Raw genomic sequence first — 70352 nt, 5'->3', positions numbered from 1 at the left:
GTTTGATGCTGTTCTACACCAGCATCTAAGAAGAGTCACTGAATGACGCTCAAGAAACGGACACATCCCATGACCTTGGAAAAACGATTCAAAATGAGATCATACAGTAAGTGGCAACAAAAGTCAAACAGAAGATTGTGGCAGATCTGAATTCTGCAAGATATTATTCTGGACTGCACACCTGACATCAGCCATACGGAACAAATGGCTTTAATGGTGCGTGTTGTAACAAAAACAGAACCTAGAGAAAAATGTCCCTGCAATGGTGATTGTCAGAAAGCATTTTCTAGAATTTATTGACAATGATGATACTAGTATGACAAATATGCTTCTTAAAAAGCTGGAAGATACAGGGATTGTGATAGCTGACATGAGAGGTCAGGGCCACGATACTGGTGCCAATATGAAAGGAAAGAACAGAGGAGCGCAGACACGGATCTGAGAGTTAAACCCTCGAGCTTTTTTTGTCCCATGCAGTTCTCATTCATTGAACTTGGTGGTCAGTGATACAGCATCAGCTTCTAGTGAGGCTACTGAATTTTTTAATAAAAGAACAGGAATACTTGTGGCACCTTAGAGACTAGCAAATTTATTTGCGCATAAGCTTCCGTTGGCTACAGCCCTCTTCATCGGAGGCATAGAATGGAACATATAGCAAGGATACACACACACACACACACACACACACACACACACACACACACACACACACATAGAGATCATGAAAAGGTGGGGGTTGACCTGACCACTCTAAGAGGGTAATTAATTCACATGCGCTTTACTTAGCAGGAGAAAAAAATTTGTTGACGTGATAATCAAGAGAGCTCATTTCAGACACTTTGACAATAAGGTATGAAATTTAAGCCATTCATTACCTCGTTCCATCATAAGGGCACCGATGAGGCTAAAGGAATGATGAAAACTGACCCCTCTGTGTGAAAACATGGCCCCAGTGAAGTCGATGTCAAAATTCGGCCATTGGCTTATTTTCCTGCCCCCAAATTTTCTGGCTTCTCTCTCCTTTTTGGGGACCCGCTCCTTACCAAGTCACCAGCAGGGAGCATACCATGAGAAATTTGTCTCTAGTAATGAATTTCGAAGTCTGACGGCGGGATTATTCACCCACGAAAGCTTATGGGCCAATACGTCTGCCCCAGGACTCATTTACGCTTTTCTCGATTTGGTAATGGTCACAAACCGAAAGCTAACAAACCACCAGGAGAGATTGCTTTCACACGAAGACTCCATGAGTAATTTGTCACTAGCACTGATAAGGACTGAACTTCTCATTTGGTAATTTTTTCAGACCCAGTCTCTACCAAACCAGCAGCAGTTTAGTCTAAAGACTTTTAGAGTAACATTCTGTAACTAGTACTGGTCAGGAATGACGGTCACACTTTTAGTTATTTTCATGAGCCAGTCTTTACCAAAGAAGCAGGGAGACTACTAATGGCTTCGAAGGAAGAGTCCACGAACAATTTTGTCCCTAGCACTGCTCAGGAATGAAATGCTCATTTATAGTATGGTTTCACCTAGCAATCTCTACTAAACCACAAAGAGACTAAGTGAAAGGCTTTCGGAGCACGATTCAATGAGAAATTTGTCCCTACCAGGCTCCGGGAAGACTTTCTCTTTTTTAGTATTTTTCAAGGACCGGTCGCTACCAACCACCAGGAGGGAAACTGAAAGGCGTTTAGAGGATGATTCCGTGAGAAGTTTATCACTAGCGTTATACAGCAATTGAACGGCTTGGAACAGACACGGTCCCAACAACACTGCAGACAGCAAACTTTAAGACCTATTTTTTCTGAAACAGCATTAACCTTTTGAAAAATAATTTTGTGCTGGGGGCAGGGGGGAGTTATCATCCTTTTTAAAATAATCCTGTACGTTTCCTGGTATTTTCCTTATCATGGAATTATCAGGAATTTGAGCAGCTTGCCTTTTTTCATGCTTTCACTACCTAGTCTAAATGTTCCATAATACAGCTGAGGACACCGATGAGGCTAAAGGGATGATGAAAACTAACCCCTCTGTGTGAATTCATGGCCCCAGTGAAGTCGATGACAAAATTCGCCCTTTTGCTTAGTTCCTACCCCAAAATTTTCTGGCTTAACGCTTCCTTTTGGGGAACCACTCTCTACCGAGTTACCAAGAGACATTCATTCGTGAGCGCTGTTAGTGAGAAATGTCTCAAGAAAACATCATTTAAAAGCCATTACGATGTAGGTCTCTGGTTATGGAAGCGATCCGTTCGTGGGAATGTGGAAAAGAGAATTTTGTTACCGAGCTCTGCTAGGGACAAATTCCTCAAGGAATCATGCTTCGAAAGCCACTACGATGCACTGCTAATGGTTTAGAAGAGATCGGTTCGAGAGAACTAGGAAAAATGACAAATTTATTCCTGATCTGTGCAAGGGAGAAATTTCTCAAGGAATCCTCGTCTAAAAAACATACGATGCACTGCTAGTGTCTCCGAAGAGAGGAGTCGGTGAGAAAGAGCAAAAAAATAGTGAATAGTTACGGATCTGTGCTAATGATCACCTTCTCTAGGAATTTTGGATGCACTGCTAATGTTTTGTAAAGGATGGGTTCGAGAGAAGGACAAAAAAGAGGCTTTTGTTCCTGATCTGTGCTAGGGATAAATGTCACAAGGAATCATGCTTCAAAAGCTATTAGGATGCACTGCTTATTTTTTTGGAAGAGACCGTTTCGTGAGAAAGAGGAAAAATGAGAATGTCATGTCCGATCACTGCTAGGGACAAATCATTAGCATGCAATGCTAACGATTTGGGAGTGATCGGTTCATGAAAAAGACGAAAACTGATAAATTCATTCCCGCTCTGTACTAGGGATAAAGTTCTCAAGGAATCATGCTTGAAAAGCCACTAGCAAGCACTGCGCTTGATTTGGAAATGATCTGTTCATGACAAAGCGGGAAAAAAGCAATTCATTCGTGAGCTCTGCTAGTGATAAATGTCTCAAGGAAACATAATCTAAAAGCCGTTGCGATTTAGTTCTCTAAGTTTGGAAGAGAACTGTTCGTGAGAGACGAAAATAATTTTGTTCCTGATCTGAGGTAGGGAAAAATGTCTCAAGGAATCACAGTTCAAAAGCCGTGTGGATGCACTGCTAATGGTTTGGAAGAGATCTGTTCATGAGCTCAAAGAGACATTCATTGGTGAGCTGTGCTAGGGATAACCTTCTCTAGGAATGTTGCTTTTATAACTATTTGGATGCACTGCTATTGGCTTTTAAGAGATTTGTTTGTGAGACAAATGAAAAAACTTTTTCTCTGACAGAGCATTAGCCGTCTGAAAAGCAATTTTCTCTTCTTCTCGGTCAGTCCTTTTAAAAATACTGCTGTACGTTGGAATTACAGGGGTTTGAGCAGCTTGTCTTGTTTTCATGCTTTCAGTACTAAGGCTAAATATTCCGCAATACAGATAGCGTGATCTAAGGACACCGCTGAGGCTAATGGGTGATGAAAACTAACCCCTCAGTGTGAAAGCATGGCTCCAGTGAAGTTGATTTCAAAATTCGCCCTTTGGCTTATTTCCCGCCCGCAAGTTTTCTGGCTTCGCGCTCTCTCGCTCTCTCTCTCTCTCTCTCTCTCACACACACACACCCATCCTTTTGGGGATCTGCTCTCTACCGAGAGTCACCATGAGGGAAACCGAAATTCTTTCGGAGGATCAGACTATGAGAAATTTGTCTCTAGCCTTGATCAGGAATGAATTTCGAAGTCTGACTGAGTGGGTCTTCACCCACGAACGCTGTCTCCAATAAGTCATCGTCGCGTTTCTCGAGTTGGTCATTTTCGTGAAGCGATCTCTACCAACGCACCAGGAGAGCTTTAGCATGGCTTTTACACGAAGAATCCATGAGTGTAAAGTGTGAGGAATTAGTTTCTAGCACTGGTGAGGAATTAGTTTCTCATTTGGCAACTTTTCAGACCCGCTCTCTACCAAACCAGAGGCAGATTACCCTAAAGACTTTTAGAGTAACATTCCGTGAGACGTCTCTCACTAGCACTGGTCAGGATTGACGATGCCATGAAAAATTTTGTCACTAGCACTACAGAGGCAGGAATTGCATTTTTTTTTCAAAAATCCGATCGCTACCAAACTACCAGGAGAGATTTCTCATGGCTTTTAGATGAAGACTCCATGAGAAATTTGTCACTAGGCGAGATCAAGAATGACTTGCTCAAGTTTTTAGTCTTCCAAACGGCTATGGCATTCGAAGGACGAGTGCATGAACAATTTTGTCCTTAGCACTGCTCAGGAAAGAATGTCTCTATTTTAGCATTTGCCACGAACCGATCGCTACCAACCACCAGGAGGGAAACGGAAAGGCTTTTAGAGGATGATTCCGTGAGAGGTCTATCACTAGCGTTATACAGAACTTGAACGGTCATATTTAACAAGTTTCACGACCCGATCTCTAGCAAACCAGCAGGGGAAGAAGCCTAATGTCTTTGAAAAGAAGATTGCTTGGATATGGTGAGTCTAGTTCCAGCCCTCCTTCGTGGAACCCCTGACACAGGCTGAGATGAAAGACATGACTTCACCCAATTTGTCGCGCGTAATAGCCGGGAACGGAACGGTTCTAACAACACAGCAGACAACAAACTTTAAGATCTTTAATTTTGTGCTTTTCTAGGTCAGTTCTCCTTCTTTTAAAAATAATCCTGTACGTTTCCTGGCCTTTTCCTTATTATTGAATTACAGGGTTTGATCAGCTTGTCTGGTTTCATGAGTGCATTACATAGTCCAAATGTTCCGTAATACTGTGCTAGCGAGACCTAAGGACACCGACGAGGATAAAGGGATGATGAAAACTAACCCCTCTGGGTGAACTCATGGCTCCGGTTCTGTCGATGTCAAAATTCGGCCTTTGGCTCATTTTCTGCCCCCAAATTTTCTGGCTTCTCTCTTCCTTTTTGGGAACTGCTCTCTACTGAGAGTCACCCGGAGGGAAATTGAAATACTTTCGCAGGAGCTTACCATGAGAAATTTGTCTCTAGCCCTGCTCAGGAATGAATTTCGAAGGCTGACTGAGTGGATAGTCAGCCACGAAAGCTTACTCGCCAATACGTCTGGCGGGGACTCAAACTCGCTTTTCTCAGTTTGGTAATTTTCGTGAAGCGATCGCTACCAAACCACCAGGAGAGAGTTCTCGTGGCTTTTACATGAAGACTGTATGAGTAATTAGTCACAAGCACTGATGAGGCATGAATTTGCAATTGTATCACACCCGATCTCTACCAAACCAGCAGCAGATAATCCTAACGACTGTTAGAGTAACGTACCGTGAGATGTCTGTCACTAGCCGGGTGGTGGAGCTGTAGTGGGCTAGATGGAAAATTGGGGGGACTACGTCAGAGGTGGGAGAGCGGAGTCGGGCAGTGTGGGACAGCTGCTCTGCTAGCTGGTGCCACGGGGCGGGTGGCTGCAGCGCCGCGGTCTCCTCAGCGTGCGGCCGCCCTTCGACTGTGGGATCAGCAGAGCCGTTGGGGAGCAGGGGCCAGAGTGGGTCGGTCGGGGTTGCGGTGGGGAGACTTGGACCTTGCACCTGCCCTGGGCAGTGAACCCCAACGTGTGGTGACATGGCCTGTGGTCTTCTTTTGGCCACCCTCGGCCCCTTGCTCAGGCTCGCTTCTGCACTGCTGCTGGCGTAGGGCTGCCAGATCTCCGCTGGGAAACGGTACCTGCAGTGTCCGATCAGTAGTACTGAGTAAACCTCCACAACCGGGCAGGAAGAGCGGCACTCAGGAACTGCCCAGCTCAGTCAGAGCGCGGTACCCGTGGGCTGCACCCGGGGGAGGGAGCCTGAAGTGCAAAACATTTGAGGAGCAAGGCGTGTGGCCAGGTTACTTCCGAGACACCCTTCCCAGCGTCCATTGTTCTCCGGTCCTGGAGCACGGCTCTCCTTCCCACATCCTGCCCCAGTCACACACATCCCGACCCTGGGAGAACAGCTGCACCTCCATCGCCCTGCCCCAGTCACACACATCCCGACCCTGGGAGAACAGCTGTACCTCCATCGCCCTGCCCCAGTCACACACATCCCGACCCTGGGAGAACAGCTGTACCTCCAGGGCCGGCTCTAACATTTCTGCCGCCCCAAGCAGAAAAGAAGAGCGCCGCCCCCCTCCCCAACGGCGTGGCCCGCGGCCCTAGCCCCCGCCCCCCGAGCTGCGCGGCCTGGCCCGAGCCCCGCCCCCTCGAGCGGCACGGCCTAGCCCCGCCCCAGCGGCACGGCCCTAGCCCTAGTCCCCGCCTCCCAGGAGCGGCGCGGACCGCGGACTGAGCCCCGCCACCCACGAGCGGCGCGGCCCGCGGCCCTAGCCCCTGCCTCCCACGAGCGGCGCGCACGCGGCCCGAGCCCCCGCCCTCCCCACCCAGAGCGGCGCGGAGCAAAGCCCTCCCCCTCCCCAGAGCGGCGCAGAGCGCGGCCTGAGTACCCCAGCGGCCCGGCCCGCGCCCTAGCCCCCGCCCCCCACGAGCGGCGCAGACTGCGGACTGAGCCCCGCCCCCGAGCGGCGCGGCCGCGGCCCCGCTTCCCCAGTGGCGCATCATGCCGCTCAAACCAAAAACAAGAACACCAAAGCCCGCTCGCCGCCCCCCTCCAAGTTGCCGCCCCAAGCACGTGCTTGGTAGGCTGGTGCCTGGAGCCGGCCCTGTGTACCTCCAACGTCCTGCCTTAGTCACGGCGCGCCCGACCCTGGGAGAACAGCTGTACCTGTAACGTCTGCCTCAATCAAACACACCCCGACCCTGGTAGAACAACTGTACCCGTAACCTCCTGCTCCAGTCCCCACCCCTGACCCGGGGAGAACAGCTGTACTTCCCGCTTCCTACCCCAGTCTCACATACCCAGAGCACAGCTCTCCCTCCCCATCCTACCCCAGTTACCGCTTGTGACATTACACTAAGGGATTTTTTGAAACTATGCTGAGTTTAAATATAATGTAACTGGACTATGCTTTATGCAAAAGGTCTCTTGTAAAGTATCATAACAAAGCTTATACTCTACTGAGTGTGTTCGTTCTAGTTGTACCACCCGTGTAGCTGAAACTAGAAATATGAAATATAACTCTGAGGGCCTAGTGTAATTAAGCAAAATGTGGGCCATTAATGGTGGTTTGGAATCTTGCTGGCTCCCATTAACCAGACTGTAGATGGCTCTGTTTTATTTGTAAATCTCCCTGTATACGTGTGCTGGCAAGTGGGCAATGAAGTCTTACAGTGACATGTGATCATGTCACCTGAACTGGACTCCATCTTTAACCTGGTGGTTTTCCATTGAGAAGGAGGGGTGGGAGCCCAGAGAGCGACAAAGGATTCGCACCTTATGCAAAAGATATATAAATGCGTCGAACAGCAGAAACGGGACAGCCATTATGAGGCATCCCCTAGCTACCACCTGAGCTGGAACAAGGGCTGTACCAGGGGGTAAGGATTGTGCCCAGAGGAGAAAGGCATCCAGTCTGTGAAAGAAACGTATGGAAACATCTCTGAAGGTGAGAGTTCAGTTGTATTACTGTATTAGACTTAGAGTTGCATGTTTTATTTTATTTTACTTGGTAATTCACTTTGTTCTGTTGGCTAATACTTGGAACCACTTAACTCCTACTTTCTGTATTTAATAAAATCACTTTTTCATTACTAATTAACCCAGAGTATGTATTAATACCTCGGGGGGGGGGAAGCAGCTCTCTCTATCAGTGTTATAGAGGGTGAAAAAATGTTGAGTTTATCCCGTATAAGCTTTATACAGAGTAAAATGGATTTATTTGGGGTTTGGACTCCATTGGAGCAGGGGCGGCTCTAGGATTCCGCTGACCCAAGCACGGCGGCATGCCGTGGGGGGCGCTCTGGCAGTCGCGGTCCCTGCGGGATGGCCACCGGAGCCGCCTGCCGCCCTCCCGCGGGACACCGCCCCACGCGCGCGCGTTTGGTGCGCTGGTGTCTGGAGCTGGCCCTGATTGGGGGGTCTTCTGCGCGTTAAAGACAGAAACACTTCTGTAAGTTGCTTTCAGGTGAAATCTGCTGCTTTGGGGCACGTGGTTCAGACCCTGGGTCAGTGTTGCAGCAGACGGGCCTGTCTGGCTCAACAAGACTACCTGTCTGGAGTAGTCTTGGCACAGCAGGTGGCAGTTCCCAGGAGTGTTTCTGTGCTCCAACCCATCACGCCCCTCAAGGCCTGCTCAGCTGGTGGGGGTATTGGGCTCCGGTGATTGCTAATCCAGAAGGACTGGTCCTACGTCTCCCCAAGGCAGTCATGGCTATATGCAAGAGGCACCAGGCTGCTCCCACATCCAAACTTATCACACCGCATAGCATTCTATTGTCCTTTCCCCTTGCCTTTATCCCACAGAGGTCTCCCCTAACCACATCCGCTGAAGCAAGGTAGAGAGCAGGGCTAGCATGCCATGACCAGGAACTCTTGCCCAGTGATGTGTAAGGAAGAGAGGTGAGGACTGAGACTCTCTGGTTACATGCCTCTGGAAAGTTGGATGGCTAGATTGCTCAGGTCCATTTCTTCCCGATCCTCTTCCTGGGGCTGAGAGTCCTGCCCTGCTCCGCTCCACTGGCCTGGAGGAGTCTTCTGCAAGCACAGGAAATAACCCAAGAAAGAGTCTACACTACCCAAAGCTCTACTGGTGCGTGAGCTCCTGCTTTCCCTGCCTCCCTCGCCCATCCGCTCTGCATCACCTCCAGTGGATGAACAGAAATGGATTCAACACCTATGGCTCAATAGGCTGGTTACACCCATTTCCGCATCACTCTAGCACCCAGTACCTCAGTCTGAGTCTCTTGCACTCCTCCCCAAGCTCCTCTTGCAGACCTTTGAGACCAAGCCTCTTGGGATGCACACATGACCAGATTCAGTCATGTTCCTACATAAAAATGGTTAACCTTGTCTAAAGAAAAATACTTTCTACATTTCAAACAGTAATTATCCCATATTTAACTGCTGTCTAAGTCGGGCTTAAAACAGGTCTTTGCATTTAAAAAGGTTGTCCAAAAATTGTGTAATTGTATAAACATTCGAGAGCTTGGTTATTGCTTAAAAACAAGTTCAACTTTAAATGAACCTTATAAACAATTTATTAATAATTTGGAGCTTCCTTGGAAGTTTTGTTACTGGGGCATGCATAATTAACAATCAAACCTAGGGTCTTCACTTTAAAGTGTTAGTTTCCACATTATTCTGAGTAATGAGGCTTTTCAGCCCATATTTATATATTTACTATGAAACAAGCAATTTTTGTCCTTATGGAGCATTTGTGAGCTTTGCCATAGCGATAAAGCTATTGAAAAAGAAAAGCAAACAGGGTGAGGCAGTGAAGTGGCTGCCTACTCTGTAAAGCCTCCATCACATACACTTGCTGGTAAATGGCCACTGGAAAAACCATCTCTTTCCTAATTTGGACGTTAAGATTCTATTAGAGTCCAACCGGAACAGTGAATGGAAGTTAAGATGCTCTGGTACTCGCTCTATTAGAGTCCAACCAGGAACAGTGAGCAGAAGTAACGTTTCCTCCCATTCTATAACTGATGGGGTGGGGTGGGGTGGCGGCAGGGGCAAGGGGAATTGAGAAAGGGGGGTGCCTGATGTGTTGGGGTATGGCGTTCCCCTACTTCAGCTCCACAGGCTGGCGCCTGCACTCCCGTGACAGGCAGGGTCTGGTGCAGAGCATGGCATGGCAGGCAGATGACATCTCCCATAATGCCAGGGCCCTTTCACAGCAAGGGTGGCATCTCCCCATGCTAGCACGGACCCCACCTACTCCTCCCGCTTTCTCCTGACAACAGCACCACCCTTCACGGCACCACCTCATGGCAACTTCTGCTTCTGGGCTCTCACCGGAAATGGGAAGTCCAGTCGGGCCTGGCAGTGGCTGACAGGCAACGGAGACAGGAGACACTGCCACTCCCATGGTGCCACAGGGGCCACCGTGGCTGGTGGGAGATAGATAAATAGATAAATGTCTGTGTACCTCCCAGCACTATGTCTCCTTTAGTGCTTGTGTCCCCCTGTCCTGCTTAGTCTGTGTGTTCCTTACCTGAGCACACTGTGTGTCCCAGGCATGGTCTGTCTCACCTTTGGGTCCAGCCTAACAGGGGCGTCTGTCCCCATCCTCTCACCAGTAACTTCTCCCCCAACACACACAGGAAAGGGACTGCTCTGTGCAACAGAAACCAGCCTATTCCCCGCCCCGCAGGCTGGGAGCTTGCTGCTTCCTTCACTCGCATCACAAGTTACAACAAACCCCCACTGACTAACTAGGATGGGGTGGAGCATGTCACCAGGCCATAATATTCTGGGTAAGCCCTTGATGACCAGTTTAGGAGCATCCTCTCATGTGGCCTTCCTTGCCTCTGGCTAGCGGTGATGACAAGAGGGGGATGTTGTCCCCCCTTCCTCTGGCTCCTGGCTGGCAGAGCCTAGTGCTACTACCTTGGCATATCGACTCTTACCTCTGCTAATCAGGGTTAGCCCCCCCACAGTCAGTGAGGGGATCAGGTAGGGCTCAGTTGCTAATTTTGGGCCTGGGATTGCCCACTTCTACAGGCTCAAAGTTGGTGGGGGGAGCTGTGGTATAATTGCACCCTAAATAACCTCTGGCATACTTTATTTTTGTTCTCAGAAGGTGCCCATCACCATATCTGAGCTGACTGTCACAGAGTCCCCAAATCACGGAGTCCCCAGGTTATGCTCTGGAACGTCTCCATACGAGGCCAGTCAGGAGTCTGGGGGACCCTCCGCTCTTTGTGCGCACTGTCTCCAGGGCAAGATGCTTACACAGCTTCGACCTTCCTGGATCTGACCTCGGAGCATTCAGCATCCCCTTCTACGCCGTGCGCTTGCTGCAGCAAGTCCACCCAGACGGGGCTCCTGGGGAAGCCAGAGTGCCTTGCACCCCAACTCCGCAGTCAGCAGTGACTCTCAGCCAGCTAGTAAAACAGAAGGTTTATTAGTTGACAGGAATGCAGTGGGTAGAACACAACTTGTTAGCACAGAAATCAGTGACTTTCAGCCAAGTCCATCTTGGGAAGTCCTGAGCCAGAAGCTCTTCCAGTCCTCCCAAGCAGACAGCCTACCTTCCAGCAACCCGACCTCCCACACCCCCATTGCTCCTCCTCCCTGTCTTTGTCTTGCTTCCCAGGTAAAGAGTCACCTGGGCGTCACCTGGTTGTATCCCCCTCCTGGGTATCAGGTTACAAAAGGCACCAGTCATAGCATATGGGCAGGCAGCTGGAGCAGCCTCACCTGCCCCAGAGGTCTCGGCCAAAGTCACGCACCCCTATTCCCACCACCGAGGTATTAGTGCAGCATGCAGGGAAACTGAGGCACACACAGTATTCATGCAAAACAGTAAAATACACATAGGCTCAACAGTAAGACACACATACACCATAACAAGGGAAAATCCCCACTTTGTGACACTGACGTTTTAGATTCCTGCTGCCTCTGTCTTGGTACATCATTTCACCCCACTTCTCTATACTAGCCTATCTTTTTTTCTTTCTCTCTACTCTGTTCCAAGTCTGGCCAGTCTTAAGAATGACTCAGCTTTGTTATACGCTGTACTCGGCACCACGGGCTGAAGCAGCATGAGCAGCATCTCTCTGGGAATGAGAAAGCTAGAGTGAGATGTTCTCCCAAGACCATTGCGTGAGTCAGGATCCAGGGGCCGAAAGCGCTAGCTGTCCTTGTGTCCTGCCTGCAGCATCTGAGACAGAAGCTTCTGTTCTTTTCTATCCCTCCTGGGTGGCTGCCATGACAGCAGTGCTAATCTGAACAAAATGACTGTGGATCTGCTATTCCGCATTTAACGGCCTTTTCCATTCCTCCAGAAAAGCTAGTTGGGGGCAGATCCATGGAGCTATGGTACCAGCTGAGGGGCTGTATTTTGTTGCTAGCAGGAGAATTGGGGCATGATTGTCCTCACTTACACTGTTGTAGATCAGCATTAACTCAGTGGCATTGCATCAGACTGAATGAGAGGAAAGTTGACCCATGCAGATGAGCTGTTTCTTAATGAGAGAGAGAGTGTATGTGTGTGTGTGTGGGGGGGTGGTTGGAAGGAAGGGGAATTGGAAAGGAAAGATACTAATATGTAACCAGAACAGCAAGAGATGCGTGTCAATCTCAATTTCTTTCTCTGAGTGACCTTGGCACCAAGTGCCCTGCTCTTCGCTGACCTTGGCTCTTATGGTCCCAGGCTTGATGTGACCTTCCTGCTTTCCAGGCTTAAGCTTCTCATTCTGTCAGGGTACGTCTACATTACCCACCGGATCGGCGGGTAGCGATCGGTTTATCAGGGATCGATATATCGAGTCTCATCTAGACATGCTATATCGATCCCCGAACGCGTGCCCGTCGACTCCGGAACTCCACCAGTAGCGGCGTCGACAGGGGGAGCTGCGGCCGTTGATCCCACGCCGTGAGGACGGGACGTAAGTCGGAATAAGATACTTCGACTTCAGCTCCACTCTTCCCATAGCTGAAGTTGCGTATCTCTCATCGACCCCGCCCCCTAGTGCAGACCAGGCCTATGTCACCATTTCTTTCCCCTTTCCTTTTGTCCTATTTTAATGAGCAAAGCACTTATGCAAATAGGAGGAGGAAGCAATTGCCCTGAATGGGGAATGAAATTTACCAGGCAGCAACAGAGATCGATTCTGGTCTCATTTACACTAATGTCCTAACATTGGCATCCATCGAGTTACTCCTGTTTTACACCAAACATGAGTTCAGAATCAGGCCCTTTGCCTCCCCTGACACTGTTCTTCCATGATTGGCCCTGCACCTTATCTTGGGATGGGGCAATGTGAGTCAGTCCAAGAGAAAAACCAGAGGGCTCAATTCATTACCTGACCTGCACCCATGCAAAAGGGGTGGAAAATGCTCTCAAGTCAGAGTGATAGGTCTTTGCACTGATGTATATATACATGATGGGGAGGAGAGATAGCTCATTGGTTTGAGCATTGGCCTGCTAAACCCAGGGTTGAGAGTTCAATGCTTGAGAGGGCCATTTGGGGATTGGTCTTGCTTTGAGCAAGGGGTTGGACTGGATGATCTCTTGAGGTCCCTTCCAACCTTAATAATCTATGATTCCATGATGACACAAGGTGCAGGGCTTGCCATTAGCCAACTGGAAAGGGATTTTTAAGTGGGCAGAATACAAGTACCCAGACTGGAATTGATTCAGAATATGGGATTACTCAAAGGCTTTTCTTATTCATGTGCTCTTTTAATAATCCTAACACTTGGCGTTTGATAGCACTTTATATGCTCAAAACACTGTAGAAGCATTAGCTCTTTTTATGAGCTATAAAGAAGGTCTGAAAGGTTGGGGGGTTTGTTAAGATTACACTCTCCCCTTTGCCTTGCTTTCTGACCTAGGCACCATTTTTGTACCAATTGAACAATTTAATGTAGGGGATTGATTTTAGAACTAAATAGTTACACCGGTAAAAGCCCGAGAGTGGATGCCATTATACTGGTATTGTCATAACTATAAAGGGAAGGGACCAGCCCTCCTGTATACAATACTATAATATCCCTCCTGGCCAGAGGCACCAAAATCCTTTTACCTGTAAAGGGTTAAGAAGCTCAGGTGACCTGGCTGACACCTGACCCAAAGGACCAATAAGGGGACAAGATACTTTCAAATCTTTGGGGTGGGGGTGGGTGGAGAAGGCTTTTGTTTGTGCTCTTTGTTTTGGCTGTGCTCACTCTTGGGACTAAGAGGGACCGGACATCAATCCATTTTCTCCAAATATTTCTGAACAAGTCTCTCATATTTCAAACTTGTAAGTAACAGCCAGGCAAGGCATATTAGTTTATCTTTGTTTTCTGAACTTGTGAATTTTACCTTTGCTAGAGAGAAGTTCATCCCTGTTTTGTTGTAACTTTGAACCTAAGGCTAGAGAGGTTCCTCTGGGCTCTTTGAAGCTGATTACCCTGTAAAGTTATTTTCCATCCTGATTTTACGGAGACGATTTTTACATTTTCTTTTTAATAAAATCCTTCTTTTAAGAACCTGACTGATTTTTCCATTGTCCAAAGACCCAGGGGTTTGAGTCTTTGATCACTGTAACCAATTGGTTAGGATATTATTTTCAAGCCTCCCCAGGAAAGCGGGTGAAAGAGTTTGGGGGGATATTTAGGGGGAAGAGGAACTCCAAGTGGTCCTTTCCCTGTTTCTTGTTAAATCACTTGGTGGTGGCAGCGTACGAGGTTTAAGCTGAGCTGGTAGAAATAAGCTTAGGGGGCTTTCATGCAGGTCCCAACATCTGTACCCTAGAGTTCAGAGGGGGAAGGAACCCTGACACGCATCTTTCTACACATTTTCTGATCTACTTGCATATCTGGGTTCCAAATAAGCAATTCTAGATATGATTTTTGAAGGTTTTTATACCTGGCCTTCAGCTTCTCAAAGTCAGACAAAGGGCAGGTGTTTTTTTTCCCCCCAATTTTTAAAAAGTTCTAGCCCTCCCATTGGCTCTTTTGATCAGGTGCCCACTCCCTTTCTTTTACCTATGCAGGAAGGCTTTTTTAACCCTTTACAGGTAAAACAAGCAAAGAACAGCTACCAAGAGGGACTTTCTAGCTAACTGGCTGGCTGGGTGTCCACAAAAGGGAGCTACGCCCCCTCTCCATAGCGGGTCAGGGGCTGGCGTGGAATGTGCTGGGATATCAGCCTGGGCCCTAGTGGGGTAGGTGACTCCGTCACACACAACCACACCCAGCAAAGCTTACGCGGATTGTCTCCCTGTTTGAGAGTCCGAGCAGAGAGATCAGGGACTCATTGGTCCATGGAGAATGAGCTCCTCTACCCCAGCTGGGGGCTTCAACCCAGTGGTCGAGGGCAGCAGGTGGGCGAGCTTGCACTAGCGCTCCTGCAGGGTCAATGGTGTGGGGTAAACAGAGAACTCCAGTGTCCAGGGCTCTCAGGCCACTTGTTCATTCCACTGCAGGAAGGGATCTGGGAGCAGCCCGCAGGGGCCTGGGGCAGGAGTCTCGAAAGCAGCCGTCTTGGAGAAGGAGAAAATTTCAGCTGGGCTGAGCGGAGATGCTGCTGCAGATGCAGCTACTTCCCTGGGTACGATGCTGCAGCACTTTAACTATATGGTTAATACAGAGGTTGCAGCTCAGTGGAGTAAAGTGCTGCACCCGTTTTCATGATGTTAGGGGCTTTGCCAGGGTATAAGACTGAGGTGCAGCTTCATCCAGGCCACACCGCTCTAGCCCTGCTCCACCCCCTCCTCCTCCAGCCTGTCCATCCCCCCCAACACTCCTTGTGCCTGCAGCTGCTGGGGGGAGGCACAAGTGGCACCTCTGTTGGAGGACTTTCCCAGGGTGGGGGAGGGCTTTACACCTTCCCTACAGCCCCTTTGGCCCACACTAGCCAGCATGGGAGCCAGAGCACTGTGGTGGGCTGGGGCCAGATTTCAAGAGTGTCTCTTGATGTTGGGCCCAAATATGGGATCCTGCTTTTAAGTGCGTAGCGGCTGGTTCTCTGAGGGGCTGGACACCTGCAGTGCCCACAGACTCCAGATGCAGCTGTGCATGCAGTTCCCTGCAGTCCTGTATTTCAATGCGAGAAATTGAGGTACCCAAAATTAGGCCATTGTTGTAAATTGAGGCCTTTCCGCCTTGCCCGTGAACAACAGTAGGTGGGCTAAGGCTCATTGTAAGTCACTGTTTATACTTGATCATGGCTGACCTGCTCCTGGTCGTAAGCAGAGGCCTGGCAGTGAAAGGTCCTGATTCCATCGCAGGCATCCAGAGGCAGATGGTCCCCCAGGGATGGAACAACCCTGGGGAATAGTTTACATTCACAATCTTTCCCACAGGCTGGGTAAGTCCACAGTCTCATTCACAGGGCTGAGAACCTCAGGGTTAAGTTACACAAAGTGAAAATTACTGAAATGTGCCCCCTGCGCTGCACACTGTGCTGTGCTGCGCTGGGGAGATGTGGCTTTAAGCTGGTGTCCAAGCCCCTTCCCACTCTCAAGAAGGACAGGGCCAAAAGAAATCTGATGAGGTTCAACAAGGACAAGTGCAGAGTCCTGCACTTAGGAAGGAAGAATCCCATGCACTACTACTGACTGGAGGCTGACTGGCCAGGCAGCAGTTCTGCAGAAAGGGACGTGAGGATTACAGTGCATGAGAAGCGGGATATGAGTCAGCAGTTTGCCCTTGTTAGATTCCGGGAAATGATTATTCCCCTCTATTTGGCACTGGTGAGGCCACACTGGGAGTATTGTGTCCAGTTTTGGGCCCCACACTACAGAAAGGATATGGACAAATTGGAGAGTCCAGTGGAAGGAAACAAAAGTGGTTTGGTTTTTTTTTGTTTTTTGGAGGGGGGTGGGTGGGGAGGGTGGAGTACATGACCTATGAGGAGAGGCCGAGGGACCTGGGCTTAGACTAAATAGTCTGCAGAACAGAAGAGTGGGGGGGATTTGATAGCAGCCTTCAACTACCTGAAGGGGAGTTCCAAAGAGGATGGAGCTCAGCTGTTCTCAGTGGTAGCAGATGACAGAACAAGGAGCAATGATCTCAAGTTACAGTGGGGAAGATCTGGGTTGGATATTAGGAAACACTATCTAACTAGGAGGGTGGTGAAGCACTGAAATGGGTTACCTAGGAGGTTTTTAAGGCCCAGCTTGACAAAGCCCTGGAGATGAGGAAAAACTGAACCACACACCCAGGGAACGAACGGTCTTTACTCTTCACTAGGGAAATGACCATCACCTGGGGGGGCAATCACAGAGGAATAGGCAACATCTAAGGCTACATCTATACTACCCACCCGGGTCGGCGGGTAGCGTTCGACTTCTCGGAGTTCGATATATCGCGTCTCATCTCATATATCGAATTCTGAACGCACTCCCGTCAACTCCGGAACTCCACCACCGCGAACGTCGGTGGCGGAGTCGACGGGGCAGCCGTGGACTTCGATCCTGCAGCGTCTGGACGGGTGAGTAGTTCGAACTAAGGTAGTTCGAGTTCAGCTACGCTATTCGCATACCTTAGTTCAACACCCCCCCCCCCCAGTGTAGACCAGTCCTTAGAGTGACAAGTTGCTGCGGAAAAAGTACATGGAGCTGTGGAGTTGGGAGTCAACCCTAATCAGCACGATCATCCCAACAGTCCCCACCAGGGCACAGAAATAAATGGCAAAGAAGAACACAGAGAGGATGTTTTGCAGCTTTGCGCTGTCTGTCGGTCTGTCCCCTGGAAAATGAAGCCAGTCACTGTGGTGTAGTTCCCTGGAGCCATTTCTCCTGTCATGTGCTCTGTGCCAAAGAAGAGGCAGAGGAGGGTAGGGCACAGAAGCAATGGGTACCGCAAAAAATAAATCTGATGTCCTGTGCAGACTCGTGTTATCTCTTAAGAGATAACTAAATGGAAATGTAATGTAGTCATCAATTCCAAAGCCTCTGCTGGGCACAATCCAAAGTGGATGCAGCGCACCGGGGGAAAATGTTTCTGAAAATCCAGCTTTGTTGGTTATCCAAGAGTTCAGAGTATGGGCTGTACAGCTTGTGCTGAAGCCCACGGTCTGTAGCAAGTTCACAACTAGAAATCAGTGCCCCTCTGTCCATTGCAGTGCAGGCAGGCAGGTGGGGGCAGAGGGGTACAAACACCGCTTGGATCAATGCTCTCCGTCCTAGCTCAGGCTTCCTTTGGTTTCCTTCATTTCCCCCCAATCCTGGTAGCTTAGTCTGGGAAGTTTCTCAGGCAGCAGGAATTCTCCATGGCCTTTCAGGAGCACTGGGAGTCTCTGTTTCCTGGTGTCCTCATATCATGACTGGTTGTCATTTGTCATTTGGAAGGTGCCTTTTAGTGAATTACAAGCAATTGGGCTTAATATGGTGCTGAATGTGTGAAATTTCACAGCTCGTGAAATAGAGGCCGGATTAGGAGATCGAATTGTTTCACAATCTACGCCTCTATGAAAAACTCAGTGTGGGGTGAGGAACAGACTCTGCTGTTTTACTGGGTTGCCAGAATCAATAATGAGCAAGAGGGGTGATCTGGGGTGCAGCTCAAACATCCAACCGGGCTGGCCAGGGCCAGACATCAGGCCTGTAAGGGAAAGGTGAGTGTGGCAGTGACTTCACAAAGGCCTTTGGCAGGAACTCAGCCTATTGGGCAAAGATGATGAGGCGTCTGTGACCTCACAGAGCTCCCTTGACAACAGCCAGGCAGGACAGGCATGCGGGGCAGGGGGAACCTCGGAGAGCCCTGTAGCCTTGCTGCAGCAAGCCCCCATCTCGCAGTCTCTCTGTGAGGACCAAGAGAAGATTGGTGTGGAGGAGATTATTTGGGGGTGTTTTCATTTCTCTGTGGATTTTGTAGAAAGAAATCATCATCTGTGTAGAAGGTAAGAAAATATGGGGTTTGGATTCGGGTTCCGGCGTATCCATCAATGGCTGGGCCAAAGGGCTCCCCTCGGTCGCTCCCTCCTCCTCCTTGGAACTGTCGCAGATGTAGCGCTTTCTCCGTGGATGGTCAAAGACCCTCAGGGCTGAAACAAAGTCCAAAGTTCTCACAGGGGTGGTGAAGGAGTCCAGGTTTCCTCTCAGCAGCCTTTCCACAATTTCTAAAACACGTGTCCTTGGTAAGAGATGTCTTCCTCTGTCCAGCACTGGGACTTATGGGCAGGGGCGGCTCTAGGCACCAGCGGGCCAAGCGCCCGCTTGGGGCGGCATCCTGGGGAGGGCGGCATTTGGCTCCGGTGGAGCTCCCGCCGGCATGCCTGCGGCAGGTCCACCGGAGCCCGGGACTAGCGGACCTGCCGCAGTCATGTCTGCGGCGGGTCCCGTCTTCCCGCGGCTCCGGTTGAGCTCCCGCAGGCATGACTGCGGCAGGTCCGCTCGTCCCGGGCTCCGGTGGCCCTGCCGCAGGCCTGCCGGCGGGAGCTCCACCGGAGCCAAATGCCGCCCTCCCCAGGATGCCGGAGCCGCGGGAAGAGGGGACCTGCCGCGGGACTGGGGAAGGGCGGCGCAGCGCTCCGCGCTGCTTGGGTCAGCCTACTTTGTAGAGCCGCCCCTGCTTATGGGTTAATGGTGCTGCACTCTGATTGGCAAAGGGCCTTAGGAGGAGTTCTTTGTGGGGTCATATGGCCCACTTCCGGAGGGGTCACCCTGCCCCGGAAGTCACCCTGATTGGTCATATCTCCTCTCAGGTGGTCCTTCTGGGAAGAAGAACCATCCTGATTGGTAGAGGGTGGTGGGAGGAGTTTTTGGAGGGCTGTGTGTGTGTGTGTGTGTGTGAGACGTGACACACCTTGCTTCCGGTCATGTGGCAGCCTTGACCCCGGAAGTAGTTCTAAAGGGCAAGGGACAAATGGAAGACAGATTTCAAAACACCCTATGGACATTTTAACTGTTTGAGCTAACTAATGGTTCCCCTGACCTTGCGACACTTCATCAGTGATGTATTTGGGGACAGTGTCATCTGTTCAGGTGACATACTTCTCTTTTTGGAGAACCCAGAGCAGCACACACACCACATCCGAACCTGGAGAGGTTTCGGCAGCATGGTCTCAACACAGAATTGGAAAAGCATACCTCCAGCCAACTCTCCACGGAGTTTTTGGGGTACATCCTCTCCCCAGAAGGTGCTACAATTGAGACAAATGTTGTGGAAGTCATTCATAAATGGGACAAAGTTTGAAGTCCTCAAGAAGTGCAGCGCTTCCTAGACTTCACTCATCCTGCGAAATCGAGATGTGCTGGCTCTCAGTGATGCTTAGATGGAAAACCACGCACCCCACACAGAGGTTGGAACCACCCATTCCCAGGTTGTCCTGAGGAGCCATGATTTCTCCAGGAGCAGGGTAAAGGGCACCGGGATCAGTCTGTCAAAGGTAGGGGAGGATTGTGTAAGGAGAGGGTCTAAGAGAGGAAGACCGTGAGCTAAGCTCTGTAGTTGAGCATGGCAGGGATTAAGAGAAGGGACAGGGCTATTAGAGGTGCGAGGGAGGTTGGAGATGGGGGAAAGGCCTGAAAAGTTCAGCTACTTTAGATCAACTGTGCCAATCACTGGCTGAAGTGACTGAAAGCTCTGAAGTGGGGATGGCTAAAATCATCATCCTCAGATGGGAACATCCCACAAGTCTGCAGAAGCTCAGCCTCTCAGATGAACGTTGTGGCCCAAACCTCTCTCTGCTCTGTATCTCACAGGATTCCAGCTGGCTGTTCCAATATAGGATGAAAACTATGCCAGTGAAGTCTCACAGCATCTGTGCAGTGAAGTGCCGCTTAAACCCGCTGTGATGCTGTGACGGAGCAGGGAGCGGGGCGGATTTGACCTGGGAATGTTGCCAGGGAGTTACATTGGGGATGAGAAGGAATCTACCTGAGCTGTAATCTGAGCCAGGAGCGGGGTGGGGAGAAATCACACCTTCTGCCAGGGAGACTGACCAAAGGAGAGGAGGAGCAGAAGGGAGGGAGGAGAAAGCTGCTGGAGGGATTTTTAGTTTCAGTTTTTGGCTGGGTGGTGCAACGCAGGGAACCTCAAGCTGGGGTCTAAGCTCCCTGAACCCCCAGAAGGACTTGATTGAGGGGTCCTGGTTGTGCCTACTAGCTATGCTGTAGACTGCATTCCTATTGTCCAATAAACCTTCTGTTTTCCTGGCTGTCTGCACAGGACTGAATTTCACCTCTGTAAGGGTTATAAGGAAATAATTGGCTGAAGGCCTTTTTCTTTTTGGATGTCTGTCTAGTGAGGAAAATCTATGGGGATTTTTAACCTGTTCGTTCCCATGACTGGTGCTTCAATGATGCAGAGAAGTGCTGATGCATTGGTTGATTTCCCCACCTTTTAATTTACTATCTTCTTCTCTTTTAACGGATACGGTCAGTAAATAACCTGAAAGCAAATAGGGAAGAAAACTTCATCTGGGTAATTGTGGCTCTTAAGACAAAAATCAGGTTCCTGGTATGTTGCCTGGCTGAGATCATCCCTTTTCCCTGGCTCCCAGACCTGGGATTCAGATGTCATTCTCTGTGTGGTGTCCTTATTTTATTCCTAGGAAAAGGATCCCCAAAGGAGATGTAAGGATCCTGGACTCTAATGTCTGCAAGAAGCTTCAGCCACCTTCACTGTCTTTCCTACAATGCCAGTAGTGCTCTTTCTGCTCTCCAGATCTGCTCCCTCCAGCAGGACAAAGACACCCCTTAACTCCCCGAGTCCTGATTTCCTAAAATTCAAAGGGCTGAGGGTTTGCATTGCTCCCACTCCACCATCATCAGAGACTTTTCCTATGGGAATCTCCCTAGAGCAAGGGAGAAATCTGTTCTTCCATTAGAACCAGTCTGCTCAGTCAATCCACCCACACTGACCTCATTTTAGCTGCTTTGTTTATCCGAGATTAGTGGTATTGTAGCAGGGTGGTCACCCGCTCCTGCTCTGAGGAGTTTAAAGACAGCCCTTGGAGAGGGCTGGGGTTGAGCGAAAACCCTAGCCCGACTGGGAAAACAGAAAACACACCCCAATCAGGCCACAGCTGGCCTGTATAAAGAGGCTGGGAGCCAGTAGCTCAGCAGTCTCTCTCTCTCTCTCTCTCTCTGTTTGTAGAGGGAAATGGGCCTGGCTGCAGGGAGCTAGAGACAGGGTGCCTGAGTGGAGCAGGGCTGGGGAAAGGCAGAGGAGCCGGGGAGCTCCAGCCTGGAAAGCCTCAGGCTGCGGCCTAGCATAAGGCTAATAGGTACTGAGGGCTGCAGAGTGCCCCAGATAAAGGGGCACCCGGTCCTGGGAGGGACATGGGGGACAAGCAGTGATGAGCTGCTAAAATCTTAACAACCGGTTCTCTATAAAGTTCTGATTTAAGGGACGTGCCAGAGCATGTATTTTTTGTACCAATAGGGTTACCATATGTCCGTATTTTCCCGGGAGGAATTTTTAAATTTTAAAAATTCTGCCCAGACAGCAATTTAAGAACCGAAAAGCCTGACATGTCCAGGAAAATACAGATGTATGTTAACCCTACCTAAAGTTCTTTTTTAAAAAGATGGGCCTGAACTAGAAATGAGCTCCTTTTCGCATGTGTGGGTCCCCGCCACTCCCCTGGGGTGTGCTAGGGTGACCAGATGTCCCTATTTTATAGGGACAGTCTCAATTTTTGGGTCTTTTTCTTATATAGGCTCCCATTACCCCTCACGCTCTGTCCTGATTTTTCACACTTGCTGTCTGGTCACTCTAGGATGTGCACATGTGTGGGTCCCAGCTGCTCCCTGCCCCCCCTCATTGAAGCAGGTGTGCAGGGTTACTGCCCTGAGAACTGCAGGGCACCAGTGGACATGGGGCTGGCTGCAGACAGGGGTGTGGGGCAGGGCTAGCTGGAGGCAGGGAGTGTGACACGAGCTGGCTGCAACAGGGGCTGGCTGTGGGTAGGTGATGCAGACAGGGGCTAGCAGGGGGTGGCTGTGGGCAGAGGGTGGCTGTGGGCGGCTGCGGGTGGCTGTGGCAGGGGCTGGCTGCAGGTGGCTGTGGGCAGAGAGTGGCTGTGGCAGGGGGTGGCTGCGGGCGGCTGTGGGCAGGGGCTGGCTGTGGGCAGAGAGTGGCTGTGGATGGCTGTGGGCAGAGAGTGGCTGCGGGCAGAAGGTGGCTGCGGGCGGCTGTGCCAGGGGGCAGGGCTGGGGCAGGGGCTGGCTGCAGGTGGCTGTGCCAGGGGATGGCTGTGGCTGGCTGGAGCAGGGGCAGGGGCAGGGGCTGTCTGCGGGTGGCTGTGCCAGGGGCTGCGGGCAGAGGGTGGCTGCGGGCGGCTGTGCCAGGGGGCAGGGCTGGGGCAGGGGCTGGCTGGGGCAGGGGCTGGCTGCAGGTGGCTGTGCCAGGGGATGGCTGTGGCTGGCTGGAGCAGGGGCAGGGGCAGGGGCAGGGGCTGTCTGCGGGTGGCGGGGCCCGGGGGCAGGGCTGGGGCAGGGGCTGGCTGGGGCAGGGGCTGGCTGCAGGTGGCTGTGCCAGGGGATGGCTGTGGCTGGCTGGAGCAGGGGCAGGAGGCAGTGGCAGGGGCTGTCTGCGGGTGGCTGTGCCAGGGGCTGCGGGCAGGAGATGCCGGTACTCACACACGGGGAGCAGCTAGGAGCAGCCGGGGACTCACCAGGCAGCAGCAGGAGCCCCAGGGCCAGAGGGCCGAGGAGCAGCAGCAGCAACCGGGCCAGGAGGCAGCGCACATGGCTCCCGCAGCACAGCGCAGCGCCCCCGGGCGGCCGGGAGGAGGAATTACACCCTTCTCAGCCAAAGCCCATCAAAGCTTCCCTTGCAGGGAAGCCTGTTAACTAGCGGTTCTAAAACCGCTTCTATATTTAACAACCGGTTTGAGCGAACCGGCTCCAGCTCACCCCTGCTCATGAAAACATCCCAGTTATGGACACAGGCATCAGCAACCGATTCCCCAAGCTAAAGTCCCCTTTGCAATCCAGGGAAACAGCCTGGGTTGTCTGGAGAGCATGGTTTGGCCCATGGTGACTGCAGACACTGCACCTGCTGCACGGCGACTCCTGGGACCCCTCTAGCCCATCAGAACTCGGCTCTCCCGCATTCTGCTGAGCAGCTGAGATCTGGGGGAACAGAAACCCTTTGTTAGAGACAGAAAAATCTCCTCACAGAAACACTCTCTCAATGGCTGCCAGAGGACTTCCCTGTGACACCTCAAATGCGCAGCCCCTCGGATTCCCACAGGGGAGATCTCTTCTCATTCACGTGTCACCCATGGCTGCAGTGTCTGATAGGGGGAATGAAGAGGTTTTTTTTTGGCCAATGGTCCCTTCTACAGCGCCCATAATGGGAGGAGGTTTGGCCTTGTGATGTGAGGCACCGGTCTGTTCATGAGGCTACACGATGGTACATGAAGAGCGATGCAAGCAAGGGGAGAATGGACATTAGAGAGCAAGGCTGGGACCTCTGCGGAGCTGCTGCAATCAAGCATCCACAGCCAGAAGAGAAACGATGGGAAACTCGCTCAGATGGCTGGCAACAGCAGCAGCAGCAGCTGTCTCATAAAGCTCTGCTCATGCTCTAGACAACAGAGGCAGGACAAAGAGCCACACAGTGAGAGACTGGGTTGCAATTAGCAATACGCATTTTTTTCAGTGGATTATGCTGTCCTGACAGGCTATTTCCTATAATGTGCACAGCCAGCCTCCCTGGCTGACCTCAACAGAAGTTAGGTTCTCCGTGCCCGCAGGACAGGGCTGGCCTTACCATGAGGCCAACTGATGCAGCCGCCTCAGGTGCCAGACTGTGGGGGGAACCCACTAGAACTCAGCGTGTAGACAATGGTGTCCGGTGCATATATTTGGTCTCTGCTCGAGATGCACAGAGATGGTGGAGTGCTGTGCTGGAGGAAGGCAAGCACAAATGACATAACAGGCAGACAGGTGAGAGGGACTAACAGAAAGCAACAGGAGCTGCAGGAGAGAGGAGCGTCCTCTTATGTACCTCTCTAGCACCCCAGAAGCCTGGCCTGATTAACACCAGCTTGTCAGGAGCAAGCACGGACCCCACCTACTCCTCCTGCTTTCTCCTGACAACAGCACCACCCTTCACGGCACCACCTCATGGCAACTTCTGCTTCTGGGCTCTCACCGGAAATGGGAAGTCCAGTCGGGCCTGGCAGTGGCTGACAGGCAACGGAGACAGGATGTTTTGCAGCTTTAGACTGTCAGTTATTCCCCGGAAAATGAAGCCAGTCACTCTGGTGCAGTTTCCAAGAGTCATTTCTCCTGTCACTGTGCTCTGTGTCAAAGAAGAAGGGGATAGAAGCAATGGGTACCACAACAATAAATCTGATGTACAGTGAAGCCAAATGGCAAAAATTAAGATGTCTGTACACTAATGCAAGGAGCCTAGGTAACAAAATGGAGGAACTAGAGCAACTGGTGCAGGAAATGAAACCGGATATTATAGGGATAACAGAAACATGGTGGAATAGTAGTCATGACTGGAGTACAGGTATTGAAGGCTATGTGCTGTTTAGGAAAGACAGAGATAAAGGCAAAGAAGGTGGTGGAGTAGCAATTGTATATCAATGATGAAGTTAACTGTAAAGAAATAAGAAGGGTCAGAGACGGGCTACTAGGATGATCCGAGGAATGGAAAAGCTGTCTTATGAAAGGAGACTGAAAGAGCTTGGCTTGTTTAGCCTAACCAAAAGAAGGTTGAGGGGTGGAGTATGATTGCTCTTTATAAATATATCAGAGGATTAATATTAGGGAGGGAGAGGAATTATTTAAGCTTAGTAACAATGTGGACACAAGAACAAATGGATATAAACTGGACACTAGGAAGTTTAGACTTGAAATTAGACAAAGGTTTCTAACCATTAGAGGAGTGAAGTTCTGGAACAGCCTTCCAAGGGGAGTAGTGGGGGCAAAAGACATATCTGGCTTTAAGACTAAGCTTGATAAGTTTATGGAGGGAATGGTATGATGGGATAGCCTAATTTTGGCAATTAATTTGGCAATTGATCTTTGATTATCAGCAGGTAAGTATGCCCAGTGGTCTGTGATGGGATGTTAGATGGGTTGGGATCTGAGTTACTACAGAGAATTCTTTCCTGGATGCTGGCTGGTGAGTCTTGCCCGCATGCTCAGGGTTTAACTGATCGCCATATTTGGGGTCGGGAAGGAATTTTCCTCCAGAGCAGATTGGCAGAGGCCCTGGAGGTTTTTCGCCTTCCTCTGCAGCATGAGGCACGGGTCACTTGCTGGAGGATTCTCTGCAGCTTAAGGTCTTCAAACATACTCTCATAGTCTCGACAATTTGGGGGCTCGTCCGGGATGGCAACGCCCACGGACACACAGACGGCTGCTACGGATCGTTCCCCTTCGAACCCCATGGCGCCACAATAGAGGTAAGAGACCTTTTGAAATCTCTATTGGGGTATCGGAGGAGGACTGTCTGTGGGGGACGTCTGTTTCTGCTGGGCTCACGCCATCTGAACTTATTGACTGTGCAGCAGGATCAGATGCAAAGTGGTATTGGGGAGAGGCCCCAATAAGGTTAGTTTATAGCAGTACTGGGAACTGCTGAGTTGGCCAACAGGTAATGCATGAGGTAATGCATAAGGTAATGCATTAGAATGCACCGGTGCTGAGGGGTTTTGTTTTACTGCCTCAAGAGGGGTTGTCATACCGCCTCATAGTATTGGTCCGGACCAGGTAACGATGCATCTTGGTTAAAAAAAAAAAAAAAAAAAAAAAAGAAAGAGAGATAAAAAGGTTAAAAAAGGGTTAAAAGAAAAGGATAAGAGGCCTTGGTGTGTGTGTGTGTGTTTACCTGTGTGAGTGTTTGTTGCTGGAAGACGCCCAGATTGCCCTGTGAAGCGATTGCTAATGATCAGGAGTAGTCTAACGCAAGCCCAGTAACTAGAGGATCTGTAGGAGATCCGACCCACGGTGGGCTGACTCAGCTTGGCATAGTCCGGCGAGGAAGCTGCCTGGGTCTAGGAGTGTGTGAACCCATCTTCCCTCCCTTTCCCTTCTGTGTGGGCTACTGACAATCTGATCGTTTCCCTGTAAGCAATTAGAGTATGCGGCTTTATCTCCCGGAAATGGAGTCTTTAGCCGACGCTCTTTGCTGAAAGGACGTGTACGAGGGTCGTAGTCTTTCTTGTGAGTCTCTCCTGTATGTGAGTACCCTGTAGGGAGAACTCCTTAGATTCTGGTCCGCGAGCGCGGACAGGGAACCCCTCTGAGTTTGTGTGATTGGAACATGGGGGAGGGACAGTCTAAACTTTCCACCTTACCCCCTAAGGGTACCCCTGCATATTACATGTACGTACATTATGGTCCTCAAACCTGCAGGTATTTAAATGATTGGACTCTATACACGCGTGAAAATTCATTTAAACAATCCCCATTAGAAGGTACCTTTGACTTAGGTAAACTTACATACCTCCGAGAAACCCTTAGATCACACGCCTCTGCTGCGCAGTGCGAGCAGTTTCTGTCTTGATGGGAGGAAGCAACAAAGAGACTCCATGAGTCTCGAGTGCGGAGTCTGAAGGACTCCCAAGATAAATTAAAAATTGAAGTACAGGATTTAAAACTTAAATGTAAGACATCTAAAGGTATTCCTGCTTCAGTGCAGCCCTCTGCTTCTCTTTATCCTCAGTTAGTTAAGCCTGACAGTGAGGAAGAGACTGCAGAAGATATAGTGGATTTTTTTAGTAGCATTCCAAACGAGAGTATGAGATTTTGAATGCACTGAAATCAGGAAATTGAAAGCAGGGTCTAAAATCCCAAGATGTTTGTGACAGCTTAACCTGCCTTTAACTGATGAGTAGAAACAACATCTCTAACAAAATGGCATGACCAGTCCTCTGGCCAACTCAGCCAATGCAAAATACAGCCAGACCCACCCAACCATCTCTCTACGTGGGCTCCTACCCGAAATCTCTTTAAAGGTAAAGTTATGGAGCCAGATCCTGAGCTGGTATAAACTGGAATAGCTGGTGGACTTTTCACTGAGCACTTTAATACTTTGAGATCATTTTTGGTTCAAGTCTTGCAACTAAAAAATAAAAACACGGTGAACAATATATTTGCATGAACATTCAATCATTTCCCCGAGATATGAATCTTTTGCACAAACTGGTCTTCTTTGGCTGCTTTTTATTACAGCTCCTAGTTTTTTTCAGATTTGCCCATCTATGGTTATGAACAAGGTCACCAATAACAAAGTTTCTCCACGAGACAAAGAAACACCAAAGACAGGAATCCAAATTTCCATATGGAAATGGAAGCATAAAGTCACACTTGTCTGGAAGCCCCATTTCCTAGTAATGTGGCTACTTTGGCAGTAGATTTCTACAATTCTTTACCTTATCAATGTGAAAAATTAACACGCATGTGCGCACACACACACATACACACACGCACATGTTTCAATTGTCCTGTTTGGACTAATCACATTTCACCATAACAGGAACCCATCAAGAGAAAAAAACATTATATTAAACAGACTGTACAACCTATGGCTACAAATCTCTATAATTTACCATGAATGAGTGGAGACAGTGGCAGGACCAGCCTGTCCTTCTCAGAAGATAGTTCTTTAGCAGAGTCATAAAGCAGCTTCCTAGAAAATCTCCACCTAAAGGGCCACAATGAATTGCAGGTCAAACAGCATCAAGAAAGATGATTCCCTTGGAAGCTAGGTGGGTCCAGATGTTCCTGTTCCTTCTCCCACTTCAAACTAAGAAGAAAACTCAACTATGCAAGAGACATTTAATTCCATTATCGGTGTGTATCCACCCCGAACCCATGAGACCGTCCATGGGGGGCAAAGAATGGTGCACTGGGGAAGCCCATTCCATACTGTACTGTCTTTTTTCACAATCTTCTCTCTCCAGGGCTGTCAACTGGGAATATTTCACCAGCACACTGGGAAATTTCCACTCTGAGAAATTTTAAATGAAAATGTTTGATATTCAAATAAATGAAGCACATTTTTAGGGAAAAAAAAGAAAAACCCCTCCATTAACAAGATTCTTTGAAACTAAGGGGTAATTTTAAACAGACTATTTTCATCTTCATATGCACAGCGTATGAAATCTTTTAACTCATTACAGCATAATGGACTAGACACTCAGTTGGTATCAATCACCGTAGTTCTGCTGATGCTGATGGATCCGTGACAACTGACGCCAGGTAATGATCTATCCTGATATCCCCAAACTCTGACATGCAGCGTTCAGGATAGTTTAGGCAGTTGGTCCCATTTCACTGCAAGGTACTTTGTGAGAGAAAATGAAGACAACATTTTGGAATCAAAAGCATCAGCACTTTGAGAACAGAAAAACAATCTTTTCTCTTGGTCGACAGAATGTATTTTGGAGCTTTCCTCGGGTATTAGAACTGAATGAATAATAGACCACTCATCTTAGTCTTTGCCCCGTAATGTTAAAACTTGTTGCAAGAGAGATATCTCTCTTTCTTGAACTCAAAGGGATTGTGTAAGGGGAGGTGGGGTTGATCTGTTCTGCCAACATGAGGGGAAAAAATTCCTCAGAGCTCTGAATCTCAGGTCAGGCACAGGCAGGGTGTGTGAGTAGTATAAGGGCCCTACCATCAATCAAACCCTAACCCCGCCCCTAACCCCGCCCCTTGACCCCTGTAGTCCCTCCCACCTGTCACCGGAAGTCCCACCCTCTGGGGGTATTACTTCCGGGGTCAAGATGGCCACATGACCGGAAGTGAGGTGGGTCATGTGACCCCTCTAAGAACTCCTCCCACCCCCCCTCTACCAATCAGGAGGGGTTTCGTCCCGGAAGGACCACCCCCCAGAAGAGATTTGCCCAATCAGGGTGACTTCCGGGGCGGGTGACCGGAAGCGAAGTGGGTCATGTGACCCTCTAAGCACGCCTCCCACCCCCCTCTACCAATCAGGAGGGGTTTCGTCCCGGAAGGACCACCCCGAGAAGAGATTTGCCCAATCAGGGTGACTTCCGGGGGTGGCCACATGACCGGAAGCGAGGTGTGTCATGTGACCCCTCTAAGAACTCCTCCCACCCCCCTCTACCAATCAGGAGGGGTTTCGTCCCGGAAGGACCACCCCGAGAGGAAATTTTGCCCAATGAGGGTGACTTCTGGGTTGGGGTGAGCGGGCCGGAAGTGGGTCGTGTGACCCCTCTAAGAACTCCTCCCACCACCCTCTACCAATCAGGAGGCGTTTTGTCCCGACAGGACCACCCCGAGAGGAGATTTTGACCAATCGGGGTGACCCCTCTAAGAGCTCCTCCCAAGGCCCTCCGCCAATCCGAGTGCAGCACCATTACCCCATAAGTCCCAGCGCCGGACAGAGGAGGCCATTTCTTACCAAGCACACGTGTTTTAGAAAAGCGTGGAAAGGCTGCCGAGAGGAAACATGGACTCCTTCACCACCCCCGTCAGAACTTCGGACTTTGTTTTAGCCCCGAGGGTCTTTGACCGTCCACGGAAAAGACGTTACATCAGCGACAGTTCTGAGGAGGAGGGTGTGACTTTGGGGAGCCCTTTGGCCCAGCCGTTGTTGGATACGCCGGACCCCGACCCCAAAACCCTCGTGAGACACCCCGAGGAGCCTGATGGTCTCTCTTTGTCCACCCCCTCAGATTGCCACTTGGGAGAGTCACCGGTGGACAAGGCAAACGGAAAAGAAGGCGCTCAGGTAAATGAATGATTAAGAAACGGCGGCGGCGGTGGTGGGGGTAACGAGGCTAGGAACCGGGGTTTGTGTAAAAATTAAAGAAAACCAACCAAGCAGCTGGAGTACTTACACTGTTTCTTCTTTTTTTGAAAATTTTTAGCAGCTCGACGATGCCTTTCTAGAGGACCCAGAGCCCCTGGACAGCGTTGCATCAAGCAGCGAAGATGAACCGGGCCCACCATGTTTTTGCTCAACACCAATACAAATTGTTGAAGAGGGCTCCGAGGATGATGGGTTTGAGGAATTTAGGAGGAGGCTTGGCATAGAACTATCCGAGCCAGTGCCACGTCGTGAGCGTAAAAAAGTTATGCGGACTATTGTACGCGTTGCTGTTTATGCTGTTCTTAAACACTGCCTTAGGGAAAAGCTTTTTGAAGATTGTGAGGGCTGTGCTATAGATGCGCCAGCCCAACGACACCATGACTGTGTGACTTGGACTTCAGTGGATATAAACTGCAAGCTCCGGGCCCTGTGTGCTGAGCTGTGTTTGGAAAGCTTATTAAACACTGTTATTGCCATAGGTTATGCTATGCAATGTCTGTACCTAACCCAAGAACATTTAGCACAAGGGGTGACTTTGATAAATGCTGTGCAATTCAGTGAAGACCCTGACCGTGTTTTAAAGAAAATGACCAAGCCGGAAGATGCCTGCTTACAACGTTATATTGATCGTCTAGTTCGCACAAAAAGTTACAGAACCCTGCTTAAGAAAAAGACTATTTGTAAGAAATCTAAAAGGCTTAAGTTAGAGAATGGTGAGGAGGCAAACATGCGATATAAAACTTGGTAGCTGTAAATTTAAAAAAAAAAGGGGGTTGTGATTATTGTGTTTTGTTAGAAGGCCTTTTGCCCTTAAGTTTTAATGAAGCATCTTGGTTTGTTTTGAAGGAGTTGTATGTCTTTTTAAAATAAAATAGTTTGTGAGAATTAGCTTTTGTGTTTTTGTGCTTGTGTGTGAAATGTATGTTGGGGGGGGGGGGAATATCCTTAAAAAAATGTGCTTACAATAAAAAAAAATAGAGCCAGGACTAGTTCAGACATGTTTGAGTATAATACAGTTAATATGGAGATATACTTATCTCATAAGACCTGCCTTTTTACTAGCAGGACCAAATATTCATTTTTACCCCAGATCAAGGATTGAACTTACAACCCTGGGTTTACCAAACTATTACTCAATGAATGGATTTAAGCATACACAACCCTCACCCCCCACAACCCAGCTCACAAAAGGGTGTGTTGCAGTTTACCTGTGGTGATTAAATTAACCTTTTAGCAACTATTTGAAAAACAATGGGCATGAGAGGCTATAAAAATCTTAGCTGTGCTGGAGTTTGTCCTTTTTAACAGAAAACCTTCTTGGAGAGCTGCTGGACTCAAAAAGAGGTAAGACCTTGTGCCTTTAACTCTGAAACTATAAAGCCACTTTTTGCCCAGGCTGTCTTAGTAAATAATGGTGCCTGTATGTATTTCAGGGGTGGATCTGTTTAGCATGGAACCAGGCCAAGGTAAAAACCATTTTAACTATAGTTGTGCTTAATACTGTTAAAAAAAAAAAGAAAAGTATTACCCAGGTTGTATAGGGATTTGGTGGTAATACTAACATGTTTCTGCTTGCTCTATAACCTGAAGGCACACATGGGGGGGAACAGAACAACCATGTCCCTGCAACACTTTATCCCATAGTAAAAGGTAACTTTTTTTTTTTGCAACTGCCTTTTAAATGCATGGTTTGGGGCTTTTTTCTTGTTTGTTTGAAAAGTAACATGTGGCTTTTTGAAAAAAGTGTGTGTGGCTGCAAGCATGATTTGGTGTGTTATAAAGCTGGGGCATAGGTTTTTTAAAAAGTATTTGGTTTTTTACTGTACATAATGTGGGGGGTTTATGGGGAAGGCCCAAACACACATGGGTTTTTAAATGCATGGTTTTTTTTTTCTTGTTTGTTTGAAAAGTAACATGTGGCTTTTTGAAAAAAGTGTGTGTGGCTGCAAGCATGATTTGGTGTGTTATAAAGGTGGTGCATAGGTTTTTTAAAAAGTATTTTGTTTTACTGTACATAATGTGGGGTTTATGGGTAGCCCCAAACACACATGGGTTTTTAAATGCATGTTTTTTTTTTTCTTGTTTGTTTGAAAAGTAACATGTGGCTTTTTGAAAAAAGTGTGTGTGGCTGCAAGCATGATTTGGTGTGTTATAAAGCTGGGGCATAGGTTTTTTTAAAAGTATTTGGTTTTTTACTGTACATAATGTGGGGGGTTTATGGGGAAGGCCCAAACACACATGGGTTTTTAAATGCATGGTTTTTTTTTTCTTGTTTGTTTGAAAAGTAACATGTGGCTTTTTGAAAAAGTGTGTGTGGCTGCAAGCATGATTTGGGGTGTGTGTGTGTGTGTGTGTGTTATAAAGCTGGGGCATAGGTTTTTTAAAAAAGTATTTGGTTTTTTACTGTGCATAATGGATTTTTTTTTAAAAAGCAGTTTTGGTTTTTATTTTGCAAAATAAGATGTTTTTAAAAATTGTTTGTTGTAGGGCCAAAAATGGATTATTTTGTGGTAAAGCTATGATTTTTTTAAAATAGAAAAACACCCTACTGAATGAAATATATAATTTTTAAGTTTTACAAGATGGTTTTATGTGTTTGCTCACAGTACAGTCAAAACATGAGAAATCCTTAGACCAGAGGGAAAACAAACTCAAAAGAAAAAGGAAGGAGACGGCTGAAAAGGAAAATTCACCAGCATCAGTGACTGAAGGATGCATGAAGCCCTGTAAATATACTTTGCTTATTGGTTTAGTTGTTCTATGAGCTTTTGTATTTTAAGTAAATACATAGGTATGGGTGAGAGAGTAGATGGTAAAGTTCAGTTTTTTGTAAAATGTTATGGTTTTTTTCTCCCTCATAGGCAGGGGCAACCTTTCTGAAAATGCTGTTGTCAGCGCTACAAGGACAAGGACACCTCCTCCAGAACCACTAAAGAACCAGGAATCTGCTTTGAGACCTTTAACAACGCAAAACAGCCCAGATCTCATATACGTGAAACCCAAGGACAAAACAAAAGACTCTGGTAAAAAACCACCACACAAACACAACTCCAGTTCCTCAGCGGTCACCGCCACACCAAGCCCTGAGGAAACTGTGAGCGAAAATGCCCACGTTCACAACCCCAGAGCACGCACTCTAGGGGTTCTGAAGGTGCGCAGACCTGGAGCATGTAGTGTATGGGCTCCATATAAAAAACCATGGACTAGAAGCTTCTGCAATGCCGAGGTGCTGCAACCACACAAACACGATTCCAGTTCCTCAGCGGCCACAGCCACACCAAGCCCTGAGAAAACTGTGAGTGAAAATGCCCACGTTCACAAACCCGGAGCATGCGCCTAGGGGTTGTGAATAAAACACCGAGCACTGACAAAACATTCTCCCAAAACCATAAGCTCGCCGCAGCTCCCCCGAGTTCTAGTGTTTGGGAAGAGTTTGATGCTTCCATCAGAAAAGTGATGGATGCTGTATCCTTGGGGAGTCTAAAAGAACGGCCTTCTAGAAAGACTTGGGAAAAATATGATTCTTTGTTCAGAGCAATGCTGAAATTCAGGAGGGTTGGAAAGGGTGTCTCTAAGCAGGCTTGACTAGTCGTGGAAAGGGGCCTGGGTAAAAGGGGCACCCTCCAGGGTTCACACCAGCTCATGTGTAAACAAAAGGGGGGACAGCGCTTGGGGGATAAACAGATGGCTGCCAAAAAGTTCCAGGCCAGGGTGGTTGTAAAACTTTTAAAAAGGGCTAAAGAGTTCATGAGGAAAAAAAAACAAAAAGAGATGCCTCCTACTGGAGGCTCTCAGACTGGCTTCTCTGAAAATGGGGAGATGGAATCAGACTCTGGTTTAGTAAATTCCCCAGAGGGCTCTCTAGATGGGCCCCGTTCCTCTCCCAATGACCCTCAAATAGCATCTGATGTAGAAGATGTCGCTAACGATCCTGTAGAGGAACCCCCAAGTAACCCCGAAAATGCAGAGGTGTATATGGAAAGAGTGAGAAGTTGGCAACGTGAATTACTTAGATTCGGGGGGTCGGTATATTGTGAGGAATTTCGTTTTGTCAACCTTGAGCAAATAAATTCAGCTCAGCAGGTTGTTGAAGCCATACACCGGGGAATACAGTCGGTCCTCGATGACATTAATGGTAGGGTAGGCCCTGATGATTACGTTCAGTTACGTTTAGAGAGCCGTAATTTAGCTAACGCTTTGTTTTCAGTCAGAAGAACTAGGGATGAGCTATCTGCTGAGGATTTCTTAAATCACACCTCAAAGCTGCTACAGAGCAATAGAGAGTTGCATCTCGATGGGACATTGCGCCTTGTTGTGACAGTTGTAAAAAACAGGGGTGGGGGTGCTCGTAGAGTTTTAAATTCTATTCTGAGTAGTCAAATTATTCATAAAAAAAGACAGTGTTTGGTAGACCTGACTTACGCCGGTACCAATCTGTGTTTTGCGGGTGGCCTTTTGGCCGTCATGTCCGATCGTAAACCTACGGACACGAAATTGTTAGCGGAGGCGAGAAAGTTGCATGAGCAACTGGGGTGGTCAGATCAAAAAAAGGTTCTGTTGAGTGACGTAGCAAAGTTTGAACAGCATTTAGGAGTGAACATACAGGTGGTGCTGTATACGGAAAATGGTGGCTGGGGCTTTTTCAAAACAGGAGGCCTAGCGTACCCCAAGACTTATTTCATCCTGTTGCACGATGAGCATTACTATGGAGTTCTGGATGTGAAAAAGAAGGCGCTCAGGTAAATGAATGATTAAGAAACGGCGGCGGCGGTGGTGGGGGTAACGAGGCTAGGAACCGGGGTTTGTGTAAAAAATTAAAGAAAACCAACCAAGCAGCTGGAGTACTTACACTGTTTCTTTTTTTTTTTTTGAAAATTTTTAGCAGCTCGACGATGCCTTTCTAGAGGACCCAGAGCCCCTGGACAGCGTCGCATCAAGCAGCGAAGATGAACCGGGCCCACCATGTTTTTGCTCAACACCAATACAAATTGTTGAAGAGGGCTCCGAGGATGATGGGTTTGAGGAATTTAGGAGGAGGCTTGGCATAGAACTATCCGAGCCAGTGCCACGTCGTGAGCGTAAAAAAGTTATGCGGACTATTGTACGCGTTGCTGTTTATGCTGTTCTTAAACACTGCCTTAGGGAAAAGCTTTTTGAAGATTGTGAGGGCTGTGCTATAGATGCGCCAGCCCAACGACACCATGACTGTGTGACTTGGACTTCAGTGGATATAAACTGCAAGCTCCGGGCCCTGTGTGCTGAGCTGTGTTTGGAAAGCTTATTAAACACTGTTATTGCCATAGGTTATGCTATGCAATGTCTGTACCTAACCCAAGAACATTTAGCACAAGGGGTTCTGGATGTGAAAAAGTTGTTCGGAGCGAAAAATTATTGTGAGTTTTGCCATACGGTGTACAGTCACGACCACTCTTGCAGGTATCGTTGCCGCCTCTGCTTGAGTGTAACGTGCTCAGACAGCGTGGGCGTGCAGCTGCGGTGTCCTAGCTGTAGACTGTATTGTCGATCCAAAGAGTGTTTAGACAGACATGTCGACTGTGCGTCAAAAAACCAAGTTGAATGCCTGTCTAAAACTTTATGTGATAAGTGTCAGTCTTACGTGAACAAGCGGCATAAGTGTAAAGGGAGACGATGTAAGCAGTGTCAGGGTTCGATCGTTGGTGATGTAGACAGTCACTTTTGCTTTATGGGTAGCCTTAGAAAGCCTGAATCCTCAGAAAAGTATATCTTTTATGATTTCGAATGCATGCAGGAGACTGGGGTGCACACTCCCAATTACATTTTTGCTACGTCCTTAAAGCCCGAAAAATCCTGGGAATTTAAGGGCGATGAGTGTCTGTCTGTCTTTGTTAAGACCTTTATCGGCAAAGAGTTTCGGGACTACACGTTCCTAGCGCACAATTCCAAAGGTTATGATGCGTATTTCATCGTTAGGCAGTTACTGAAGGAAAAGATGTGCATAGAACTGATTACTCAGGGTAGTAAACTAATGTGCGTGGAAGTGAAGGCCCTGGGGATTCGTTTTATAGACTCTTTAAACTTCTTGCCCATGAAGCTTAGCAAGCTACCACAGGCAATGGGGTTTGAAGGGTGCAAAGGGTATTTTCCCCATTTTTTTAACACTTTAGAAAATCAAAATTATGTGGGGCCTATGCCCGGTGTGGCACACTATGGTGTAGAAAGCATGATGCCCGGAGAAAAAGCAGAGTTTCTCGACTGGTATCAGGACCACAGTTCTGAGGTGTTTGACTTGCAGAAAGAGCTCGCGTATTACTGTCAGCAGGATGTCAAAATTTTGAGACAGGCTTGTATCCTATACAAAGGAGAGATTATGAAAATGACGGAGAAGGGAAATGTAGTAGAGAGAGAACCTGGTAAATTCACCGAGATAAAACTGTGCATAGATCCATTCCAGTACATAACACTGGCATCCGTTTGCATGGCTATGTACAGGTTTATGTTTTTGGAGCCTAAGACGGTAGCTCTTCTCCCTCCAGACAACTATCACAGGCAGAAAAAGAGATATTCAACCCCATCTATTCAGTGGCTGTTGTATACCTCTCACAAAGAAAATATACAGATACGGCATGCTTTACAGGGTGGGGAACTACAGGTAGGCCCCTACTTTTTAGACGGTTATGCCGATGTTGATGGGGTACGCACAGCCTTTGAGTTTAATGGATGTTTTTTCCACGGCTGTGTCACCTGTTATTGTGAAAAAACACAAAATCCTATGACAGGGACATCTTTTGGGTTTCTTTATTACAAGACGCAGCTCAAGGCTGACTTTCTAAAACAACAGGGTTTTGTAGTGAGGACTCTTTGGGAGCATGAGTGGGAGGTAATGAAAGAAACAGACAGGGAGTTGGCAGACTTTTTAAACCGAGCCCAGTTACCACAGCCTCTTGTGCCTAGGGATGCTCTTTTTGGGGGGAGGACAAACGCTATCCGTCTGTATTACAAGCCTAACCCCGGAGAAGAAATTCACTATTATGATTTTACCAGCCTGTACCCTTTTGTAAACAAAACCAAAGAATACCCTATCGGACACCCCGATATAGTTTATGACAAATTTGGACCCCTGGCAAATTATTTTGAATTGCAAAAGTTAAAGTTTACCCCCCACGAGGCCTCTTTTTCCCATTGTTACCTGTCAGAGTGGGTGGCAAGCTTATGTTCCCGCTATGCCAAACCTGTGCTGAAACCGAGCAACGGGAGACATGCACCCATACTGACGAGGAGCGGGCCATCCTGGGGACTTGGTGCACGGTGGAATTGAACGCGGCTATAGCAAAGGGGTACGTGGTGGCTAAAATCTACGAAATCTGGCATTTTAATAAAAAATCTGATAAACTCTTTTCAGAGTACATAAAATTACACCTCCGCCAGAAACAAGAGGCTTCAGGGTATCCCAGCTGGTGCACAAATGAGGAAAAACAAAATAAGTACATTAGCGATTTCTACCAGAAAGAAGGCGTGCATTTACGCCAACACGAAATCAGACCAAACCCTGCTAAACGCCAAATCGCTAAACTGTTTTTAAATTCTCTGTGGGGTAAATTCGGCCAAAGAACCAACCTACCCAACACCAGCATCGTGAGAGACCCTGATGAACTCTGGCAGTACCTATTTTCCCCCAATTACGAGGTTTCATCCTGCGAGTTTATAGATGATGAAACAGCGCATGTGTCTTGGAAGCATGCAAAAACGGTACTCGGTCTCTGGCAATACCAATGTTTTCATAGCCTGTTTTACCACCGCTTATGCCCGCTTAGAATTATACAGCCTCCTAGACGGTTTGCAAGAGCGGTGCCTGTACCACGACACAGACTCGGTGATTTTTGTGAAAAGGGAGGGTGCCTGGAATCCCCCTCTGGGGGATTATTTAGGGGACCTCACAAGCGAGATCCCACCAGATCAACACATCACCGAGTTTGTGTCGGCAGGCCCAAAAACATACGGGTATAAGCTGTCTGGAGGAAAGGCCTGTATGAAAGTCAAAGGTATTACCCTAAACGTAGCAAATTGTGAAAAGATCAACTTTGGCAGTTTGAAAGATCTAGTTCTGGACTACTGCACGGGTCTGCAAGAAAACACCTCGAAAAAAATAGAGGTGCAGCAGCCCTCTATTGTAAGAAACAAAAACAGTGGCAAATAGAAACAAAACCCTTAAAAACTCAAAAAGTGGTTTATAACAAGAGGGTACTAGGAAAAGATTTTAAAACCCTACCCTACGGCTTTTGAAAAAAAAAAATGGATACGAGATGGAAACATCCCTTTTCTGCAATTCTAGCGGGGCCTAGCAACTGCGGAAAAAGTTACTTTATAAAAAATGTGTTGGATAATGCCAAACAAACACTGTCTGTTATGCCTGAGAATATCGTGTGGTGTTACAGTTGTTGGCAACCTCTGTATAAAGAACTGCTCTGTAAATATCCCTTTATCAATTTTGTGGAGGGGTTGCCTGATGCTTTGGATGATGATGGTTTGTTTCCTACTAATAAAGTAAATATGATTATCATAGACGATCTGATGAACTCTGCTTGTGAAAGCGATGAAATTGAAAAAGCTTTTACCAAGTACGTGCATCACAGAAACCTGAGCATTATGTATATAGTTCAGAATGTATTTTGTCAGGGAAAAAAGAGTCGCACGATTAACCTAAACACAAAGTACATGGTTCTGTTCAAAAACCCCAGGGACAAATTACAAATCACCACGCTCGCTCGGCAAATGTACCCCGGCAAAGCTCAATTCTTTCTAGAAGCTTTTGAGGATGCTACCAAAAGACCTTATGGCTACCTGGTGGTGGATTTAAATGCTTCCACACCAGAAGCTTATAGACTAAGAACCGGTCTTTTCCCTCCAGACTGGCCGGTGGTTTATACTTTAAAAAAAACAGCAGCTGGGTATAAAAAGAGATGACTTATCGGCAGGCCCCTTTTTAACAGCTGGGGCTGCTGACTGAAAACATGTCTAGCTGCGTGAAGAGAAACCTGGGCCTTTTAAAATTACTTAGCAAATCGTCCCCGCAGCAAAGGAGGGCTATACTGTGTTCGGCCTCTGACGATCTAGTAGCGGCCATTTCAGAAATAGCGCTCAATACCTTAAAAGGAAACGTACCTTTGACACAGAATCAAGTGCGTGTGTTAAAAAAGAAACGCACGCTTATAAAAACTTTGTGTAATAAGAGCGTTTCGCTTAAAAGAAAAAAGCTTCTGGTAAAGCAGTCTGGGGGGTTTATCGGGCCTCTGTTAAGTTTTGCTATCCCTCTGATAACAGGGCTTTTAACTAATCGATAATGGAGTATGCAGAAAAAATGTACCTGGTGCCCAGCCACCAGTTGGAGCAATTAAGGGCTCCCCCTCCGGCAGAGGAAAATATCAGAACAACAGCGACTCGCTTACTGGACGCTGAAATGAAGTCTGTTCTTCAAAGAACTGACCTGGCCGAATACGAAAAGGCTAAACTTTACAGCGCCGTGCTTCAAAGGTACCTAACGTACGTGAAGCAAAGCGATGCGGATAAAGGGAAAATAAGTCTGTTTCTACCGGAACAGGAACAAAGCGTAACTGCCAAACCCCCAGAAACACCAAAGAACTCAGACTCTGTTGCTCAGGAGGTGCTGGATAACGTGAATAAGCGTTTTAAAAAAAATGCAATAGTATTGCTAAATAAACTGGGCCAGGATAAAAATCTCTCTTCATGGGACGATAAAGGGTCTTTTGTGTACAAAGGCTCTGTGGTTAATGGTTCTAACATGCTTGACTTAGTCAGGGCCGTCACCCAAACGCGCTCTTTACCTAGCAAACGTGTACCTAAAGGATGGGATGTGTTTATGAATGCCATGGCGGAACTGAACGTACCCTCTTCCGTCATGGGCAATGCGGCCAACAGAGACCTTTTGGAACGCCTCAAGGCCTCGACCGCTGACACCGGGGCGGATCAAGAATCCGTGACCCCTTTTTTGCCCTATAAAAAAAAAAAATTGGCTAAAAGAGCCCAGTGGCTCAGTGTGTAATGTTTTTTTCACATTCTAAAATTTTTAAAATTTGTAATGTTTTGCTTTAAATAAAACATTTCTATACTTTTTAAAAAAAAATCTGTGTAATTTTTCTCAATTGGTCATTTTAAAAAAAAACAAAAAAAAAACCCCACCAAACATCAATTTCTTTAAACCCCACACTTGGGGTGTTTTATTGGGTAACACGGCTATAAAAATCATTACAAGATACACACGTCTGGACTTGTTGAAACATGTTTTGAGCAAGGCTAGGCATGCCCAAGAATTTAAATTTACTCTTTACAAAATTCATTACCATCCGGTCATTTTGCACTAAGTCATTAGAATACAATTTTAAAAGCCGTTCAAAAGATAAACCCTTGCTACGATGATGTAAGAAAAACACGCAGTGATAGCCACAGGCGACGGAGCGGGGGTCTTGTAATTGTCTATTGTGAAACACCAGGTCTGTGGCATTTTTGTTTAAAAATTTCATAATGCTTTTAGGAAACAACACGCTGTTCGGGGGTTGCCCATATGAGTCAAAAAACTCTCCACGGTTACGCTCCGCCAGATACAGGGCGAGCCAATGTTCACCCGGTTGGTTGTGCGGATGCGTGTTCACCACCAAACCTAGGGGTCTCTGAGACAGCTTGCCTCCAGGGAGCCAATCACAAGGGAACACATCTAAGAAATTCTTTTTCGTGTAAGGATCCGTTGATAAGACACGTGAGAGCTGCACGGTGTCCATGTTCACATGTAGTCAAACAGAACGTTTCTTCTCTGATTTATCTCTATGACATTGTCAAAAACCCCATACACGATCATATTAACGGTGACTGTCAAAGCCTTTCCAAAACGTATTTCTGCTCTCAGGTTCCCAGTTTTAATTAGGGAATAATGATCTGCACATTCCTGGTCGGGAGACAGGTCAAAGGCAAACAAGGTGTAACCCTGTGCAAACTCCTCCCGGTCAATTAACAAAGAACGATCTTTCATGTGTTTACCAGCTATCTGTACCAGATTCATGTATTCTCTCACGCAGCGTCCTGCCTCGAAGTCCGGTTGCAGAGGCTTGGTCGGTACCTGTTCACCATCCACATACAAGGCCACAAAATTTATATCGTAATGTTTAAAATGAAAGGGATTTTTAGTGTAACTTCCGCTAAAGGCATCGTTATCCACAAACCCTAGGACGAGCATTTTGGGTAACTGTCCCAAAAACAGGTTCTCCTGGTTACTGACCCTGCTGCCCGCAGGGATGCTAAACACTTTCATTCCCACACGGTCCACGGGGTATTTAGCATTAGAGGCAAGCAGGGCCTCCGCGTGCCCCAGACGGACACCCGGGGCCACCCGTACTTTCTTCACAAAAAGGGACGCTGATACAATGCGCAGTTTAAAGCCTTCAGCCGCGCTGCCCATTAAACAGAAAGCGTCTTTACTGCGCGTCAGTTTAATTTTCACATCCACTCCGTTTAACAAAAGTTTTTCTTGAAAAAACAGGTCACTGTGTAGATGGCCCAGCAGCTCTACCGTTCTGCTTTCAGCCGTCAGCTTTGCACGCCTCACAAACCCTAGATTCCTTCCATCCAACTCTGTTTTTTCATGTTGTCCAGCAGTGTCTTTGTAAAACAGACCGGCAGAAAATTGCGTGGCGAGGGTGTCATCGCTGTAATTGAGCACTGATTCTATAAAGGCCCTGTAAGGATAACAATTGTTGCTTTGGCTTACAAGGCGGTCTCCCAGAGTAACATCCAACTGGCTGAAAATAGAGGCCACAGGGTAATTCACCAGGCCCACTTCGGCGTCCGCGGCAAGTTCGGTTCCGTCTCCTTTTACAATCTTGCAACACAGGTAAAGCAGCGTGTTGTTTAAATCCATATAATCTATGCCATTCCCTGCTATAAAAAAGTCAATGGGGGCAGACTCCGTAACGGCCGATAGAGGTGGCACCTCAATGTAAATGCTTTTTTCGATGCTGGTCTGCGTAGGGGCTATTTGAAACAAGTCTAGTTCAGATTTGGCGCACTCTTCAGACCCGCAGTGAACAAAAGCCATATCGATTAAAATATGTCTCTTTTAGCAGGCAGCGCGCGTCTCCTCTTTTGCCCAGGCTTCCTCTTGGACTTTCGTTTATGGCTGGCCCTGCGTGTCAAAGCCCTTCTTTTAAAGGGTTTCGGGGGACCTGTGCGTCGCGGGTATGACGTATTTCTCTTTCTCTTCCTCCTTTTAATGTACATCAGCCCCGCTCCTTCCTGTGAAGCTGTATTCCCCACCTTCTCCAGAACAGCCCGGGAGACATGACCTACCACGTCTTTAGCTATGTTTTGAGCGGCAGTTTTTACGTGGGGTTTAATAATCTCTAGCCCTCTCCTCAAAAGCGGTACAGCTTTTCGAAAGAGGCTACGAAATATTCCACCCACACCAGCCCCGTACATCACGGGGGCCCCATGATATCCAGGAAGGGCATATCCAGCCTGGGCTTTGTAATAGTTCCTGTAGATGGTGGGGTCACCATAATTTTTTACGATCGCCATAATAGTGTTTTGCTTTTTTTCTTTTTAGAAACCTCGCTCTCTCCGCGGTCGCAAATGCAGCTTGACGATCACCTTGCCAAAGCGAAATGAAACGCCTCTGTTCTGATCTGTCTTTATTTCAATGGTAATGGTGTCGATGTGGTGTTTACTGACAGGGACGTAATGAGGTTTATCGTAGGTGATGGTAACAAACTCATTGTTCCTTCCTCGGACAGGGACGCAGCGTAACAGGGGAACAGAAAAGTCCCCCACAAACTGGTACTCTACGATATCCGTGTACAGATACAAGGAGTTAAAACCCCCTGTGATGTCTGCCGAGAAGGAAAATTTTTGGACGTTGCGTTTGGGGCCCAAACCCAGAATGTTAGCTAGCTCCCCGCCAGTAGAAAACCCGTACATAACATCGGTAGATTTAAGTCTCACTTTTCTGCCCACAGGGTCGTAGTTCATGACCACCTCAGGTGGTCCGGGGTGACGAGCCACGGCGCTGTTCATATGCTCCAGTAATTCAGGTATGGTCGAGTAATAACCTCGTCGTAGGATAAAATTCCACGTCGTATCTCCAAAGGTGATTTCAAAAGGGGTGTCTTCATTGATAGTATTCCAGCTGTGCGGGTATTGTATTTCCACTAACCCCACCTCCCAGGCACCAGGGAGATCCAAGGGCTTAATTAGCCGTATTGTAAAGTTCGAGATGGTGTTTTGGGGAAAAACTGCAGAGCTGGCATTGCTGGGCAAAGTGATGTAAAACCCGCCATCGCTCATTATTAATTTTTTTCTTCTCTGTCTTTTGCAGGAGGATTTTTTTTTTCTGTTTCGTGTCTAAATGTCACAGAGCTGAGAAGCTTCCACCCAGCTGTTAAATTTATCAGGCCAACCCAACCATTTCACCAGTAGCTGTTTTTTTCTCCCTTTTCCTTTCTCCGCTAGAATTTTTTCAATCCTGTAAATCCTGTCTCGTTTGGGGTTTACTTTTTGTAATTCTTCAGGGTAAAAAGATCCAGTCACTGCCTCACCCTCATAATCTTTTAATCGGTATACAGGTCTTTGGCTCCTGGTTAAGGCTTCATCCACTATGAATATCTCATCGGTAAACATCTGTTCATAACCTTTTTCAAAAGCGCCTTTGGTTTTAGATAGTCTCACGTGGTCACCTTTTCTAAAAGGGGCAACAACCCGTTTTATTTTAAAACCATCTCCGTAAACCGTTTTCCATACCTTCAGAGAATTTGAAGGGTTAACATCAAGGGGTCTGGTACGTATAGTTCTGTGAAAGCTCTGGTTGTAACTCTTTATAAAGTCAGGTAAGACGTCAATGTAGCGAAAGGTGTTATGGGCTGTAAAATATCTCCACATCCTAGTTTTTAAAGTTCTGTTAAATCGCTCCACAACCCCTGCTTTGACTTCATTATTAGTAACAAAATGGTGAACCCCATGCCGCTTTAACAATCCACTTAAAGGTTTGTTTAAAAATTCTTTCCCCCGATCGGTTTGTAATTTTTGAGGCACGCGACCTTCGCTGAAAATAGCTTTAAAGGCCTTGGATACTTCACCACCCGTCTTGTCTTTTAGGCCTAAGGCCCAGGCATATTTGGATAGAATGTCTATCACTGTTAAGATGTACTTAAAACCGCCGTTGTGTTTGGAGAACCGGTGCATATCCACCAAATCTGCCTGCCACTGCGCATCCACATCTGAAACAATGGTCTTGTTTCTTTTAAAATGTATTCGAGCCGGTTTGTGTAAAGTGTAAGCATCCTGGTCTGAAAGCCAAGCTGTTACTTGTCTTCTATTTAAAGTTTTACTATGCTTTCTAGCCTCTCGAAAAAGAGGGTTCACTCCGCCAAAGCTCCCAACTTCCCTGGGATTGTAATATATTTTCTTTAAAAGAGCCGTCGGCGTAGACATGACTGCTACTGGTACCGTCTTTTACTACCACAAGTATGGAAATGGACACGCTCATATTGACACATTTAAATAAAAATTTTATTAATTGCCTGGTTTAACATAATCTTTTTTTTTTGTTTGTTTTGTTTTTACAGACAGCTGTAAAATGGACGCCATAACCCCCACGGTAAGTCTGAGCTGGTTCATTCTTCCATTTTGTTTTTACAGACGGCTGTAAAATGGACGCCATCACCCCTGGTAAGTCTGAGCTGGTTCATTCTTCCATTTTGTTTTTACAGACGGCTGTAAAATGGACGCCATCACCCCTGGTAAGTCTGAGCTGATTGATTCTTCCATTTTGTTTTTACAGACGCCTGTAAAATGGCCACCATCACCCCCCTGGTAAGTCTGAGCTGGTTCATTCTTTTACTACCACAAGTATGAAAAATGGACACGCATGCTCATATTGACACATTTAAATAAAAATTTTATTAATTGCCTGGTTTAACATAATCTTTTTGTTTTTACAGACGGCTGTAAAATGGACGCCATCACCCCCTGGTAAGTCTGAGCTGGTTCATTCTTCCATTTTGTCCTTTTTTTTTGGCTTAAAATCTGTGAAAAGGACATGAGCAAAAACAGCTGATGTTCGATCTATTTACTCCCACCAGGTTACTGATACGCAAGTTCTTTAAGGCGTCTAGAAAGGCATCGTCGAGCTGTTGAGAGATTTTCAGAAAAAGAAACAGTATAAGTACACCAACTGCTTGGTTGGTTTTCTTTAATTTTTTACACAAACCCCATTCCTAGCCTCATTACCTCCTCTTCTACTGTCGTTTCTTAATCATTCATTTACCTGAGCGCTGTCTTTTCCGTTTGCCTTGTCCACCGGTGACTCCTCCGAGCGGCGATCAGGCTCTGAGGGGGTGGACAAAGAGAGGCCATCAGGCTCCTCGGGGTGCCTCACGAGGGTGTCGGGTTTGGGTTCCGACGTATCCATCAACGGCTGGGCCAAAGGGCTCCCCTCGGTCACTCCCTCCTCCTCCTCAGAACTGTCGCTGACGTAGCGCCTGCGCCACATAAGTATGGTGCTTGGGTCTAAAACAAAGTCCGAAGTTCTGACGGGGGTGGTGAAGGAGTCCATGTTTCCTCTCGGCAGCCTTTCCACGCTTTTCTAAAACACGTGTGCTTGGTAAGAAATGGCCTCCTCTGTCCGGCGCTGGGACTTATGGGGTAATGGTGCTGCACTCGGATTGGCGGAGGGCCTTGGGAGGAGCTCTTAGAGGGGTCACCCCGATTGGTCAAAATCTCCTCTCGGGGTGGTCCTGTCGGGACAAAACGCCTCCTGATTGGTAGAGGGTGGTGGGAGGAGTTCTTAGAGGGGTCACACGACCCACTTCCGGCCCGCTCACCCCAACCCAGAAGTCACCCTCATTGGGCAAAATTTCCTCTCGGGGTGGTCCTTCCGGGACGAAACCCCTCCTGATTGGTAGAGGGGGGTGGGAGGAGTTCTTAGAGGGGTCACATGACACACCTCGCTTCCGGTCATGTGGCCATCTTGACCCCGGAAGTAATACCCCAGAGGGTGGGACTTCCGGTGACAGGTGGGAGGGACTACAGGGGTCAAGGGGCGGGGTTAGGGGCGGGGTTAGGGTTTGATTGATGGTAGGGCCCTTATACTACTTGTGTGTGTCATTAAAATACCAGTTGCCTCTCCCGGCAGCGGAGGTAGTTAGACACCAATATATGGTCTTCAAATATTGTTCAAGTTCTTAGACATGTTGATGCTTCTCTTTGTCTTTCCCTCTGTTTTATGCAGTTCAAGTATCTGAAAATCCCCCCTAGCAAGAAGCACGTCCAATCACAAATACACTTAGAGGAGCAGGGCAAGATTTTAATCAATATCTGCCAGGATTAGAGCTGTGAAGACGGTTTCTTTCAGAGCAGCAGGACTAGACGTCTGTGTATCGCACAGCCAAAGGGCAAGGAGCATTCTGCTGCTCAGCGCTGAGGGAGAAGGAACATTTGCAGCAGCAGCATGAGAGGGTCCAGGAGTCCAGTAAAAAGTCAGGAAATGCACCTGCACATGCCCGTCCGATTCAGATCTCGATTGGGCGCTGTCAAGGGCCCTCAGCAAAGAACCTGTCATGACACATGCCATTTAGCTGAGCCCTGGCGGGATCCTTATCAGGAAGGATAATGAGGGTGATGCTGCAGCTGGGAACACAGGGCTGGCTCCAGACCCCAGCGCGCCAAGCCTGTGGGACCAGTGGACCCTCCGCAGGCACGTCTGCGAGAGGTCCACCGGCGCCGCGGGACGGGCGACCGGCAGAGCGCCCCCCACGGTGTGCCGCCCTGCTTGGGGCGGCGGAAATCCTAGAGCCGCCCCTGTGGGAACAGTGAAGATCCTGCCAATGTCCTTAAAGGCCAGGATGTGACCTCACATTAGATCAGGAGGACCAGTTTGAAGACGATAGCAGTGAAAACTCTGCAGAGGGGGATGTGCCTGGCCAGAGACTGGAAGTCCAGGTGGTTACTGCAACTCTCTAACCCCTCCCTCCCATTGTTTTCTAGAGAAATTGGACTTTCAACACTGAGGATTTGGTAGGTTATGGCCAAATAATTTACTGTCCTGGATATTACGCCCTGCATTGCTGTATGTGTGTCTGGGGGGTAGTGCAGATGCCACAACATTTGCATGGCCTCATCTCCCTTCCTCTCCCCACCACCGGCCTCTGCTGGGCACAATCCCAAGTGGATGCAGAGCACTGGGGGAAAAGGTTTCGGAAAAGCCCGCTTTGCCAAGAGTTCAGAGCTATGGGCTGTGCGGCTTGTGCTGAAGCCCACAACTTCAGCTTGTGTAGCAAGTTCACAACTAGAAATCAGTGCCCCTCTGTCCGTTTCACCGCAGGCAGGCAGGTGGGGGTGGAGGGGTTCAAACACGGCTTGGATCAATGCTCTCCATCCTACCTCAGGCTTTGGTTGGTTTCCTTCATTTCCCCCCAGTCCTGGTAGCTTATTCTGGGAAGTTTCTCAGGCAGCAGGAATTCTCCATGGCCTTTCAGGAGAACTGAGAGTGCAAACCTGCTTGGGCCTCCATAACAGTCAGGTCCCTACCAAATTCAGGGCTCACTTTGACTAGTTTACAAACCCTTTGGCCTTGAAATTGACCAACATCACCATTTCGATGTTTCCATTTGACATTTCATGATATTGTAACCATGGGGGTCCCGACCAAACTGGGAGAACAGGGGAGTTCAGAGGTTGTTGTGGGGGGGTCACAGCATTGCCACCCTCACTTGTGTGCTGCCTTCAGACCTGGGCTCCAAGGGCAGCAGCCAGCAACCTTTCTGAAGCTAGAGGAGGTTCCCAGATGTGCAGGTGGGTCCCTGCTGTTGGGAGCACCCCAGCTCCTTCCGACTACTTGGGAGCACCTCGGCTCCTACCATTTTCGGGTCATCCAGAGAAATGGACCCCTGAGCCCCAGAAGGAACTGCAAGGGAAGCTCTGAACTCTCGCTTCAGATGCTAGGCAGGAGCCGCGAGCCCAGGCACCCAGAGCGCCGGCAGGAGTGGGGAGGAGCATGAAAGTCCTGACCCCAGTGCCCCAGCACTGGCTGACCCCACAGGGTCTGAGTCCAGCACCCAGAGACATGACTGGAGCAGAAACTGCCAAGACCAAAGCCCTGAGCCCAATGCCAGGCTGATGCAGCGCACTCACTTCTGCATTGCCTCTACAGGTGCGTCTGCTATCCCCACGGAGAGGGAGTCCTGTCACTAGCCGGGCAGAGAATCAGCTAGGAGGCCCCTACTGGGTGCTCCTGGCTGGGGGGTCCCAGCAGGACGGGGAGATCAGATTTCATGGGGCAGGGCTAATTGGATCTAGCCAAAAAAGGCACAAGAACCAACAGCTGCCAGCTGAAGCCAGAGAAATTCAAATGAGACGTAGGCACACAGTTTTGACAGTGAGGGAGACTAGCCACTGTAACAAATTACCCAGGGGAGAGGTGGAGTCTCTGTTTCCTTGAGTCTTCTCATCACAACTGCCTGTCATTCTGGAAGGTGCCTTTTAGTGAATTACAAGCAATTGGGCTTCATATGGTGCAAAGTGTGAGAAATTTCATAGCCTGTGAAATAGAGGCCAGATTAGGAGATCGAATTGTTTCATAACCTCTATGAAAAGCTCAGTGTGGGGTGAGGAACAGACTCTGCTGTTTTACTGGGTAGCCTGCTTGTGCCCCAGAATCAATAATGAGCAAGTGGGGTGATCCGGGGTGCAGCTCAAACATCCAGCTGGGCTGGCCAGGGCCAGACATCAGGCCTGCAAGGGAAAGGTGGGTGTGGCAGTGCCTTCACAAAGGCCTTTGGCAGGAACTCAGCCTATTGGGCAAAGATGATGAGGCATCTGTGACCTCACAGAGCTCCCTTGACAACAGTCAGGCAGGACAGGGATGCGGGGCAGGGGGAACCTCGGAGAGCCCTGTAGCCTTGCTGCATCAAGCCTCCATGGTGTGCAGGAGATTCAGTGCGTATGTTTGTCATTCCCATGTGGATTTGTTTCAAAAACGTTGTCATCTGTGTAGAAGGTAAGAAAAAATATAGGCTCTATATATTAGAGCCTATATTCTCATGTTTAGTTGCTTTGAAACCTCTGCTCAAATCGTACCTCTGTCAAATTCACAGCGGTGCATCTTAATAGCAATTTTAGGATGGTACCAGGAGTTCTTTTCGTGAAAATTGCTAAAAAGGAGACATTCGGTTCAAAGCACTGCTAGGCAACTCTTTCTCCTGGAACCATTTTACAAATGCTATTCGGTTGCATTGCTGGCCATAAGACTAATCTGCGTGTGTGAAAATTCATACATGAGAAATTCATTCAGGTTCATTGCTGGCACAGATTTCTCTGAGAATCGTCTTTCACAAGACAATAGCGTCCCCTGCTGGACAATTGGTAGAGATTCCTTTCGTGAACATTGCTAATCATGAGCCAGTCATTACAGGTCACTGATAGGTACGAATTTCTCTTTGAAATATCCACAAAATAGCATTCGGTTGCATTGTTAAGCCCTCTGTTAGAGCTCCTTCCGTGAAAATAGCAAAACATGACCCTTTCGACCGTTATCTCTGCGAGCGAGGAAAGTCTAATGCAATCGTCCTCCTTCTGCAATTCTGATGCACTGCTGAGAATTTGGCAGTTATACGTTGTGAAAACAGCGAAACATGAGAAATACACTGCGGATTATTGGGAAGCACGAATTCCTCCTGCTCCCATCCTAAAATTGCTATTCGGATGCACAGCTAGCAACTTGAGCGAGATACGCTGTGAAAACAGCTATCCCTGAGCAATTCATTCGAAATCACTCGTAGGCACGAATTTCTCCTGGAAACACGCTAAAAAGGCTATTCGGTTCCACTGCTGGCCATTTGGAAGAGCTCCATTTGTGAAAATTCCTAAAAAGGAGACGTTCAGTGCAAAGCACTGCTAGGCAACACTTTCTCCTAGACCCATCTTACAAATGCTATTCGGATGCATTGATGGCAATTTGGCAGAGATCCGTTTGGGAAAACAACGAAATGTGAGAAATTCACTGCGGATTATTGGTAGTCATGAATTTCTCCTGGTACCATCCTAAAATTGGTATTAAGATGCACTGCTGTCAATTTGACAGAGGTACGATTTGAGCGAAGGTTTCAAAGCAGCTAAACATGAGAAAGCATTCCACATCATTGGTGAGCACGAATTCCTCCTACTCCCATCCTAAACTTCATATTCGGATGACCAGCAACAACATGACCGAGATACGCTGTGAAAACAGCTACACATAAGCAATTCATTCCAAATCTTTCGTAGGCACGAATTGCTCCTGGAACCACCCTGAAAATGCTGTTCGATTACACTCCTGCCCATTTGGCAGAGATCCGTTTGTGAAAATAGCTAAACATCAGGTATTCATTCAAGACGTAAGCTAGGCACTTGAAAAAAGCTAATGAAGAGTTATTAAGCCCACATCAGTGCTAGACACGACTTTCCCCTTGAACCAACCTCCAATTGCTATTCGAGAGCACTGGTGGCTATTTGGCAGAGTTCTTTTCGTGAAAATTGCTAAAAAGGAGACATTCGGTTCAAAGCACTGCTAGGCAACTCTTTCTCCTGGAACCATTTTACAAATGCTATTCGGTTGCATTGCTGGCCATAAGACTAATCTGCGTGTGTGAAAATTCATACATGAGAAATTCATTCAGGTTCATTGCTGGCACAGATTTCTCTGAGAATCGTCTTTCACAAGACAATAGCGTCCCCTGCTGGACAATTGGTAGAGATTCCTTTCGTGAACATTGCTAATCATGAGCCAGTCATTACAGGTCACTGAGAGGTACGAATTTCTCTTTGAAATATCCACAAAATAGCATTTGGTTGCACTGTTAGAGCTCCTTCCGTGAAAATAGCAAAACATGACCCTTTCGAGCCTTATCTCTGTGAGCGAGGAAAGTCTAATGGAATCGTGATGGCTGAGTTTGATGCTGTTGTACACCAGCATCTAAGAAGAGTCACCGCTGAAGAAACGGACACAACCCATGACCTTGGAAAAACGTTTCAAAATGAGATCCTACAGTAAGTGGCAACAAAAGTCAAACAGAAGATTGTGGCAGATCTGAATTCTGCAAGATATTATTCTGGACTGCACACCTGACATCAGCCATATGGAACAAATGGCTTTAATGGTCCGTGTTGTAACAACAACAGAACCTAGTGAAAAATGTCCCTGCAATGGTGATTGTCAGAGAGCATTTTCTAGAATTTATTGACAATGATGATACTAGTATGACAAATATGCTTCTTAAAAAGCTGGAAGATACGGGGATTGTGATAGCTGACATGAGAGGTCAGGGCCACGATACTGGTGCCAATATGAAAGGAAAGAACAGAGGAGCGCAGACACGGATCTGAGAGTTAAACCCTCGAGCTTTTTTTGTCCCATGCAGTTCTCATTCATTGAACTTGGTGGTCAGTGATACAGCATCAGCTTCTAGTGAGGCTACTGAATTTTTTAATAAAAGAACAGGAATACTTGTGGCACCTTAGAGACTAGCAAATTTATTTGCGCATAAGCTTCCATTGGCTACGGCTCTCTTCATCGGAGGCATAGAATGGAACATATAGCAAGGATACACACACACACACATATAGAGATCATGAAAAGGTGGGGGTTGACCTGACCACTCTAAGAGGGTAATTAATTCACATGCGCTTTACTTAGCAGGAGAAAAAAATTTGTTGACGTGATAATCAAGAGAGCTCATTTCAGACACTTTGACAATAAGGTATGAAATTTAAGCCATTCATTACCTCGTTCCATCATAAGGGCACCGATGAGGCTAAAGGAATGATGAAAACTGACCCCTCTGTGTGAAAACATGGCCCCAGTGAAGTCGATGTCAAAATTCGGCCATTGGCTTATTTTCCTGCCCCCAAATTTTCTGGCTTCTCTCGCCTTTTGGGGACCCGCTCCTTACCAAGTCACCAGCAGGGAGCATACCATGAGAAATTTGTCTCTAGTAATGAATTTCGAAGTCTGACGGCGGGATTATTCACCCACGAAAGCTTATGCGCCAATACGTCTGCCCCAGGACTCATTCACGCTTTTCTCGATTTGGTAATGGTCACAAACCGAAAGCTAACAAACCACCAGGAGAGATTGCTTTCACACGAAGACTCCATGAGTAATTTGTCACTAGCACTGATAAGGACTGAACTTCTCATTTGGTAATTTTTTCAGACCCAGTCTCTACCAAACCAGCAGCAGTTTAGTCTAAAGACTTTTAGAGTAACATTCTGTAACTAGTACTGGTCAGGAATGACGGTCACACTTTTAGTTATTTTCATGAGCCAGTCTTTACCAAAGAAGCAGGGGAGACTACTAATGGCTTCGAAGGAAGAGTCCACGAACAATTTTGTCCCTAGCACTGCTCAGGAATGAAATGCTCATTTATAGTATGGTTTCACCTAGCAATCTCTACTAAACCACAAAGAGACTAAGTGAAAGGCTTTCGGAGCACGATTCAATGAGAAATTTGTCCCTACCAGGCTCCGGGAAGACTTTCTCTTTTTTAGTATTTTTCAAGGACCGGTCGCTACCAACCACCAGGAGGGAAACTGAAAGGCGTTTAGAGGATGATTCCGTGAGAAGTTTATCACTAGCGTTATACAGCAATTGAACGGCTTGGAACAGACACGGTCCCAACAACACTGCAGACAGCAAACTTTAAGACCTATTTTTTCTGAAACAGCATTAACCTTTTGAAAAATAATTTTGTGCTGGGAGCAGGGGGGAGTTATCATCCTTTTTAAAATAATCCTGTACGTTTCCTGGCATTTTCCTTATCATGGAATTATCAGGAATTTGAGCAGCTTGCCTTTTTTCATGCTTTCACTACCTAGTCTAAATGTTCCATAATACAGCTGAGGACACCGATGAGGCTAAAGGGATGATGAAAACTAACCCCTCTGTGTGAATTCATGGCCCCAGTGAAGTCGATGACAAAATTCGCCCTTTTGCTTAGTTCCTACCCCAAAATTTTCTGGCTTAACGCTTCCTTTTGGGGAACCACTCTCTACCGAGTTACCAGGAGACATTCATTCGTGAGCGCTGTTAGTGAGACATGTCTCAAGAAAACATCATTTAAAAGCCATTACGATGTAGGTCTCTGGTTATGGAAGCGATCGGTTCGTGGGAATGTGGAAAAGAGAATTTTGTTACCGAGCTCTGCTAGGGACAAATTCCTCAAGGAATCATGCTTCGAAAGCCACTACGATGCACTGCTAATGGTTTAGAAGAGATCGGTTCGAGAGAACTAGGAAAAATGACAAATTTATTCCTGATCTGTGCAAGGGAGAAATTTCTCAAGGAATCCTCGTCTAAAAAACATACGATGCACTGCTAGTGTCTCCGAAGAGAGGAGTCGGTGAGAAAGACCAAAAAAATAGTGAATAGTTACGGATCTGTGCTAATGATCACCTTCTCTAGGAATTTTGGATGCACTGCTAATGTTTTGTAAAGGATGGGTTCGAGAGAAGGACAAAAAAAGAGGCTTTTGTTCCTGATCTGTGCTAGGGATAAATGTCACAAGGAATCATGCTTCAAAAGCTATTAGGATGCACTGCTTATTTTTTTGGAAGAGACCGTTTCGTGAGAAAGAGGGAAAATGAGAATGTCATGTCCGATCACTGCTAGGGACAAATCATTAGCATGCAGTGCTAACGATTTGGGAGTGATCGGTTCATGAAAAAGACGAAAACTGATAAATTCATTCCCGCTCTGTACTAGGGATAAAGTTCTCAAGGAATCATGCTTGAAAAGCCACTAGCAAGCACTGCGCTTGATTTGGAAATGATCTGTTCATGACAAAGCGGGAAAAAAGCAATTCATTCGTGAGCTCTGCTAGTGATAAATGTCTCAAGGAAACATAATCTAAAAGCCTTTGCGATTTAGTTCTCTAAGTTTGGAAGAGAACTGTTCGTGAGAGACGAAAAATAATTTTGTTCCTGATCTGAGGTAGGGATAAATGTCTCAAGGAATCACAGTTCAAAAGCCGTGTGGATGCACTGCTAATGGTTTGAAGAGATCTGTTCATGAGCTCAAAAGAGACATTCATTGGTGAGCTGTGCTAGGGATAACCTTCTCTAGGAATGTTGCTTTTATAACTATTTGGATGCACTGCTATTGGCTTTTAAGAGATTTGTTTGTGAGACAAATGAAAAAACTTTTTCTCTGACAGAGCATTAGCCGTCTGAAAAGCAATTTTCTTCTTCTCGGTCAGTCCTTTTAAAAATACTGCTGTACGTTGGAATTACAGGGGTTTGAGCAGCTTGTCTTGTTTTCATGCTTTCAGTACTAAGGCTAAATATTCCGCAATACAGATAGCGTGATCTAAGGACACCGCTGAGGCTAATGGGTGATGAAAACTAACCCCTCAGTGTGAAAGCATGGCTCCAGTGAAGTTGATTTCAAAATTCGCCCTTTGGCTTATTTCCCGCCCGCAAGTTTTCTGGCTTCGCGCTCTCTCGCTCTCTCTCTCTCTCTCTCTCTCTCACACACACACACCCATCCTTTTGGGGATCTGCTCTCTACCGAGTGTCACCATGAGGGAAACCGAAATTCTTTCGGAGGATCAGACTATGAGAAATTTGTCTCTAGCCTTGATCAGGAATGAATTTCGAAGTCTGACTGAGTGGGTCTTCACCCACGAACGCTGTCTCCAATAAGTCATCGTCGCGTTTCTCGAGTTGGTCATTTTCGTGAAGCGATCGCTACCAACCCACCAGGAGAGCTTTAGCATGGCTTTTACACGAAGAATCCGTGAGTGTAAAGTGTGAGGAATTAGTTTCTAGCACTGGTGAGGAATTAGTTTCTCATTTGGCAACTTTTCAGACCCGCTCTCTACCAAACCAGAGGCAGATTACCCTAAAGACTTTTAGAGTAACATTCCGTGAGACGTCTCTCACTAGCCCTGGTCAGGATTGACGATGCCATGAAAAATTTTGTCACTAGCACTACAGAGGCAGGAATTGCATTTTTTTTCAAAAAACCGATCGCTACCAAACTACCAGGAGAGATTTCTCATGGCTTTTAGATGAAGACTCCATGAGAAATTTGTCACTAGGCGAGATCAAGAATGACTTGCTCAAGTTTTTAGTCTTCCAAACGGCTATGGCATTCGAAGGACGAGTGCATGAACAATTTTGTCCTTAGCACTGCTCAGGAAAGAATGTCTCTATTTTAGCATTTGCCACGAACCGATCGCTACCAACCACCAGGAGGGAAACGGAAAGGCTTTTAGAGGATGATTCCGTGAGAGGTCTATCACTAGCGTTATACAGAACTTGAACGGTCATATTTAACAAGTTTCACGACCCGATCTCTAGCAAACCAGCAGGGGAAGAAGCCTAATGTCTTTGAAAAGAAGATTGCTTGGATATGGTGAGTCTAGTTCCAGCCCTCCTTCGTGGAACCCCTGACACAGGCTGAGATGAAAGACATGACTTCACCCAATTTGTCGCGCGTAATAGCCGGGAACGGAACGGTTCTAACAACACAGCAGACAACAAACTTTAAGATCTTTAATTTTGTGCTTTTCTAGGTCAGTTCTCCTTCTTTTAAAAATAATCCTGTACGTTTCCTGGCCTTTTCCTTATTATTGAATTACAGGGGTTTGATCAGCTTGTCTGGTTTCATGAGTGCATTACATAGTCCAAATGTTCCGTAATACTGTGCTAGCGAGACCTAAGGACACCGACGAGGATAAAGGGATGATGAAAACTAACCCCTCTGGGTGAACTCATGGCTCCGGTTCTGTCGATGTCAAAATTCGGCCTTTGGCTCATTTTCTGCCCCCAAATTTTCTGGCTTCTCTCTTCCTTTTTGGGAACTGCTCTCTACTGAGAGTCACCCGGAGGGAAATTGAAATACTTTCGCAGGAGCTTACCATGAGAAATTTGTCTCTAGCCCTGCTCAGGAATGAATTTCGAAGGCTGACTGAGTGGATAGTCAGCCACGAAAGCTTACTCGCCAATACGTCTGGCGGGGACTCAAACTCGCTTTTCTCAGTTTGGTAATTTTCGTGAAGCGATCGCTACCAAACCACCAGGAGAGAGTTCTCGTGGCTTTTACATGAAGACTGTATGAGTAATTAGTCACAAGCACTGATGAGGCATGAATTTGCAATTGTATCACACCCGATCTCTACCAAACCAGCAGCAGATAATCCTAACGACTGTTAGAGTAACGTACCGTGAGATGTCTGTCACTAGCCGGGTGGTGGAGCTGTAGTGGGCTAGATGGAAAATTGGGGGGACTACGTCAGAGGTGGGAGAGCGGAGTCGGGCAGTGTGGGGCAGCTGCTCTGCTAGCTGGTGCCACGGGGCGGGTGGCTGCAGCGCCGCGGTCTCCTCAGCGTGCGGCCGCCCTTCGACTGTGGGATCAGCAGAGCCGTTGGGGAGCAGGGGCCAGAGTGGGTCGGTCGGGGTTGCGGTGGGGAGACTTGGACCTTGCACCTGCCCTGGGCAGTGAACCCCAACGTGTGGTGACATGGCCTGTGGTCTTCTTTTGGCCACCCTCGGCCCCTTGCTCAGGCTCGCTTCTGGCGTAGGGCTGCCAGATCTCCGCTGGGAAACGGTACCTGCAGTGTCCGATCAGTAGTACTGAGTAAACCTCCACAACCGGGCAGGAAGAGCGGCACTCAGGAACTGCCCAGCTCAGTCAGAGCGCGGTACCCGTGGGCTGCACCCGGGGGAGGGAGCCTGAAGTGCAAAACATTTGAGGAGCAAGGCGTGTGGCCAGGTTACTTCCGAGACACCCTTCCCAGCGTCCATTGTTCTCCGGTCCTGGAGCACGGCTCTCCTTCCCACATCCTGCCCCAGTCACACACATCCCGACCCTGGGAGAACAGCTATACCTCCATCGCCCTGCCTTAGTCACCCCTCCCCCGACCCTGGGAGAACAGCTGTACATGTAACGTCTGCCTCAATCAAACACACCCCGACCCTGGTAGAACAACTGTACCCGTAACCTCCTGCTCCAGTCCCCACCCCTGACCCGGGGAGAACAGCTGTACTTCCCGCTTCCTACCCCAGTCTCACATACCCAGAGCACAGCTCTCCCTCCCCATCCTACCCCAGTTACCGCTTGTGACATTACACTAAGGGATTTTTTGAAACTATGCTGAGTTTAAATATAATGTAACTGGACTATGCTTTATGCAAAAGGTCTCTTGTAAAGTATCATAACAAAGCTTATACTCTACTGAGTGTGTTCGTTCTAGTTGTACCACCTGTGTAGCTGAAACTAGAAATATGAAATATAACTCTGAGGGCCTAGTGTAATTAAGCAAAATGTGGGCCATTAATGGTGGTTTGGAATCTTGCTGGCTCCCATTAACCAGACTGTAGATGGCTCTGTTTTATTTGTAAATCTCCCTGTATACGTGTGCTGGCAAGTGGGCAATGAAGTCTTACAGTGACATGTGATCATGTCACCTGAACTGGACTCCATCTTTAACCTGGTGGTTTTCCATTGAGAAGGAGGGGTGGGAGCCCAGAGAGCGACAAAGGATTCACACCTTATGCAAAAGATATATAAATGCGTCGAACAGCAGAAACGGGACAGCCATTATGAGGCATCCCCTAGCTACCACCTGAGCTGGAACAAGGGCTGTACCAGGGGGTAAGGATTGTGCCCAGAGGAGAAAGGCATCCAGTCTGTGAAAGAAACGTATGGAAACATCTCTGAAGGTGAGAGTTCAGTTGTATTACTGTATTAGACTTAGAGTTGCATGTTTTATTTTATTTTACTTGGTAATTCACTTTGTTCTGTTGGCTAATACTTGGAACCACTTAACTCCTACTTTCTGTATTTAATAAAATCACTTTTTCGTTACTAATTAACCCAGAGTATGTATTAATACCTTGGGGGGGGGCAAGCAGCTCTCTCTATCAGTGTTATAGAGGGTGAAAAAATGTTGAGTTTATCCCGTATAAGCTTTATACAGAGTAAAATGGATTTATTTGGGGTTTGGACTCCATTGGAGCAGGGGCGGCTCTAGGATTCCGCTGACCCAAGCACGGCGGCATGCCGTGGGGGGCGCTCTGGCAGTCGCGGTCCCTGCGGGATGGCCACCGGAGCCGTCTGCCGCCCTCCCGTGGGACACCGCCCCACGCGCGCGCGTTTGGTGCGCTGGTGTCTGGAGCTGGCCCTGATTGGGGGTCTTCTGCGCTTTAAAGACAGAAACACTTCTGTAAGTTGCTTTCAGGTGAAATCTGCTGCTTTGGGGCACGTGGTTCAGACCCTGGGTCAGTGTTGCAGCAGACGGGCCTGTCTGGCTCAACAAGACTACCTGTCTGGAGTAGTCTTGGCACAGCAGGTGGCAGTTCCCAGGAGTGTTTCTGTGCTCCAACCCATCACGCCCCTCAAGGCCTGCTCAGCTGGTGGGGGTATTGGGCTCCGGTGATTGCTAATCCAGAAGGACTGGTCCTACGTCTCCCCAAGGCAGTCATGGCTATATGCAAGAGGCACCAGGCTGCTCCCACATCCAAACTAATCACACCGAATAGCATTCTATTGTCCTTTCCCCTTGCCTTTATCCCACAGAGGTCTCCCCTAACCACATCCGCTGAAGCAAGGTAGAGAGCAGGGCTAGCATGCCATGACCAGGAACTCTTGCCCAGTGATGTGTAAGGAAGAGAGGTGAGGACTGAGACTCTCTGGTTACATGCCTCTGGAAAGTTGGATGGCTAGATTGCTCAGGTCCATTTCTTCCCGATCCTCTTCCTGGGGCTGAGAGTCTTGCCCTGCTCCGCTCCACTGGCCTGGAGGAGTCTTCTGCAAGCACAGGAAATAACCCAAGAAAGAGTCTACACTTCCCAAAGCTCTACTGGTGCGTGAGCTCCTGCTTTCCCTGCCTCCCTCGCCCATCCGCTCTGCATCACCTCCAGTGGATGAACAGAAATGGATTCAACACCTATGGCTCAATAGGCTGGTTACACCCATTTCCGCATCACTCTAGCACCCAGTACCTCAGTATGAGTCTCTTGCACTCCTCCCCAAGCTCCCCTCTTGCAGACCTTTGAGACCAAGCCTCTTGGGATGTACACATGACCAGATTCAGTCATGTTCCTACATAAAAATGGTTAACCTTGTCTAAAGAGAAAAATACTTTCTACATTTCAAACAGTAATTATCCCATATTTAACTGCTGTCTAAGTCGGGCTTAAAACAGGTCTTTGCATTTAAAAAGGTTGTCCAAAAATTGTGTAATTGTATAAACATTCGAGAGCTTGGTTATTGCTTAAAAACAAGTTCAACTTTAAATGAACCTTATAAACAATTTATTAATAATTTGGAGCTTCCTTGGAAGTTTTGTTACTGGGGCATGCATAATTAACAATCAAACCTAGGGTCTTCACTTTAAAGTGTTAGTTTCCACATTATTCTGAGTAATGAGGCTTTTCAGCCCATATTTATATATTTACTATGAAACAAGCAATTTTTGTCCTTATGGAGCATTTGTGAGCTTTGCCATAGCGATAAAGCTATTGAAAAAGAAAAGCAAACAGGGTGAGGCAGTGAAGTGGCTGCCTACTCTGTAAAGCCTCCATCACATACACTTGCTGGTAAATGGCCACTGGAAAAACCATCTCTTTCCTAATTTGGACGTTAAGATTCTATTAGAGTCCAACCGGAACAGTGAATGGAAGTTAAGATGCTCTGGTACTCGCTCTATTAGAGTCCAACCAGGAACAGTGAGCAGAAGTAACGTTTCCTCCCGTTCTATAACTGATGGGGTGGGGTGGTGGCAGGGGCAAGGGGAATTGAGAATGGGGGTGCCTGACGTGTTGGGGTCAGCTCCACAGGCTGGCGCCTGCACTCCCGTGACAGGCAGGGTCTGGTGCAGAGCATGGCATGGCAGGCAGATGAGATCTCCCATAATGCCAGGGCCCTTTCACAGCAAGGGTGGCATCTCCCCATGCTAGCACGGACCCCACCTACTCCTCCCGCTTTCTCCTGACAACAGCACCGCCCTTCACGGCACCACCTCATGGCAACTTCTGCTTCTGGGCTCTCACCGGAAATGGGAAGTCCAGTCGGGCCTGGCAGTGGCTGACAGGCAACGGAGACAGGAGACACTGCCACTCCCATGGTGCCACAGGGGCCACCGTGGCTGGTGGGAGATAGATAAATAGATAAATGTCTGTGTACCTCCCAGCACTATGTCTCCTTTAGTGCTTGTGTCCCCCTGTCCTGCTTAGTCTGTGTGTTCCTTACCTGAGCACACTGTGTGTCCCAGGCATGGTCTGTCTCACCTTTGGGTCCAGCCTAACAGGGGCGTCTGTCCCCATCCTCTCACCAGTAACTTCTCCCCCAACACACACAGGAAAGGGACTGCTCTGTGCAACAGAAACCAGCCTATTCCCCGCCCCGCAGGCTGGGAGCTTGCTGCTTCCTTCACTCGCATCACAAGTTACAACAAACCCCCACTGACTAACTAGGATGGGGTGGAGCATGTCACCAGGCCATAATATTCTGGGTAAGCCCTTGATGACCAGTTTAGGAGCATCCTCTCATGTGGCCTTCCTTGCCTCTGGCTAGCGGTGATGACAAGAGGGGGATGTTGTTCCCCCTTCCTCTGGCTCCCCTGGCTGGCAGAGCCTAGTGCTACTACCTTGGCATATCGACTCTTACCTCTGCTAATCAGGGTTAGCCCCCCCACAGTCAGTGAGGGGATCAGGTAGGGCTCAGTTGCTAATTTTGGGCCTGGGATTGCCCACTTCTACAGGCTCAAAGTTGGTGGGGGGAGCTGTGGTATAATTGCACCCTAAATAACCTCTGGCATACTTTATTTTTGTTCTCAGAAGGTGCCCATCACCATATCTGAGCTGACTGTCACAGAGTCCCCAAATCACGGAGTCCCCAGGTTATGCTCTGGAACTTCTCCATACGAGGCCAGTCAGGAGTCTGGGGGACCCTCCGCTCTTTGTGCGCACTGTCTCCAGGGCAAGATGCTTACACAGCTTCGACCTTCCTGGATCTGACCTCGGAGCATTCAGCATCCCCTTCTACGCTGTGCGCTTCCTGCAGCAAGTCCACCCAGACGGGGCTCCTGGGGAAGCCAGAGTGCCCTGCACCCCAACTCCGCAGTCAGCAGTGACTCTCAGCCAGCTAGAAAAACAGAAGGTTTATTAGTTGACAGGAATGCAGTGGGTAGAACACAACTTGTTAGCACAGAAATCAGTGACTTTCAGCCAAGTCCATCTTGGGAAGTCCTGAGCCAGAAGCTCTTCCAGTCCTCCCAAGCAGACAGCCTACCTTCCAGCAACCCGACCTCCCACACCCCATTGCCCCTCCTCCCTGTCTTTGTCTTGCTTCCCAGGTAAAGAGTCACCTGGGCGTCACCTGGTTGTATCCCCCTCCTGGGTATCAGGTTACAAAAGGCACCAGTCATAGCATATGGGCAGGCAGCTGGAGAAGCCTCACCTGCCCCAGAGGTCTCGGCCAAAGTCACGCACCCCTATTCCCACCACCGAGGTATTAGTGCAGCATGAAGGGAAACTGAGGCACACACAGTATTCATGCAAAACAGTAAAATACACATAGGCTCAACAGTAAGACACACATACACCATAACAAGGGAAAATCCCCACTTTGTGACACTGACGTTTTAGATTCCTGCTGCCTCTGTCTTGGTACATCATTTCACCCCACTTCTCTATACTAGCCTATCTTTTTTTCTTTCTCTCTACTCTGTTCCAAGTCTGGCCGGTCTTAAGAATGACTCAGCTTTGTTATACGCTGTACTCGGCACCACGGGCTGAAGCAGCATGAGCAGCATCTCTCTGGGAATGAGAAAGCTAGAGTGAGATGTTCTCCCAAGACCATTGCGTGAGTCAGGATCCAGGGGCCGAGAGCGCTAGCTGTCCTTGTGTCCTGCCTGCAGCATCTGAGACAGAAGCTTCTGTTCTTTTCTATCCCTCCTGGGTGGCTGCCATGACAGCAGTGCTAATCTGAACAAAATGACTGTGGATCTGCTATTCCGCATTTAACGGCCTTTTCCATTCCTCCAGAAAAGCTAGTTGGGGGCAGATCCATGGGAGCTATGGTACCAGCTGAGGGGCTGTATTTTGTTGCTAGCAGGAGAATTGGGGCATGATTGTCCTCACTTACACTGTTGTAGATCAGCATTAACTCAGTGGCATTGCATCAGACTGAATGAGAGGAAAGTTGACCCATGCAGATGAGCTGTTTCTTAATGAGAGAGAGAGTGTATGTGTGTGTGTGGGGGGGGGGGCGGGGCGGGTGGTTGGAAGGAAGGGGAATTGGAAAGGAAAGATACTAATATGTAACCAGAACAGCAAGAGATGAGTGTCAAACTCATTTTCTTTCTCTGAGTGACCTTGGCACCAAGTGCCCTGCTCTTCGCTGACCTTGGCTCTTATGGTCCCAGGCTTGATGTGACCTTCCTGCTTTCCAGGCTTAAGCTTCTCATTCTGTCAGGGTACATCTACATTACCCGCCAGATCGGCGGGTAGCGATCGGTTTATCAGGGATCGATATATCGAGTCTCATCTAGACATGCTATATCGATCCCCGAACGCGTGCCCGTCGACTCCGGAACTCCACCAGTAGCGGCGTCGACAGGGGGAGCTGCGGCCGTTGATCCCACGCCGTGAGGACGGGACGTAAGTTGGAATAAGATACTTCGACTTCAGCTCCACTCTTCCCGTAGCTGAAGTTGCGTATCTCTCATCGACCCCGCCCCCTAGTGCAGACCAGGCCTATGTCACCATTTCTTTCCCCTTTCCTTTTGTCCTATTTTAATGAGCAAAGCACTTATGCAAATAGGAGGAGGAAGCAATTGCCCTGAATGGGAATGAAATTTACCAGGCAGCAACAGAGATCGATTCTGGTCTCATTTACACTAATGTCCTAACATTGGCATCCATCGAGTTACTCCTGTTTTACACCAAACACGAGTTCAGAATCAGGCCCTTTGCCTCCCCTGACACTGTTCTTCCATGATTGGCCCTGCACCTTATCTTGGGATGGGGCAATGTGAGTCAGTCCAAGAGAAAAACCAGAGGGCCCAATTCATTACCTGACCTGCACCCATGCAAAAGGGGTGGAAAATGTTCTCAAGTCAGAGTGATAGGTCTTTGCACTGATGTATATATACATGATGGGGAGGAGAGATAGCTCATTGGTTTGAGCATTGGCCTGCTAAACCCAGGGTTAAGAGTTCAATGCTTGAGAGGGCCATTTGGGGATTGGTCTTGCTTTGAGCAAGGGGTTGGACTGGATGATCTCTTGAGGTCCCTTCCAACCTTAATAATCTATGATTCCATGATGACACAAGGTGCAGGGCTCACCATTAGCCAACTGGAAAGGGAATTTTAAGTGGGCAGAATACAAGTACCCAGACTGGAATTGATTCAGAATATGGGATTACTCAAAGGCTTTTCTTATTCATGTGCTCTTTTAATAATCCTAACACTTGGCGTTTGATAGCACTTTATATGCTCAAAACACTGTAGAAGCATTAGCTCTTTTTATGAGCTATAAAGAAGGTCTGAAAGGTTGGGGGTTTTGTTAAGATTACACCCTCCCCTTTGCCTTGCTTTCTGACCTAGGCACCATTTTTGTACCAATTGAACAATTTAATGTAGGGGATTGATTTTAGAACTAAATAGTTACACCGGTAAAAGCCCGAGAGTGGATGCCATTATACTGGTATTGTCATAACTATAAAGGGAAGGGACCAGCCCTCCTGTATACAATACTATAATATCCCTCCTGGCCAGAGGCACCAAAATCCTTTTACCTGTAAAGGGTTAAGAAGCTCAGGTGACCTGGCTGACACCTGACCCAAAGGACCAATAAGGGGACAAGATACTTTCAAATCTTTGGGGTGGGGGTGGGTGGAGAAGGCTTTTGTTTGTGCTCTTTGTTTTGGCTGTGCTCACTCTTGGAACTAAGAGGGACCGGACATCAATCCATTTTCTCCAAATCTTTCTAAACAAGTCTCTCATATTTCAAACTTGTAAGTAACAGCCAGGCAAGGCATATTAGTTTATCTTTGTTTTCTGAACTTGTGAATTTTACCTTTGCTAGAGAGAAGTTCATCCCTGTTTTGTTGTAACTTTGAACCTAAGGCTAGAGAGGTTCCTCTGGGCTCTTTGAAGCTGATTACCCTGTAAAGTTATTTTCCATCCTGATTTTACGGAGACGATTTTTACATTTTCTTTTTAATAAAATCCTTCTTTTAAGAACCTGACTGATTTTTCCATTGTCCAAAGACCCAGGGGTTTGAGTCTTTGATCACTGTAACCAATTGGTTAGGATATTATTTTCAAGCCTCCCCAGGAAAGCGGGTGAAAGAGTTTGGGGGGATATTTAGGGGGAAGAGGAACTCCAAGTGGTCCTTTCCCTGTTTCTTGTTAAATCACTTGGTGGTGGCAGCGTACGAGGTTTAAGCTGAGCTGGTAGAAATAAGCTTAGGGGGCTTTCATGCAGGTCCCAACATCTGTACCCTAGAGTTCAGAGGGGGAAGGAACCCTGACACGCATCTTTCTACACATTTTCTGATCTACTTGCATATCTGGGTTCCAAATAAGCAATTCTAGATATGATTTTTGATGGTTTTTATACCTGGCCTTCTGCTTCTCACAGTCAGACAAAGGGCAGGGTTTTTTTTTCCCCTCAATTTTTAAAAAGTTCTAGCCCTCCCATTGGCTCTTTTGATCAGGTGCCCACTCCCTTTCTTTTACCTATGCAGGAAGGCTTTTTTAACCCTTTACAGGTAAAACAAGCAAAGAACAGCTACAAAGAGGGACTTTCTAGCTAACTGGCTGGCTGGGTGTCCACAAAAGGGAGCTACGCCCCCTCTCCATAGCGGGTCAGGGGCTGGCGTGGAATGTGCTGGGATATCAGCCTGGGCCCTAGTGGGGTAGGTGACTCCGTCACACACAACCACACCCAGCAAAGCTTACGCGGATTGTCTCCCTGTTTGAGAGTCCGAGCAGAGAGATCAGGGACTCATTGGTCCATGGAGAATGAGCTCCTCTACCCCAGCTGGGGGCTTCAACCCAGTGGTCGAGGGCAGCAGGTGGGCGAGCTTGCACTAGCGCTCCTGCAGGGTCCATGGTGTGGGGTAAACAGAGAACTCCAGTGTCCAGGGCTCTCAGGCCACTTGTTCATTCCACTGCAGGAGGGGATCTGGGAGCAGTCCGCAGGGGCCTGGGGCAGGAGTCTCGAAAGCAGCCATCTTGGAGAAGGAGAGAATTTCAACTGGGCTGAGCGGAGATGCTGCTGCAGATGCAGCTACTTCCCTGGGTACGATGCTGCAGCACTTTAACTATATGGTTAATACAGAGGTTGCAGCTCAGTGGAGTAAAGTGCTGCACCCGTTTTCATGATGTTAGGGGCTTTGCCAGGGTATAAGACTGAGGTGCAGCTTCATCCAGGCCACACCGCTCTAGCCCTGCTCCACCCCCTCCTCCTCCAGCCTGTCCATCTCCCCCAACACTCCTTGTGCCTGCAGCTGCTGGGGGGAGGCACAAGTGGCACCTCTGTTGGAGGACTTTCCCAGGGTGGGGGAGGGCTTTACACCTTCCCTACAGCCCCTTTGGCCCACACTAGCCAGCATGGGAGCCAGAGCACTGTGGTGGGCTGGGGCCAGATTTCAAGAGTGTCTCTTGATGTTGGGCCCAAATATGGGATCCTGCTTTTAAGTGCGTAGCGGCTGGTTCTCTGAGGGGCTGGACACCTGCAGTGCCCACAGACTCCAGATGCAGCTGTGCATGCAGTTCCCTGCAGTCCTGTATTTCAATGCGAGAAATTGAGGTACCCAAAATTAGGCCATTGTTGTAAATTGAGGCCTTTCCGCCTTGCCCGTGAACAACAGTAGGTGGGCTAAGGCTCATTGTAAGTCACTGTTTATACTTGATCATGGCTGACCTGCTCCTGGTCGTAAGCAGAGGCCTGGCAGTGAAAGGTCCTGATTCCATCGCAGGCATCCAGAGGCAGATGGTCCCCCAGGGATGGAACAACCCTGGGGAATAGTTTACATTCACAATCTTTCCCACAGGCTGGGTAAGTCCACAGTCTCATTCACAGGGCTGAGAACCTCAGGTTAAGTTACACAAAGTGAAAATTACTGAAATGTGCCCCCTGCGCTGCACACTGTGCTGTGCTGCGCTGGGGAGATGTGGCTTTAAGCTGGTGTCCAAGCCCCTTCCCACTCTCAAGAAGGACAGGGCCAAAAGAAATCTGATGAGGTTCAACAAGGACAAGTGCAGAGTCCTGCACTTAGGAAGGAAGAATCCCATGCACTACTACTGACTGGAGGCTGACTGGCCAGGCAGCAGTTCTGCAGAAAGGGACGTGAGGATTACAGTGCATGAGAAGCGGGATATGAGTCAGCAGTTTGCCCTTGTTAGATTCCGGGAAATGATTATTCCCCTCTATTTGGCACTGGTGAGGCCACACTGGGAGTATTGTGTCCAGTTTTGGGCCCCACACTACAGAAAGGAGAGTCCAGTGGAAGGAAACAAAAGTGGTTTGGTTTTTTTTTGTTTTTTGGAGGGGGGGTGGGGAGTACATGACCTATGAGGAGAGGCCGAGGGACCTGGGCTTAGACTAAATAGTCTGCAGAACAGAAGAGTGGGGGGGATTTGATAGCAGCCTTCAACTACCTGAAGGGGAGTTCCAAAGAGGATGGAGCTCAGCTGTTCTCAGTGGTAGCAGATGACAGAACAAGGAGCAATGATCTCAAGTTACAGTGGGGAAGATCTGGGTTGGATATTAGGAAACACTATCTAACTAGGAGGGTGGTGAAGCACTGAAATGGGTTACCTAGGAGGTTTTTAAGGCCCAGCTTGACAAAGCCCTGGAGATGAGGAAAAACTGAACCACACACCCAGGGAACGAACGGTCTTTACTCTTCACTAGGGAAATGACCATCGCCTGGGGGGGCAATCACAGAGGAATAGGCAACATCTAAGGCTACATCTATACTACCCACCCGGGTCGGCGGGTAGCGTTCGACTTCTCGGAGTTCGATATATCGCGTCTCATCTCATATATCGAATTCCGAACGCACTCCCGTCAACTCCGGAACTCCACCACCGCGAACGTCGGTGGCGGAGTCGACGGGGCAGCCGTGGACTTCGATCCTGCAGCGTCTGGACGGGTGAGTAGTTCGAACTAAGGTAGTTCGAGTTCAGCTACGCTATTCGCATACCTTAGTTCGACACCCCCCCCCCCCAGTGTAGACCAGGCCTTAGAGTGACAAGTTGCTGCGGAAAAAGTACATGGAGCTGTGGAGTTGGGAGTCAACCCTAATCAGCACGATCATCCCAACAGTCCCCACCAGGGCACAGAAATAAATGGCAAAGAAGAACACAGAGAGGATGTTTTGCAGCTTTGCGCTGTCTGTCGGTCTGTCCCCTGGAAAAGGAAATGTAATGTAGTCATCAATTCCAAAGCCTCTGCTGGGCACAATCCAAAGTGGATGCAGCGCACCGGGGGAAAATGTTTCTGAAAATCCAGCTTTGTTGGTTATCCAAGAGTTCAGAGTATGGGCTGTACAGCTTGTGCTGAAGCCCACGGTCTGTAGCAAGTTCACAACTAGAAATCAGTGCCCCTCTGTCCATTGCAGTGCAGGCAGGCAGGTGGGGGCAGAGGGGTACAAACACCGCTTGGATCAATGCTCTCCGTCCTAGCTCAGGCTTCCTTTGGTTTCCTTCATTTCCCCCCAATCCTGGTAGCTTAGTCTGGGAAGTTTCTCAGGCAGCAGGAATTCTCCATGGCCTTTCAGGAGCACTGGGAGTCTCTGTTTCCTGGTGTCCTCATATCATGACTGGTTGTCATTTGTCATTTGGAAGGTGCCTTTTAGTGAATTACAAGCAATTGGGCTTAATATGGTGCTGAATGTGTGAAATTTCACAGCCCGTGAAATAGAGGCCGGATTAGGAGATCGAATTGTTTCACAATCTACGCCTCTATGAAAAACTCAGTGTGGGGTGAGGAACAGACTCTGCTGTTTTACTGGGTGGCCAGAATCAATAATGAGCAAGAGGGGTGATCTGGGGTGCAGCTCAAACATCCAACCGGGCTGGCCAGGGCCAGACATCAGGCCTGTAAGGGAAAGGTGAGTGTGGCAGTGACTTCACAAAGGCCTTTGGCAGGAACTCAGCCTATTGGGCAAAGATGATGAGGCGTCTGTGACCTCACAGAGCTCCCTTGACAACAGCCAGGCAGGACAGGCATGCGGGGCAGGGGGAACCTCGGAGAGCCCTGTAGCCTTGCTGCAGCAAGCCCCCATCTCGCAGTCTCTGTGAGGACCAAGAGAAGATTGGTGTGGAGGAGATTATTTGGGGGTGTTTTCATTTCTCTGTGGATTTTGTAGAAAGAAATCATCATCTGTGTAGAAGGTAAGAAAATATGGGGTTTGGATTCGGGTTCCGGCGTATCCATCAATGGCTGGGCCAAAGGGCTCCCCTCGGTCGCTCCCTCCTCCTCTGTCCTCTGGAACTGTCGCAGATGTAGCGCTTTCTCCGTGGATGGTCAAAGACCCTCGGGGCTGAAACAAAGTCCAAAGTTCTCACGGGGGTGGTGAAGGAGTCCAGGTTTCCTCTCAGCAGCCTTTCCACAATTTCTAAAACACGTGTCCTTGGTAAGAGATGTCCTCCTCTGTCCAGCACTGGGACTTATGGGTTAATGGTGCTGCACTCTGATTGGCAAAGGGCCTTAGGAGGAGTTCTTTGTGGGGTCATATGGCCCACTTCCGGAGGGGTCACCCTGCCCCAGAACTCACCCTGATTGGTCATATCTCCTCTCAGGTGGTCCTTTTGGGAAGAAGAACCATCCTGATTGGTAGAGGGTGGTGGGAGGAGTTTTTGGAGGGCTGTGTGTGTGTGTGTGTGTGAGACGTGACACACCTTGCTTCCGGTCATGTGGCAGCCTTGACCCCGGAAGTAGTTCTAAAGGGCAAGGGACAAATGGAAGACAGATTTCAAAACACCCTATGGACATTTTAACTGTTTGAGCTAACTAATGGTTCCCCTGACCTTGCGACACTTCATCAGTGATGTATTTGGGGACAGTGTCATCTGTTCAGGTGACATACTTCTCTTTTTGGAGAACCCAGAGCAGCACACACACCACATCCGAACCTGGAGAGGTTTCGGCAGCATGGTCTCAACACAGAATTGGAAAAGCATACCTCCAGCCAACTCTCCATGGAGTTTTTGGGGTACATCCTCTCCCCAGAAGGTGCTACAATTGAGACAAATGTTGTGGAAGTCATTCATAAATGGGACAAAGTTTGAAGTCCTCAAGAAGTGCAGCGCTTCCTAGACTTCACTCATCCTGCGAAATCGAGATGTGCTGGCTCTCAGTGATGCTTAGATGGAAAACCACGCACCCCACACAGAGGTTGGAACCACCCATTCCCAGGTTGTCCTGAGGAGCCATGATTTCTCCAGGAGCAGGGTAAAGGGCACCGGGATCAGTCTGTCAAAGGTAGGGGAGGATTGTGTAAGGAGAGGGTCTAAGAGAGGAAGACCGTGAGCTAAGCTCTGTAGTTGAGCATGGCAGGGATTAAGAGAAGGGACAGGGCTATTAGAGGTGCGAGGGAGGTTGGAGATGGGGGAAAGGCCTGAAAAGTTCAGCTACTTTAGATCAACTGTGCCAATCACTGGCTGAAGTGACTGAAAGCTCTGAAGTGGGGATGGCTAAAATCATCATCCTCAGATGGGAACATCCCACAAGTCTGCAGAATCTCAGCCTCTCAGATGAACGTTGTGGCCCAAACCTCTCTCTGCTCTGTATCTCACAGGATTCCAGCTGGCTGTTCCAATATAGGATGAAAACTATGCCAGTGAAGTCTCACAGCATCTGTGCAGTGAAGTGCCGCTTAAACCCGCTGTGATGCTGTGACGGAGCAGGAGCGGGCGGATTTGACCTGGGAATGCTGCCAGGGAGTTACATTGGGGATGAGAAGGAATCTACCTGAGCTGTAATCTGAGCCAGGAGCGGGGTGGGGAGAAATCACACCTTCTGCCAGGGAGACTGACCAAAG

The 70352-nt window shown here is 48.1% G+C and overlaps 2 protein-coding genes and 2 long non-coding RNA genes across 7 annotated transcripts; 2 read left to right on the top strand and 2 right to left on the bottom strand.

Annotated features, from left to right (window-relative positions):
- Window positions 1–8004: 8004 nt before the first annotated feature.
- On the bottom strand, window positions 8005–10966 carry LOC120390433. Its single transcript, XR_005591079.1, has 3 exons — window positions 10819–10966; window positions 9880–9974; window positions 8005–8616 (listed from the first exon to the last, which is right to left on the bottom strand). It is a non-coding gene; the product is annotated as an uncharacterized LOC120390433 (long non-coding RNA).
- Window positions 10967–29756: 18790 nt separating this feature from the next.
- On the top strand, window positions 29757–31025 carry LOC120390430. Its single transcript, XM_039513108.1, has 2 exons — window positions 29757–30195; window positions 30335–31025. Exons 1-2 carry the CDS (start codon window positions 29914–29916, stop codon window positions 31022–31024), a joined length of 972 nt encoding a protein of 323 aa, XP_039369042.1. The 5' UTR covers window positions 29757–29913; the 3' UTR covers window position 31025.
- Window positions 31026–31484: 459 nt separating this feature from the next.
- On the top strand, window positions 31485–44939 carry LOC120390432. Of its 4 annotated transcripts, XM_039513110.1 has the most exons (6): window positions 31485–31620; window positions 31710–31742; window positions 31867–31926; window positions 32883–33002; window positions 33138–33571; window positions 44880–44939. In XM_039513110.1, exons 2-6 carry the CDS (start codon window positions 31727–31729, stop codon window positions 44901–44903), a joined length of 654 nt encoding a protein of 217 aa, XP_039369044.1. In that variant the 5' UTR covers window positions 31485–31620; window positions 31710–31726; the 3' UTR covers window positions 44904–44939. The 4 variants fall into 4 exon arrangements, with proteins under 4 accessions (XP_039369044.1, XP_039369043.1, XP_039369046.1 ...); XM_039513109.1 differs by having other exon boundaries at window positions 31485–31742; XM_039513112.1 differs by lacking the exon at window positions 44880–44939 and adding an exon at window positions 43275–43725 and having other exon boundaries at window positions 31485–31742; window positions 33138–33299.
- Window positions 44940–59059: 14120 nt separating this feature from the next.
- LOC120390379 lies at window positions 59060–61309 on the bottom strand. The gene is made up of 3 exons (XR_005591069.1): window positions 61284–61309; window positions 60343–60437; window positions 59060–59098 (listed from the first exon to the last, which is right to left on the bottom strand). It is a non-coding gene; the product is annotated as an uncharacterized LOC120390379 (long non-coding RNA).
- Between the last annotated feature and the right edge of the window lie 9043 nt (window positions 61310–70352).

The sequence above is a fragment of the Mauremys reevesii genome, linkage group 24 (assembly GCF_016161935.1).
Source record: "Mauremys reevesii isolate NIE-2019 linkage group 24, ASM1616193v1, whole genome shotgun sequence".
NCBI lineage: Eukaryota > Metazoa > Chordata > Testudines > Geoemydidae > Mauremys > Mauremys reevesii.
The sequence above is the reverse complement of the archived record's forward strand: the minus strand, read 5'-3'. Positions and strand labels throughout refer to the sequence as shown.

Coding starts and splice junctions, on each gene's coding strand:
- LOC120390430 (XM_039513108.1), top strand. CDS start 29,914: ATGGACTCCTTCACCACCCCCGTCAGAACTTCGGACTTTGTTTTAGCC. Junction 30,196..30,334: donor ACGGAAAAGAAGGCGCTCAG/GTAAATGAATGA, acceptor GAAAATTTTTAG/CAGCTCGACGATGCCTTTCT.
- LOC120390432 (XM_039513109.1), top strand. CDS start 31,688: ATGGTGCCTGTATGTATTTCAGGGGTGGATCTGTTTAGCATGGAACCA. Junction 31,743..31,866: donor TAGCATGGAACCAGGCCAAG/GTAAAAACCATT, acceptor TATAACCTGAAG/GCACACATGGGGGGGAACAG. Junction 33,003..33,137: donor TGAAGGATGCATGAAGCCCT/GTAAATATACTT, acceptor TCTCCCTCATAG/GCAGGGGCAACCTTTCTGAA.